The sequence below is a fragment of the Giraffa tippelskirchi genome, chromosome X (genome assembly GCF_054371585.1).
Source record: "Giraffa tippelskirchi isolate mGirTip1 chromosome X, T2T-mGirTip1v1.2.pri, whole genome shotgun sequence".
Lineage (NCBI taxonomy): Eukaryota > Metazoa > Chordata > Mammalia > Artiodactyla > Giraffidae > Giraffa > Giraffa tippelskirchi.
In genome coordinates, this window is record NC_137289.1 from 65,457,414 (window position 1) to 65,529,502 (window position 72,089).

The window sequence follows — 72,089 nt, forward strand, 5'->3', positions numbered from 1 at the left end:
TTATCCATCATGATTCCCCTCATTTTCAGTGTTCTGATCACAGCAGCTCTTTCTGTTCCTGAAACTTATAAAGCTTTTGCCAGGCATAGATCATTTTTGCTAACTACTCTAACTGCATGCAGTCATCTGCCCCAAATCTATCCTAAATCTTCACATGGCTTTCATTACCACAAGTTTCAACTAGCTTTCTCGTCTTACTTCCCGTTTTAGCCTTCTTTATTTCTTTCACAACTTTACTATTTTAATTATGTACTGTAACAACATTTTCTTGTTTTTGTTTCTTTCCTTCATGATAATATAAACTCCATAAGAGCAGGCACTGTGTGTCTCATTTTTAATGCTGTATCCTCGGTGTTTAGCCTACTAACACAGTATTCTCACATAATACATGCTCAGGAAGTATATAATAAATGAATGAATAAATTGAGTGACTGTGGTATTAACTGTATCGGTTGCTTCAGCATTACCTCCTAGATAGATCTTAGGATTGTGGGGTTAGAAAACAATCTATGCCATCATTAATAATTACTGAATAGCAGCTGTAGGAGTTGTGGGAAGATTTAATGTGTCTAATAAATATAGAATAAGTGATATTTAGTATGTACGGGGGATTTTGCTAAATATTGTGTATTCAGTGGTAAATATAAGAAATGAGATTTATGACCTTATGGAAACTGTAGTCTTGGAAGCTTTTCAGGGAGCATTTGGTAATCTTTTTGTGCATAGCACTGTTCTGTATACAGGTATGAGAGAGAGCATTGATTTGTGGGGCTGGTGGCTCAGCAGTAAAGAATCTTCCTGCATTGGAGGAAGCACAGGAGACATGAGTTCGATCCCTGTGTTGGGAAGATGCCCTGGAGGAGGAAAATGGCAACTCACTCCAGTATTCTTGCCTGGGAAATCCCATGGCTAGAGGAGCCTAGCAAGCTATAGTCCATAGGATTGCAAAGAATTGTACATGACCGAAGCAACTTAGCATGCACATAGGAAATAGGAGTTGGTGTAAAATTTGAGAAACTGAGAAAAATGAGCTACTAAGAGAGGTAGGACAAAACATCATTTATTCATTCCCTGAATCTCTCAACCTGTGTTCTCCCAGCACACACACACACATAACACAAACATACACAATTTACCTTTTCCTTTACGTGCTAGGTTGCACAGTGTGAGGAGAAAGAGTTGATACCGAAAATAGTTTGGTGAATTCCCTACAGATTTCTGAAAGCTCAGGTACTGGGACATTGGAGTTACTATTGGAAAAGTAACTAATTATGTGCTCAGAATATACAACTATAGGGTCAAGAAAAGGCTGGGGAAAGGTGAGTGATATCTGATGGTAAAACTTGAGGAAAAAAGCAGAACTAAGTTTTTAGGTGGAGAGGTTAAAAGATCAAGAGAAGTAGATGTTCATGGAAATAAAATGATTTTGTGATGAGTGTCTTTTGTTTGCTGAAAAAGAGAATCATATCAGGGATAAAAAATTTAACTGGTTAAAAGGAGAAAAGTAGCATTACTTGTAGAAAATATAATTATACACCTAAAAACCCATGAAAATAAAGTGTAAAATTGAGAGTGACATTGCAGTAAACGACCCATTACAAGATATTTATATATATTTATTTATATAAATAAATCAATGTCATTCCTATATACCAATAATAGTAGCTCTAGTGGGGATAACCTTATATTTACAAAAAGATAATATGCCTAGGAATAGCCCAAAAACAGTAAGAAAATGAAAAATAAAATTCATAGCTGAAATACATTTAAATTTTTTAAGAAAAAGAAATATGCCATGTTCTTGGGTGAGAATATTAAATACAATAACCAAATCAATTTGTAGGATGTATAGAATTAACACAATCCATGAAATTATTCTAAAGTCAATCTTGAAGAATACCTAAAGGAATTTTGAAAAATAAGTTATAAAGAAAGGTACTTATCCTACCACAAAATATGACCTTCTCTTAAATATAATAATTAAAATCATAGCACAATAATGCTACAATCTATAGTCAGATAAATGGAATACAATAAATTGCCGTGTAAGAGTAGAATAGACAAGAATTTAATATATGACAATGGAAGCATTATAAACCAATAGTAAAGGTTAGTTGAGAGTGGAAATTTGTCCATGTAATTTGCCAAAAAATATCCAGTAAGATTTCACTTCTACCATATATTACATCAAAATACATTCCAAAAAGATAGCATTTTGAAAATTAGTTAAATATAGGTCAGTGTAGAATAGATAGAAACTTTTTAAAACCTAAGTCATGAAAAAAGATACAGATTGTGTGATAGAGTAAACTATGTGAAATATTGCAAGTTTCTGAACATTGAAAAACACCACGAATCAACTCAAAAGACAGGGGACAAATTAGGAACATAAATGAGGCAGATGAAGTTTAATATCTATAACATAGACAAAATGCATACAGTTTAAGGGGGGAAAAACCCTTTAATACTCACATAGAAAAGGTAGACAAGGAGCACAAGTGGCTAATAAACATGGATAAACAAATTCCGTGTCACTAGTAGTAGTTGAAAAAATACAAATTAGAACAGTAAGGTGTTGTTTTCTTGACCAGCATATTGGATTGTTTTTGTCTCTTGTATTAGTGTTCAGTAGTACCAAGGATAATAATGGGGAGTTTAAATTGATAGTTTCTAAAATATCAAAGAAAAATACGTGTCAAGAATTTCAAAAAGGTTTGTGCCATTTAACCAAGCGTTCTACTTGTATGAATATATTCTAAGGAAATACATTAAAGATGTGGACAATTATATATATATATATATATATATACAGAGATACAGCATTTAAATTGCACAAAAATTAAATTAAAACCATTAAATATTTGAAAACAGTTTGGTTAAATAAATATGGTAGATCCATATTTTCAAGTTATAAGCATCATATTTTTAAAATTTGAAAGGATGAGGACAAATAGTGTTAAAGATATACAATCCAGAATGTTTTAAATGGGTCATAAATCCATAAATTAAAAAAAATACAATACTGAAAGTACAAAATGTTAACAACAACTGTTTCTTGATCATTTTATTGGCTGATTTTACTGATTTTTGGATTGATAGCTAGTCAGAAAGAAATGCATTATTTACCCTTCATACATCTTACCTTATGTGATACTCCCAATAATGCAGGGAGGTAGGGTACTGAAATTATTATATTTATTTTACATACAATGAAGAAGGAATTGATAAATCAATTGACTTATCTAAGGTCTCACAGTTCCTAAGTGAGGATCTCTTATCTCTTGTGTAGTACCTGGTACATCGTAATTACTCAATATATATCTGTTGAATGACTTAGCTAAAAATTATTCTATAAACATACATGTAGGGTTCTACTGTTGCTCAGACTTCTAAAGTAACTTATCATGGTTCAGACCTTCAACACTTGACCTTTTCTGGACTTCCTTTTAAAAATATTACTATTTGCATTCATGGAGCATTTAACTGGAGCCAGAAAATTTGAGTGCCATTATGTTTCATCAATTTGATTTGGTATTATAACAATAATGTTTTAGTGATTTAGAAAGTAATTGCCTCAAGATCAAGGGTTGTGCCTTCTCTGTGTCCAAGTCTATACAGAGTTACTCAACTGGCCACAGCACAGTCAATTGTGTGGTTTAGACTTTCTTAATGATTGCTTGTATGGCAGTCCATCAGTTTGAATGTGCTTTGATCCAACTGGATTGTAGAAATGGACAAAAACATTGGATTGACTATGCCATGGCATATTAATTTTCGGTCATAGGCAATGTCCTGTAAAGCATCTAACATAGTGCCATGAAAATTTGAACACTCAATAGATAAATGTGATAATGATGGTAAAAGCAACTTACTGACAATTATAACCTATTTTTTCTAAATAATCAAAAATTCTGCTTTGAAAATTGAAGATCATAAATAACATTTTTTAAACTCTTTAATTTATATCTTCAGAAATGCCAGCTGAAAGTATAATTAAGTTCTACATTTAGTATTGTATTGTTTTATTTGTTTGTTTGTTTTCTTTATCATGGAGGCATGCTATTTTGATACATTTTACTTTTGTATCCAGGTCCCAGTGGAGTTTTGTTAAACCTCATATCATGATAGCATTTATAACAGTCTCTACAGATTTCTGTTTAAATTATCATTAGACTTTTATGCATTATTTATATCAAATATCTGTTAAAAACTTATGCTTTTGAGAAAATGTTGCACAATTTTTATAATTCAATGCAATTATTTCTTACACAACAGAAAACATTTCATACCAAATTTTAAGCCATTTAAGAGAGGTAAATTACTTGGATGACTATTCAAAGAGGAATATTGCAGTGAGGAAAGCAGTATGCCAATATTTTAGGACAACACCAGAAAGCACATGTTACAGCAATAATATTACTCCCATACAGTATGTTATAAACAGAATTGTGTCCCCTTAAAATACATATATTGAAGCCATTAACCCCACTGAGACTATATTTGGAAACAGGGCCTTTAAGGAGATAATTAAGGCTAAATTTGGTCATAATGGTGGGGCACTGATAGGACTGATGTCCTTATAAGAAGAAGAAAAGATGCCAGTGCTCCCTGGCTTGCCCTTGCTCAAGCTCATGCTTGTGCTTATTCTCACTTTCCCCGTGTGCACAAAAGGCCATGTAAAAACACAGTAAGAAGGCAGTTATCTGCAAGCCAGCAGGAGAAGCCTCACCAGAAACCAAGCCTGTTGGCACCCATATCTTGAAATTCCAGCTTCCAGAACTGTGAGAAAATCGGTCTCTGTTGTTGAAGCCACCTATTCTATGGCATCTTGTTATGGTGGCCCAAGCTGGTTGATACTACAGGACTTGAGATATGAATACTACCTATAACATTACAGGACTGTAATATTACAGGACTTCTTCAACTACTTGCTTAAAATCAGAATTTTTACCCAAACTAAAGATCACATTTCTTAAAGATTGGTGGAAACATGCCAGAACAGGTCTCCAGAAATTATTTTCAAGTGCAGTTCAGTTCAGTCGCTCAGTCGTGTCCCACTCCTTGTGACCCCATGAATCGCAGCGTGCCAGGCCTCCCTGTCCATCACCAACTCCCAGAGTCCGCTCAAACTCATGTCCATCGAGTCGGTGATGCCATCCAGCCATCTCATTCTCTGTTGTCCCCTTCTCCTCCTGCCCCCAATCCTTCCCAGGATTAGGGTCTTTTCAAATGAGTCAACTCTTTGCATGAAGTATCCAAAGCATTGGAGTTTCAGCTTCAGTATCAGTCCTTCCAATGAATACCCAGCACTGATCTCCTTTAGGATGGACCGATTGGAGCTCCTTGCAGTCCAAGGGATTCTCAAGAGTCTTCTCCAACACCACAATTCAAAAGCATCAATTCTTCCATACTCAGCTTTCTTCAGAGTCCAACCATCACATCCATACATAACTACTGGAAAAAACATAGCCTTGACCAGATGGACCTTTGTTGGCAAAGTAATGTCTCTGCTTTTTAATATGCTATCTAGGTTGGTCATAACTTTCCTTCCAAGGAGTAAGTGTCTTTTAATTTCATGGCTGCAATCACCATCTGCAGTGATTTTGGAACCCCAAAAAACAAAGTCAGCCACTCTTTCCACTGTTTCCTCATCTATTTCCCATGAAGTGATGGGCCCAGATACCATGATCTTACTTTGCTGAATGTTGAGCTTTAAGCCGACTTTTTCACTCTCTTCTCTCACTTTCATCAAGAGGCTTTTTAGTTCTTCTTCACTTTCTGCCATAAGGGTAGTGTCATCTGCATATCTGAGGCTATTGATATTTCTTCCGGCAATCTTGATTCCAGCTTGTGCTTCTTCCAGCCCAGCGTTTCTCATGATATACTCTGCTTGTAAGTTAAATAAGCAGGGTGACAATATACAGCCTTGACATTCTCCTTTCTCATTTGGAACCAGTCTGTTCCATGTCCCGTTCTAACCATTGCTTCTTGACCTGTATACAGGTTTCTCAAGAGGCATGTCAGGTGGTCTGGTATTCCCATCTCTTGTAAGATTTTCCAGTTTATTGTGATCCACACAGTCAAAGGCTTTGGCATAATCAATAAAGCAGAAATAGATGTTTTTCTGGAACTCTCTTGCTTTTTCGATGATCCAGCTGCTGTTGGCAATTTGATCTCTGGTTCCTGTGCCTTTTCTAAAACCAGCTTGAACATCTGGAAGTTCACGGTTCATGTATTGCTGAGGCCTGTCTTGGAGAATTCTGAGCCTTACTTTACTAACGTGTGAGATGAGTGCAATTGTGTGGTAGTTTGAGCATTCTTTGGCATTGCCTTTCTTTGGGATTGAAATGAAAACTGACCTTTTCCAGTCCTGTGGCCATTGATGTCTTTTCCAAATTTGGTGGCATATTGAAGGAAGCACTTTCACAGGATCATCTTTCAGGATTTGAAATAGCTCAACTGGAGTTACATCACCTCCACTAGCTTTGTTTGTAGTGATGCTTTCTAAGGTCCACTTGACTTCACATTCCAGGATGTCTGGCTCTAGGTGAGTGATCACACCATCGTGATTATCTGGGTTGTGAAGATCTTTTTTGTACAGTTCTTCTGTGTATTCTTGCCACGTCTTCTTAATCTCTTCTGCTTCTGTTAGGTCCATAACATTTCTGTCCTTTATCGAGCCCATCTTTGCATGAAATGTTCCCTTGGTATCTCTAATTTTCTTGAAGAGATCTCTCGTCTTTCCCATTCTATTGTTTTCCTCTATTTCTTTGCATTGATCACTGAGGAAGGCTTTGTTATCTCTTTTTGCTATTCTTTGGAACTCTGCATTCAGATGGGAATATCTTTCCTTTTCTCCTTTGCTTTTCACTTTTCTTCTTTTCACAGCTATTTGTAAGGCCTCCTCAGACAGCCATTTTGCTTTTTTGAATATCTTTTCCCTGTCTCCTGTACAATGTCACGAACCTCTGTCTGAAGTTCATCAGGCACTCTGTCTATCAGATCTATTCCCTTAAATCTATTTCTCACTTCCACTGTATAATCTTAAGGAATTTGGTTTAGGTCATACCTTAATGGTTTAGTGGTTTTACCTACTTTCTTCAATTTAAGTCTGAATTTGGCAATAAGGAGTTCATGATCTGAGCCACAGTCAGCTCCCAGTTTTGTTTTTGCTGACTGTATAGAGCTTTTCCATGTTTGGCTGCAAAGAATATAATCAATCTGATTTCGGTGTTGACCATCTGGTGATGTCCATGTGTAGAGTCTTCTCTTGTGTTGTTGGAAGAGGGTGTTTGCTATGACCAGTGCATTCTCTTGGCAGAACTCTATTAGCCTTTGCCCTACTTCATTCTGTACTCCAAGGCCATATTTGCCTGTTACTCTAGGTGTTTCTTGACTTCCTACTTTTGCATTCCAGTCCCCTATAATGAAAAGGACATCTGTTTTTGGTGTTAGTCTAAAAGGTCTTGTATGTCTTCATAGAACCGTTCAACTTCAGCTTCTTCAGCGTTACTGTTTGGGGCATTGGCTTGGATTACCATGATATTGAATGGTTTGCCTTGGAAACGAACAGAAATCATTCTGTGGTTTTTGAGATTGCATCCAAGTACTGCATTTCGAACTCTTGTTAATTATGATGGCTACTCCATTTCTTCTATGGGATTCCTGCCCACTGTAGTAGGTGTAATGGTCATCTGAGTTATATTCACCCATTTCAGTCCATCTTAATTTGCTGATTCCTAAAATGTCAATGTTCACTCTTGCCATCTCCTTTTTGACCACTTCCAATTTGCCTTGATTCATTGACCTAACATTCCAGGTTCCTATGCAATATTGCTCTTTACAGCGTTAGACCTTGCTTCTATCACCAGTCACAACCACAGCTGGGTATTGTTTTTGCTTTGGCTCTGTCTCTTTATTCTTTCTGGAGTTATTTCTCCACTGATCTCCAGTAGCATATTGAGCACCTACTGACCTGGGGAGTTCCTCTTTCAGTGTCCTATCTTTTTGCCTTTTCATACTGTTCATGGGGTTCTCAAGGCAAGAATACTGAAGTGGTTTGCCATTCCCTTCTCCAGTGGACCACATTCTGTCAGACTTCTCTACCATGACCCGTCCATCTTGGGTGGCCCCACACGGCATGGCCTAGCTTCATTTAGTGAGACAAGGCATGGTCCGTGCGATCAGATTGGCTGGTTCTCTGTGATACAATATTTTGCTATTGATCCTGAGAAAGTGTTAGTTGTTCAGTCGTGCCCAACTCTTTGTGACCCCATGGACTGCAGCCCACCAGTCTCCTCTGTCCATAGGATTTTGATCCTAGTAACGTGAAAAAGGAAGTGATATAACTTCACAAGCAACCTTCCAATGAGCTCCAATTTAGATATCATCTTAAAATCGAAGATGTTCATTTATAAGGACAAAAATTTTATATTGTTAAGTGTGGAAAACACTATTTTTGTGTATTTTAGTTGTACTGAGAGTGAGGCTAATATTAAGTTGTGCTGGTGTAATCATTTTATTTATAGCAACTATTCTAATTATTCAATGTCAGTATCATACGAGTTGTTAATTTTTCAACTATAATTTATGTTTAGAGCAAGAACAGTAAGATGAAGATTTGCTGAATAGCCATGTAGATACCTCAATACAGAAAGCTGACCTGGTTGACTCCTTTTTTGGTCCAGTCTTCCTTGTCAAAATAAATGATTACAGATAGGAAAAAAGTCAGAAAAACTTTGATGTAAGAGAAATGATTCTCATTCTGGTGAAAGATGCTCAACTTTATGAAGAAGAATTGATCTTTAAGAGCTTTCTTAAACTAACCTTCAAGTTCACAGTTTTGCCACTATTGTGAATGCCCATGATAATGCTGCTCAACATTAATTGAGTGATACTATATGTAAGATATTAGGTTAAGCATCTGATGATAGATAAGACTCAATACCTACATTAAAGGAATTTATATTTTGTATAATGATGATTAAAGTATGATGATTCACTAGCTACTGAACAAAGTAGCTAGTGAATACTGCAAAAGCATGCCTAGAATTTGTTTATTTTAAGAGTTAATATTAGGGATACAAATCTAAACTGCTCTTAGCCTTAGAAGTCAGGAAAAGAAACTCTAATTCAGCAGTGTTCAAGGGAAACATAGTATAAGCCACAATTGCAATTACACATGCGTAGTTTTAACTTTTCTAGTAACCACATTAAATAAAAGAAAATGCTTGAATATTCAGTTGAATATTTTTTATTTATTCTCTATACACAGAATATTTCAACATAAGTCAGTATTAATAATGACATTTTTTGTATTTTTTGAACTCTTTGAAATCTTATGAATATTTTACCCTTACTGAATGTTTTCATTTCAACTAGGTGCTTACAAGGCACAAATAGCTAGTGGCTATCGTATTAAGGTTTACAAATCTAATCCATATGATCCTGAACTGCTCTGGGAGTTTGCATCTATTGTATTCTTTCTCAAGCTTGTCTTTCAGATGACCCCAGTGATGAACTTTTTCTGAGATGCCAGTGTCAGTTTATTAACTCAGTTGGATAACGTCTACAGATTTGATCCCAATAAGGGCTCCCAACAAAGAAGTGCTATTCCAGTTCTTTAGAGTCTCTTGAAACCACCAACAGTCATCTTTTGAAAGTTTTATTTTATGATTTACTGGACATACTTCTATTATAGCACTCATAAAACTTCAGGGCATCTATTGAATAAATATGTCTTTTTCTATATGACACAATATAAAAAGGTGTAAGATTTTCAGTCACACTGACCTGGATTCTGATCCCAGATCCGCCATGTGGCAAATTTCCTAACCTCTTTAAACCCTTCTAGTCTTTAAAATGAGGATAGTAATAATACTTATTTATTATTGGAAGAGATACATGAGATAATGTTTAGAATTTTACATAAAACACTTAGCACATTGAGTATCACTAGTAAGCATTCCATAAATAGTACCCTCTATTATTGTTAATGATATTAATAAAACAATGCCCTTTTTAATTTTTGTATTTTTTATGCCTAGCATAATAGCCTTTTAATATATTTTATTGAATTAATTAGTCAAGGTGCACCAGATAAGATAATGTATAAACTTGCTCAAGCTTTTAACTTTCCAAAAAATGGAAACCTTAGAATTATTACTGCTAAGCAATTAAATTGAACAGTCTTGGCTTAAAGTTTAGGAAATTAGCTCATAGATTATATTATTTCTCTAACACTTCAGGAAACAATTTTTAAACTTACTTATTCAGAGAAAGTAACTAAAGCAGCCAAAATTCTGTGGGCCTACCATGGCCTTAGTGTGTATTCAGGAGTATATGTAGTTCTTGATCTATTCCTATTGTCTATTGGAAATAGGGAAGATTCTTTAGTAACCTCTTACAAAGTGAAGTGAAAGTTGCTCAGTCGTGTCTGACTCTTTGCGGCCCCATGGACTATACAGTCCATGGAATTCTCCAGGCCAGAATACTGGAGTGGGTAGCCTTTCCCTTCTCCAGGGGATCTTCCCAACCCAGGGATTGAACCCAGGTCTTGATTCTTTACCAGCTGAGCCACAAGGAAAGCCCTTGTGATAAAAACACTTGGTCAAAGCAAAAAGAAACAAAGGAAAAATCGAAGATCAATTGTCTGACTTTAAAAAGAGTGTTCTCATTTCTTAGAAATAAAGTCTTGCTGGGAGAAGAGTGTTACTGTTTAGAATCAAAGAAGGCTGAGATCTTGTTAGAAACAGACATACTATACTCATCACATATCAATCAATACATTCACATCCATTCAAAGGCATGTACAGTGTACACACAAGCACACAGACACACACACTCACACGCACACAGGCTGACACCTGCTGGAATTATCTTATATTTTCAAGAATCATTAAGCAATCTGGCAGGAACTTCTTTGACTATTCCAATGTTTTAGTGGTGAACTTACAGGTTGAGTCACTGAGAAGTTTATTTCATTTTTCTCTCATTGCTTTGGCTGTTCTGCAGCAATGTCTAGTGCAGTAGCAAACTCTGAGCTACTGTTGTCACAGGAAATGATGTGGTGGTGGGTGGACTGGAGCCACTCTCAAAAGCTTGCTCATTCAGATAAGCCTAGTCTGGAAATAGGCACTTAAACATCAAAAAAGACCCACAATCATGCTAGTTTCCCTCCACCCCAAATGCAAATGTTTCAATTTTTCAGGTTAAAAAGGACATTGTCCTTAAGGATAAACACTAAAATTTTCCTCAGCCACAGCTGCATTTTTTGCTACTTATTTATGTTTTCAGATTGTAAAGCCTTTATGTATATGGATGAAATTCCCAAGTGAAGAGCTAACCCACTGGGGATCAGATAGACTAAGGAAAATGAATCTCCTTATTACATTTGATAAGGGGAGGTATTCAGTAATGTTTTTGAACACTAGCTGTAGGGTCAGGTTTTTATAATTATTTGATGTGCAAATTACAATTATCATTAACACTATCATTCTATATAGATCAGCTCTGTTACTAATAATTAGATATTATACTGCTATGCCAAAGGCTTTGACTCTGTGGATCACAATAAACTGGAAAATTCTGAAAGAAATGGGAATACCAGACCACCAGACCTGTCTCTTGAGAAACCTGTACGCAGGTCAAGAAGCAACAGTTACAACTGGGCATGGACCAACAGACTGGTTCCAAATAGGAAAAGGAGTACGTCCAGGCTGTATATTGTCACCCTGCTTGTTTAACTTATATGCAGAGTACATCATGAGAAACACTGGGCTGGAAGAAGCACAGGCTGGAATCAAGATTGCCGGGAGAAATATCAATAACCTCAGATATGCAGATGACACCACCCTTATGGCAGAAAGTGAAGAAGAACTAAAAAGCTTCTTGATGAAAGTGAGAGAGGAGAGTGAAAAAGTCGGCTTAAAGCTCAACATTCAGCAAAGTAAGATCATGGTATCTGGGCCCATCACTTCATGGGAAATAGATGGGGAAACAGTAGAAACAGTGGCTGACTTTATTTTTTGGGGTTCCAAAATTACTGCAGATGGTGATTGCAGCCATGTAATTAAAAGACGCTTACTCCTTGGGAGGAAAGTGATGACCAACCTAGATCGCATATGAAAAAGCAGAGACATTACTTTGCTAACAAAGGTCTGTCTAGTCAAGGCTATGGTTTTTCCAGTAGTCATGTATGGGTGTGAGAGTTGGACTGTGAAGAAAGCTGAGCACTGAAGAATTGATGCTTTTGAACTGTGGTGTTGGAGAAGACTCTTGAGAGTCCCTTGGACTGCAAGGAGATCCAACCAGTCCATCCTAAAGGAGATCAGTCCTGGGTATTCATTGGAAGGACTGATGTTGAAGCTGAAACTCCAATACATTGGACACCTCATGAGAAGAGTTGACTCACTGGAAAAGACCCTGATGCTGGGAAGGATTGGGGGCAGGAGGACAAGGGGTTGACAGAGGATGAGATGGCTGGATGCCATCACCGACTCGATGGACATGAGTTTGGGTAAACTCCGGGAGTTGGTGATGGACAGGGAGGCCTGGCGTGCTGTGATTCATGGGGTCGCAAAGAGTTGGACATGACTGAGTGACTGAACTGAACTGGTATTACAATAAATTGCAGCTTTAGGCAATTAGTAAAGCCCGGAATGATGTTTCCACAGGTGCCTGGCAGGATAAAACACATGTAGCAAATGTTGACAGTTCATTACTCTGGGTGATGGGTATATGGGGAATTCTTATACTATTCCTGCAGCTTATAATTGAATCAAAAATATGAAAAAGTTACAAATCTGTCTAAATATGTAATGCCTTTGAATTCCCATAGTGTGTTTGCCTCTAGGCAACAACCCAGAAACCAGAAACCAGAAGGTCATGGTGACCCTAAGAATTTGCAATTCATTTGGTTATAAATAGTCTGAGTACAGCACCTTTATTGGGTTTTATGCTTGTCAATACATTTTTTTTTTTATTGCTATCATTCCTCTAACACTGAGGGAGTGGAAGATTATCCCAATATTAATGATGTTCTCATTTTAAGCAAGTTTGCATCAATGCCTCAGGGTAAAATAATGACCTCAGCCGGCGGCTTTCTCTGTGGTGGGTGGCCTTTCTGAAGTCTGGGACTCTTTTCTGTCCTGGAAAGCCCTCTAGTTGATTCCCCACCCCACCCCCATAGTTTGACCATGGTTCTAAATAAAAAGACTGGTCATTGCAGTGTCCTTTTTCCAGCCTCCCTATCAGCTAGAAAAACACCGAAGCTTTTCAGATAAATTCTCTTCCAGCCTGGAACTCTTTACCTAGGAAAGTTTTTAAATCTACTATGGAGTTTTCAAGAATAAATCTAAAACAACCATGAAAGTGCCTTTACATTGCAAAGAAAGCCTTGGGTAAACTTTTCATGTGCTTCCAAATTCCCTTTCCTCAATAAATCAGACAAGGGCTGTGAAGGTTCACAAACATGTCAAGGCAAACTATGCTGGTTTGATTTCACTTTTGAATTTAAAATGGGATCATCCTTGGCCATGAAGGTCAATTTCCAGACACGAAGCCCTTTGGAATATCTCCAGAAAGGCAATGTTGTGTAGTACTTGGTTACAAGAAAAATAACTGACTGTTGCTTCTGTCTATGTCGGTTTCTGTGAAAAAACCACTGGTTGAATCATTTCTATCTGGGAGAGATAATCAGACTTGTCCTTTGCCTGTTTGGAAATAGTTTGTGAGGACAAAAGCTATAAAAAATGTTTGGGTGTTTGCTTTCAGAAATACATAATGTATTTTTTTTTTCTTTACAACACCAGAAATTTTTGAAGTCTCTGTGGAAGTCCATTCAAGGAAAGTAGATACAAAAGGTGTCCAAAGTTTTCATCACATGGGGTGTGTCCTTTTGATAAAGAAATTTCTTGTGTTTTTATCAGGAGCTTCACAATCCTGATTATTATTATATTTTTGTTGTGAACTGGGGGTAGAGAGAAATTCCTTAGTGTTATTTATTTGAGAAAAAGAGCTAGCTACCTTTGATAAATCTTTGAACCCCTCTAGCCGCATAACACCTAAGACAGAGTAAGTCTTACTAAATAAACTAAACCTTTATCAAATGCCCATACAAATTAACATTGTAAAGCATCTGGGATTTCTTTCTAAGGTGTGTGGTCATCATGCAATATTGATAGGGAGTACAACTTAAAGTTTGGTTTTGAGCCTCTGGGTTCTAAACAGTTTTCTTTACCTCCAATTTGGGGCAGAGGATGGCACCTCAATCCTCAATCTTATAGTGCTCTCAGTGAACATAATGTACATTCTATTTTAATAGCTTTTTATGGTTTCAATTTTTTGTTAATCTATCCTGAATATACTGTGCTTTTTACTGTGAACAACAATAAAGGATGGCTGTAAAAATAGTCATAACACTATTTTCTTCCATACTTTTATCTCCCACTGTAAACTTAGATCCCGCTTCAGAAATGCAATTAAAGTAAAATGAACTCACAAAGAAAAACATTAAGGGCTACAACAACAGCTCATTCAGCTCCCCATGGCTTCTTTCACTGGACATATTCATAATAGCACAATGTTTGCTTGGCTTATTTCTATATATAATCTTCTTGATTTATAATTTTCTAATATCAATTATTACAAATTACTTATAGAAACTGAAGACAGGCATTTCATAGATATCTTAACTCTGGGATCCTGGTGAATAGTAGTTACTTGTAGTGAGGGGAAAATGTTACTCTGAGATACAAATATTTCTGAAGGGTGATTCAGTCCCTTGGAATTCAGGAGAACTTTAATTGGTTCCTGTCTATTAAGTTACACTACCCATTAAATATGTTATCAGCAAATACTAAATAATCACTTATTATGTGCAAGGTATTTTTTTTCATAGTACAACTCTAGTCTTCAGGCAAGGTATAATCTGAGGGAAAATAGTTGAGTAAACAATTAATATGCATAAGCAATAACTAGTTTAAAACTCACAGAAGATAAAGAATCTTATTTGGCTTATTTTCCAAGCAAGGTTTCACTATTAAAGTGGGATTTGGGCCAAATCTGGGTCAGTTCATAGGGGTCAGCTAGATGTAGAGTAGTAAAAGGACCTTGCATGTTCCAAAAGTAGGAAGGCAGGACTGTGTTTAGGAGGACCAAAAGAAAAATATTTCCCCCCCCCTTTTTTTACACGAATAGAGACACATACACCATGATACCAAAGAGAAGGCTGGAGAAGAGAGGTCAGGCTAGGTTAGAGATTCTTGGATGCAAGGCTGACAAATTTGGACTTAATCCTGTAGCTTGTAGAAATCCCATGGAGGGTTTTTAAACAGAAGAGAAAGATGATTTAAGAGCAGCACATAGTGATGTGTGAGATTGGGGGAAGGGAGGAACCTGAAAGCAGGGAGGCTAGCAAGGGTTGTATTATTATCTTTGGACCAAGCAGGAGGGCACCCAGAAAACTGGAAGAGTGATATACTGAAGAATAAAAGGGTGTCACTGGCACTTGTGATCCAGTTCTCAGTGCTGAACACCTCCTTCCATGACCAAATACCTATTTGTTTCTTTTCTTATTTGTTATTTTGGTTTTATATCCAAAAAATAATTGGCTAACCCAAGGTCATGAAAATTCAATCTCTATTTTCTTCTAAGAGTTTTGTAGTTTTAACTAATATATAGTTTTTCGATTCATTTTGAGTCATGCCATTTGCTTTTCAGTTGTACCACTTTTACTTTGTCTCATATGTATGTATATATGTGTGTTTGTGTGGGGAAAACTAAGATCATGGCATCTGGTCCCATCACTTCATGGGAAATAGATGGGGAAACAGTGGAGACAGTGTCAGACTTTATTTTTTGGGGCTCCAGAATCACTGCTGATGGTGACTGCAGCCATGAAATTAAAAGACGCTTACTCCTTGGAAGGAAGGTTATGGCCAACCTAGATAGCATATTTAAGAGCAGAGACATTACTTTGCCAACAAAAGTCCGTCTAGTCAAGGCTATGGTTTTTCCAGTGGTCATGTATGGATGTGAGAGTTGGACGGTGAAGAAAGCTGAGTGCCGAAGAATTGATGCTTTTGAACTGTGGTGTTGGAGAAGACTCTTGAGAGTCCCTTGGACTGCAAGGAGATCCAATCAATCCATCCTAAAAGAGATCAATCCTGGGTGTTCATTGGAAGGTCTGATGTTGAGGCTGAAACTCCAATACTTTGGCCACCTCATGCAAAGGGTTGACTCATTGGAAAAGACCCTAATGCTGGGTAGGATTGGGGGCGGGAGGAGAAGGGGACGACAGAGGATGAGATGGTTGGATGGCATCACCGACTTGATGGACATGGGTTTGGGTAGACTCCGGGAGTTGGTGATGGACAGAGAGGCCTGGCGTGCTGCAGTTCATGGGGTCATAAAGAGTCGGACACGACAGCGACTGAACTGAACTGTGTGCATATGTATATGTACTTTTAGACATAGACACATATTAATATATACATACATATAAACACGTATTAATGTATGCATACATATACACAGACACATGTTAATGTATACATATATACCCACACATATATAGACTTGTTTCTTAGTCACTAAGTCGTGTCCAACTCTTTTGCAACCCCATGGACTGTAGCCCTCCAGGCTTCTCTGTCCATGGAATTCTCCAGGCAAGAATACTGGAGTGGGTTGCCATTTCCTTCTCCAGGGGATCTTCCCAACTCAGGGATTGAACCCGAGTCTTCTGCATTACAGGTGGATTCTTTACCACTGAGCCACCAGGGAAGCCCTATACATATACACATATGCACATATTAATATATGTATACACACATGCACATATTAATGATTACATACATACCTATGCACATTTACATGCATGTATACAGTTACATAATTTACATGTATGTATACAGTTATATAATTTTTTGATAGTATTTCTGAACATATGCTGCTGTAGGACTCTGTTTGATTAGCCTTGGAAATATTTTGCTATACTTCACACACAAGATCTCTGCACCAATCTGAGCTGTGTTTTGCAGGCATTATGTTTTCATTTGTAGTTTATAGCCAAGGCTTGTTTTCAATGAAACATGATTTGTGTGGTTTTATACATTCATATTTTGCATTATTATTATATTCAGGAGGAAGAAAGGAAACTTTTTTATACTGCCCCAAACATACTGAAAAATATCCTCTCTCGATTTTTCCAGTCTTCTCCCACCCTTGCCTTATTCCTCATTTATAATAAAGAGTAGCTTTCTTTTTTTTTTGTTAAGCAGAAATCAAAAATACAAGTTTCTTCATAAACCTTGCAACAAGCTTATCAAGTCTTTTTTCTATAATTTAGCCATAGCTGTGAGCAATATATCAAGTTGCAATATCCAGCATTCTTCCTTGGTAGTTCAACTGGTAAGGAATCTGCCTGCAATGCAGGAGACCCTGGTTCAATTCCTGGGACAGGAAGATCCTCTGGAGAAGGGATACTCTTCTAGTATACTACCCACTCTAGTATTCTTGGGCTTCCCTGATGGCTCAGATGGCAATATCCAGCAAACAATTAGAGATAATGACTTAGGGCTTGGCAAAAGGCCAAGGTTAGGGATATAGCCATAGCTATTAATAATGAGAGTAAGAAGAATCACTTCTGGAACTTTTGTGGAGTAGTATTCATGCTCAGACTAGTTAGCATGTCTAACCTTATATATAAGTGAAATAGTTGGTCACCTCTCGACATGGGATTATTTTCTTCCACAGTGATTTCTCCTTATGATCTGTGATAATATCTTAAATTGTATGTTTAGGATTTATTCCGTTTGATTAGGTATTGTCCCTTGTTAAAATACAAACTCTGTATCACAGGCAACATAATCCTCTATGTCCCAGTGTGTTGTTTGGAACACTATATCCAAAAGCTGTTGATTGTTTTCCCATGATAAATAAATTTGGGGAAACTATAAATAAAATTAGGCAAGTTTCTTTTGGGGGGAGACTTCTTAGATCTTGTAGTCAGTGCACTGTGATACATCAAAAAAGGTAAAATATTGATATGTAGCATTTCCCAAACCTATGCGATCATGAAGACTTTTTAAAATAAATCATCTATTATACTTCTGTTCTTCTTGTTATAGTTTTAGAAATTCTTTACAGTATAAGATCATTTCTCATTGACAGAATTCTGAGATAAGGCTGCTAAATGGAGTACAAAACATTTATGTTTTGATATATGGGTCAGAGGATAAGAGTACAGGAGAGAGATTGGGATCTCTATGATCCAGTCATGCAGCAGTGTTGGACCTGGCTTAGGTCTGTACCATTGTCCTATTTTGAGTGACCAGTAGGGAAGAGGGGCACTGGAGGGCACATGGGAAAGTATCAGTTACACCATTTGGAACTATCATCTTCATGGTATCAGGCAACTATTAATAGTATGGATGACAGATTAGTAGCCTTTGGATTTATGTAAATCTTCTTCAACTCGGAAGTCATTTAGAAATATCTCTTGTTACAGTGACATTCACCAAGTATATTCTTTCTAATTGGTAAAATTGACAGGAAAATAATTCATATTAGGGAACATGGTTTCTATTTTTAGTCAATGAAACCATCATTCTCCCAGTAACTCAGCCTTTAAAATTTGAAATCATCTATGACATTTATGTCTCCCTTGCCCCCATATTAAATCTATCACTGAGTCCTGCTTCAATAATTTTCTTACATTCTTTCCACAGTTCTTACAGAGAACTCTCATCTCCCCATTGAAAATCATTCTTCATATTATGGTCAGCTTCGTCTTCATGAAAAACCTCCCCCACACCCCTCCCCACTGCCATTTTTAAGTCTCTTGTCCAAGCACCTTCATGGATACATTATCTAAGTTCTTTCAGATAGCATTTAAGGACTTTCATTTCTTAGCCCATGCATACTTTTCCAATATTATATTCCACTGTCTTTTTTTTTTTTCTTCCTTCATTGTGCATTTATTTTTTTTTATATTTTTATTTTAGTTGGGGGCTAACTACTTTACAATATTGTAATAGTTTCTGCCATACATTGACATGAATCAGCCATGGGTTTACATGTGTTCCCCTTCCTGGACCCCCCACCCACCTCCCTCCCCATCCCATCCCTCTGGGTCATCCCATTGCCCCGGCCCTGAGCCCTTGTCTCATGCATCGAACAAGGAATGGTGTTCTGTTTCACATATGATAATATACATGTTTCAATGCTATTCTCCCAGAACGTCCCACCCTCACCTTCTCCCTCAGAGTCCATAAAATTGTTCTATGCATCTGTGTCTCTTATTCTGTCTCGCATATAGGGTTATCGTTACCATCTTTCAAATTCCATATATATGCATTAGTATACTGTATTGTTGTTTTTCTTTCTGGCTTACTTCACTCTGTATAATGGGCTCCAGTTTCATCCATCTCAGTAGAACCGCTTCAAATGTATTTTTTTTAATGGCTGAGTAATATTCCATTGTGTATATGTACCACAGCTTCCTTATCCATTCGTCTGCTGATGGACATCTAGGTTGCTTCCATGTCCTGGCTATTGTAAACAGTGATGCGATGAACATTGGGGTACACGCATCTCTTTCAATTCTGGTTTCCTCGGTGTATATGCCCAGCAGGATTCCTTTGCTCCTGTCAGTAATCTAAGCATTCTTTTCCTACTCATTTCCTCCTTTTTCTTACTTCTTCCCCTAAAATTGACCCATTCTTCAACACTCAGAACAAACACTGTAGCTGGGAAGACTTTCACAATAACATCGGTACTTAGTGATAGCTGCCCCTTCTGTACTAAATGAGCATTTTCCATTTCTACCACTGATTTGGGACCAAATCTCATATGTCTTGGATTATTTGTACCTTATCTAAAGTAGATGACAAATTCCTTGAAGGAAATAATTCTACCTTATACTTCTTTAAATCCTCTAAAATATAGAAAATGTTTTGAAGAATTCTACCAAAACAAATACAAGTTTTCATAAGTAAAAATGCTTTAAGTGACTGTATCGATCTCTGAACACAAACTTGAGAATAATAAAAAGAACTCCACTTTTTGTTTTCCTTAAAAATTAAACATTTCTCTGTATTCTGGTTTTATATCAGTTCTTGAAATTGCATCTATTTTCCCCTGAAATATTATTTACATGCGTGATGTTGTTTCCATGCCAAAGCCTCTGATTAATAATTGATGACATTCCCATTTTTATTAGTGATTTTTGTTAAAGAAAAAGAATAGAGAAATAAATTTTTTTCTGTTGAATTTTAAAAGAGAATGTGATACTTTTATGACATAGAATCTCCCAAACTTAGCAATTCTCTGTCTCAGAGAACTTTCTGTCTCCCTAACTGCCAAATGAATAATTCATATTTGTAATAAGCAGAGAGGTTATTCTTTTTTGGGAGAGAGAGGAACTCATTTTTGATGATCTTAAATTGTTTATCAAAATCACCTTGAAAGTGTTGCCTTGATTTCCTTATTGACTAATTATAATTTGAACGTGTTTTGGCACAGCTTACTGTACATGGTCTGATTGCAGATGTCTAGTATAGCAAACTTGTCTTTTCTTTCTTATTTTTTTCAAAGTAAAATCTCTTGGAAAATGCCAGCATTTGAAGTACTAATATGAAATATGTGTCTCCCAGCAAAATTTCAAGGAAAATTAAAAGGCAGCTAGTGTGTGTGTGTTTGTGTTTGTGTGTGTGTGTATGTGTGTGTGTGAGCATAGGTGAAGGAGAGTGCTGTGAAGGAAGAAGGCTAGAACCAGAGCTTCCTTTAAAAAGCACAGAAACAGTTCATTATTAATATGCATATAAGACAACATCATGGTAGTTGCCTGGAAACAAGTTACAGAGGGTCAAATAATGAAAAGAACTCTGATCCCCAGTGAATCAAATTGAACTTTAAAACTACTAGGAAAGGGGTGGTCACCAAATTAGCTTACACAATTCAGTGCTTGAAAATGTGCTTTTAAAAAAACCTTGCATTTAATTTGCCCGTCATCTTATCAGACTTTTTCCAAATGGAATAGAAGCAGTACTAATTAGCCATTCAAAGAGTTTAGGGAAATATAATGGTAAAAGAGGAAGTAAATATTTCACATGGACATTTAAAATCTTGTAAATGATAGGGTATCTCTGAGGGCAACCCCTCACATTACACATTTATAAAGTGAAAGTGAAAGTGAAGCCACTCAGTCGTATCTGACTCTTTGCGACCCCATGGACTGCAGCCTGCCATGCTGTCCATCCATGGGATTTTCCAAGCAAGAGTACAGGAGTGGGTTGCCATTTCCTTCTCCAGAGGATCTTCCCAACCCAGGGATCGAACCCAGGTCTCCCGCATTGTAGACAGATGCTTTACAGTCTGAGCCACCAGGGAAGTCAACACATTTATAACCCCATCCCTAAATATTCTGTCCTATTGAAGAAGGTGCCTATTCATTTGACAGTTTAAGGCAGTGCTTAAAAATTCCATGTAATGACTGTTTAGAATGGCCATCGTTAAAAAATCTACAAATAACAAATATTGCAGAGGTTGTGGAGAAAAGGGAACCCTACTACACTATTGGTGGGAATGTAAGTTGGTGCAGCCACTATGGAAAACAGTGTGTAGGTTCCTTAGAAAACAAAGCATAGGACTACCATATGATTCAGAATTCCTACTCCTGCAGCATATACCCAGACAGAACTTTAATTCAAAAAGATACATGCACCCCTATTTTCATAGCAGAACTATTCACAATAGCCAAGTCATGGAAACAACTTAAATGTCTATCAACAGATGAACGGATAAAGAAGATATAGTACATATATACAGTGCAATACTACTCAGCCAAAAAAAGACCAAAATAATGCCATTTGCAGTGACATGGATGCAACTAGAGATTATCATACTAAGTGAAGTAAGTCAGAAAGAGAAAGACAAATACCATATCACTTATGCGTGGAATCTAAAATATGGCACAAAACAACCTATCTACAAAAGAGAAAAGACTTGTGGTTGCCAAGGGGGAGGGATGTAGGGGGAGGGGAGAACTGGGAGTTCAGGATTAACAGTTATAAGCTATTATATATAAAGTGGATAAACAACAAGGTCCTACTGTATAGCACAGGTAACTATATTCAATATCCTGTGATAAACCATAATGGAAAATAATATTAAAAAAATATATGTGTATAACTGAGTCACTTTGCTATACAGTAGAGATTGACACAACATTGTAAATCAACTATACTTCAATAAAAACAATTCACTGTAATGACAATATGAGACAAATGGCTTCAGAAAGTTTGGGGTGACTTCTGCAATTCTGCTCTGTGATTTTCAGTGAAGGATACAAAGTATCACCCAGAGGGTTGAGAAGGTCCCTCTGGCTAAATGCCTCCCCTGATAAGCACACAGGATAATCTATGTATCAGACTTGACAGGGGTAAGAAAGAAAAATGCATATGCTTTTATAGAAACACCAGATCATTTAAGTGTGAGAAAAAAGTTTAATGAAAAAAATTGACCCAGGATTTCTAACATTTTGTTGCTCAAAAGTGAAATTTATGCATGGCATTATGTTTTTTTTTATGCTATTAAATATCTCTTTTTAAAGTACTGTAAATGTATTAAGACTAATACTGTTTTTGCTTATTATCATTATGTTAAAGTATCAATTCTCATCTATTCAATAAGTATTATTATCATTTATGTACTGAGAATCTGTTGTGTCCAGGGTACTGGTCAGGGAGAGATATGAAGATGATGTAAGCTTCAGTGCCTAAAAGCTGGAGTTCTTAGACTACACTGGAGGAGAAGTTATATAAGTAAATAACTATAATAATATAACAAGTGCTAAAATGGAATGTTGCACCAAGTTGTTCCAAAACACAGAGGAAATAAATTATTTTCTCAGGAAGAATTAGGAAATTTCACAAAAGAAGGTATTTGAGTTGGAGCTTAAATAATGAATAAGAGATTTTGCCTAGAGAGAAAAGGCAAAAGGGTTGCCTAAGCAAGATACTATCACATAAAATAAAAATCACAGAAGTCTGAAAAAAAATGATATAAAGAAGGAAGGATGAAAAAGATTTGACTGAGGTGTTCGAAATCTCTGGTTGCAACTATTGAAGAGTTTTAGTAATCAGTGGAACCCAAAGCTTACTAATTATAGTAAAAAAAGTCTTCTGAGAGCTTTGTAATACATATTACCTCATGTTACCATTCCCCCAAATCTTAACCCATTCTAGCATCTACTCTGGGCTTACCAGGTGGCCCTAGTGGTAAAGAACATGCTAGCCAATGCAGGAGACATCAGAGATGTGGGTTCAATCCCTGGGCTGGGAAGAGCCTGGAGGAGGGCATGACAGTTGATTCCAGTGTCTTGCCTTGGGAATCTCATGGACAGAGGAGCTTGGAGAGCTATGGTCCATAGGGTGGCAAAGAGTCAGACATGACTGAAGTGACTTAGCAGCAGTAGTATCCACTCTAAGCCCAAAAGTGAAAAGTGAAAGTGTTAGGCACTCAGTCATGTCCGACTCTTTGCAACCCCATGGACTGTAGCCCTCCAGGCTCCTCTGTCCATGGAATTCTCCAAGCAAGAATACTGGAGTAGGTAGCCATTCCCTTCTCCAGGGGATCTTCCCAACCCAGGGATCGAACCCAGATCTCCTGCATTGCAGGCAGATTCTTTCAAATGGTAAGTGCAAAAATTGCATCTAAATATAATCAGCTCAGAAAATACCAACTATCATATTCCAATCACAGCAACCTTTTTTGTGAAGTACTATTACTATCTCTATTTTATTTTTATAAGTCCTATCTTTTTTACTGAAGTTTAGTTGATTTACAAAACTTATATTAGATTCAGGTGTACAGCAGAGACATTCAACATTTTTATGGATTATACTCCATTTAACATTATTACAGAATAGCAGCTGGAATTCCCTGTGCTGTACCATATATCCTTGCTGCTTATTTATTTCATACATGGTATTTTCTATCTTATAATCCCATACCCTTAATTTGTTCCTTCCCCTTTCCTGCTCCCCACTGGTGTCCACTAGTTTGTTATCTATAGCTGCAAGTCTGTTTCTGTTTTGTTATATACATTTGTTTATTTCTTGTTTTTTAGATTATACATATAAGTGATAACACAGTATTTTTTTCTCTGTATGTGACTTATCAATAAACATAACACCCTCTAGGCCCATCTGCATTGTTGTAAATGGCAGAATTTTGTTCCTTTTAATGGCTGAATAATATTCCATTATACATATACCTCATCTTCTTTATCCATTCATCTGTTGACCGGCACTTAGATTGCTTCCATATCTTGGCTAACATAATATCTAAATAATACTGCTATGAACATTGAGATACATGTAATTGGCACACGGGAAGGATATGAATTTTGGGAAATCAGAGGGCAGACTGTTGTGAGTGAAATTGTGTCTCTCAAAATAAATGTTCAAATTCTAATGCCAAGTACCTGTGAATGTAATTTTATTTAGAAATAGAGCCTAGCTGAGAAAACCATGGTGCTGTTTAATTGTAAATATATTGATATAAGTTTGGACCAATACGTGATGTGTACAATTTTAGTGTGTAGGATTTTTGTGCTTTAAAAAAAGCTCAAAAAACAAACAAAAGAGGAATAGAGCCTTTGCAGATATAATTAACATGAGGTTATACTGGACTAAAGTAAGCCTTGTCTACTTAAAATGACTCATGTACTTAAAAGAAGAGGGGAATTTGGATACAGCCAGATAAGGAAGAAAAATAGCCATGAGAAGACAAAGGCAGAGATTGGAATTATGCTTCCATAAACCAAGGAATGCCAAAGATTGTGAAGGGTTAGCTGTAACCAGTAGAAGCTAGGAAGAGACAAGGAAGGATCCTCCACTAGAGAGAATATGGTCCTGGCAAGATCTTGATATTTTATTTCAAACCTCCAGCACTATTAGAGGATACAATTTCAGTTTTAAGCCACCCAATATGTGGTACTTTGTTACAGTAGCACTAAGAAACTAGAACAGTTCATATCCCTTACTGAAAAAGCTTCAATGATTTCCCATTATTCTCAAAATGAAGGCAAAAACCTTTAGCAATTTTGGCAGATTCTGCATTTTTACCTTGTCTACCTGAGTTTGACCCTGCCTACCTCTTCAACTTCATCTCATATAACTGTCTTCTTCACTTCCCACACTCTGGGCACACTAGCCTTTCCTATGGTCAGATGAACCAAGGCTAGCTCAGTGATTATGTCTTATTGTTATCTCTTCTCATGGCACTTTCACAGATATGAATTTACATATTTATGTGATCTTACAATTAGCATTCTCTTTTTCACTACTAGATATTAAGCTGCATAAAGGCTGAGGATCATGCCTGTTTTTGCTCACAACTGGTGTTCCAGTGCCTAGCATAGTGTCTAGCTTATTGTAGAATTTTAGTACATTTTTATTAAATAATTTACTAGATGAATGAATAATTCTCCATAGTGCAAGAGTTTTACAGGGGTCACTGCATCTATCAATTATGACATCATTGGTGAATTTAGAAATAGCAGTTTAAATAGGACTGATTACGTTAGACTGGGGAAAAGATGGAAATTAAGGACATATGTATATAATTCATTTTAACAATATTGAAAGAACCATGAAAAGAGGCCAATAAGTTGAGGAGGTCAAAGGCTAACAGAAACAGGAAAAAGGCTAACAAAGTTTTGCCAAGAGAATGCACTGGTCATAGCAAACACCCTCTTCCAACAACACAAGAGAAGACTCTACACATGGACATCACCAGATGGTCAACACCAAAATCAGATTGATCATATTCTTTGCAGCCAAAGATGGAGAAGTTCTATACAGTCAGAAAAATGAGACTGGGAGCTGACCGTGGCTCAGAGCATGAACTCTTTATTGCCAAATTCAGACGTAAATTGAAGAAAGTAGAGAAAACCACTGGATCATTCAGGTATGACCTAAATCAAATCCCTGACAATTATACAGTGGAAGAGACAAATAGATTCAAAGGTTTAGATCTGATAGAGTGCCTGAAGAACTCTGGATGGAGGTTCGTGGCATTGTAAAGGAGGCATTGATCAAGACCACCGCCAGGAAAAAGAAATGCAAAAAAGGCAAAATGGTGGTCTGATGAGGCGTTACAAAGAGCTGAGAAAAGAAGAGAAGCGAAAAGTAAAGAAAAAAAGAAAAGATATTCCCATTTGAATGCAGAGTTCCAAAGAATAGCAAGGAGAGATAAGAAAGCCTTCCTCAGCGATCAATGCAAAGAAACAGAGGAAAACAATAGAATGGCAAAGACCAGAGATCTCTTCAAGAAAATTAGAGATGCCAGTGGAACATTTCATGCAAAAATGAGCACAATAAAGGACAGAAAGTGTGGACCTAACAGAAGCAGAAGATATTAAGAAGAGGTGGCAAGAATACGCAGAAGAACTATACAAAGAAGATCTTCATCAACCAGATAACCATGATGGTGTGCTCACTCACCTAGAGCCGGACATTCTAGAATGCAAAGTCAAGTGGGCCTTAGGAGGCATCACTACAAACAAAGCTAGTGGAGGTGATGAAATTCCCGTTGAGCTATTTCAAATCCTAAAAGATAATGCTGTGAAAGTGCTGTACTCAGTATGCAGCAAATCTGGAAAACTCAGCCGTGGTCACAGGACTGAAAAAGGTCAGTTTTCATTCCAATCCCAAATAAAGACAATGCCAAAGAATGCTCAAACTACTGCACAATTGCACTCACCTCACACACTAGCAAAGTAATGCTCAAAATTCTCCAAATCAGGCTTCAACAGTACATGAACTGTGAACTTCTGGATGCTCAAGCTGTATTTAGAAAAGGCAGAGGAACCAGAAATCAAGTTGCCAAAATTTGCTGGATCATCGAAAAAGCTACAGTGCCAGAAAAACATCTATTTCTGCTTTATTGACTATGCTAAAGCCTTTGACTGTGTGGATCACAAGAAACTGTGGAAAATTCTTCAAGAGTTGGGAATACCTGACCACCTTACCTGCCTCCTGAGAAATCTGTATGCAAGTCAAGAAACGACAGTTAGAACTGGACATGGAACAAAAGACCTGTTAGAAATCAGGAAAGGAGTATGTCAAGGCTGTATATTGTCACCTTGCTTATTTAACTTACATGCAGAGTACAGCATGGGAAATGCTGGGCTGGATGAAGTACAAGCTGGAATCAAGATTTCTGGGAGAAATATCAATAACCTCAGATACACAGATGACACCACCTTTATGGCAGAAAGCAAAGAAGAACTAAAGAACCTCTCTTGATTTAAGTGAAAGAGGAGAGTGGGAAAGTTGGCTTAAAACTCAACATTCAGAAAACTAAGATCATGGCATTCAGTGCCATCAATTCATGGCAAATAGATGGGAAAACAGTGGAAACGGTGAGAGATTATTATTTTGGGCTCAAAATCACTGCATATGGTGACCTCAGCCATGAAATTAAGACACTTGCTCCTTGGAAGAAAAGCTATGATCAACCTAGACAGCATATTAAAAAAGCAGAGACATTATTTTACCAACAAAGGTCCATTTAGTTAAAGCTATGGTTTTTCCAGTAGTCATGTATGGATGTGAGAGTTGGAGTATAAAGAAAGCTGAGCACCAAAGAATTGATGCTTTTAAACTGTGGTATTGGAAAGATGCTTGAGAGACCCTTGGACTGAAAGACGACCAAACCAGTCCATCTTAAAGGAAATCAGGCCAGAATGTTCACTGGAAGGACTGATGTTGAAGCTAAAATTCCAATACTTTGGCCACCTGATGCAAAGAACTGACTCATTGGAAAGGACCTTGATGCTGGGAATGATTGAAGGCAGGCAGAGAAGGAGACAACAGAGGATGAGATGGTTGGATGGCATCACTGATGTGATGGATATGAGTTTGAGTTGGCTCCTGGAGTTGGTGATGCTCAGGGAAGCCTGGTGTGCTGCAGTCCATGGGGTTGCAAAGAGTCGAACACGACTGAGCGACTGAACTGAACTTAAGTTGAGGAGAAGGTAGCATCTAGGTACGAATGGAGACTGGGTCCTAGAATAAGCAGAAGGAACCAATAAGGAGAGCATATGAATGGTAGAAGAAAGGAAGAATCCAGAAACAGTAGAAATATAGGAATAAAGACCACAAATAAAAGAAATTTTTCAAAGAAGGGAACCTCATTCTCCATCAAACAAATAGGAATTAAAGACAGGTGCATAACACTTCCAAACTCATTCTACAGGGCCACCATCACCCTGATACCAAAACTAGACAAAGACAACACAAAAAAATAAAACTAAAGGCCAATATCACTGATGAACATAGATGCAAAAATCCTCAACAAAATTTTAGCAAACAGAATTCAGCAACACATCACAAAGCTCACACACCATGATCAAGTTGGGTTTATTCCAAAATGCAAGGGTTCTTCAATTTTTGCAAATCAATCAATGTGATACACTATAATAGCAAATTGAAAGATAAAAACCTCATGATTTCAACAAATGCACAAAAAGCCTCTGACAAAATCAGCACCCATTTATGATTAAAACTCTTCAAAAAATGGGCATAGATGGAACTTACTTCAACATAGTAAGGGCCATATATGATAAGCCTACAGCAAACATTCTCAATGGTGAAAAACAGAAAGCATACCCCCTAAGATCAGGAATAAGACAAGGGTATCCACTTTTACCACTGTTATTCAACATAGTTCTGGAAGTTCTACCTACAGCAATCAGAGAAGAAAAAGAAATATAATGAATCCAGATCAGAAAAGCAGAAGTAAAGCTCTCACTGTTTGCAGATGGCATGATACTGGACGTAGAAAACCCTAAAGATAGTATCAGAAAATTACTAGAGCTAATCAGTGAATTTAGCAAAGTTACAGGATACAAAATCAATACACAGAAATCACTTAATGAAAAATCAGAAAGAGAAATTAAGGAATCAATCCCATTCACCATTGCAACAAAAAGAATTAAATATCTAGGAATAAACTTACCTCAGGAAACAAAAGAACTGTACACAGAAAATTGTAAGACTAATGAAAGAAATCAAAGATGACATAAACAGATGGAGAGATATTCCATGTTCCTGAGTAGGAAGAATCAATATTGTGAAAACGACTATACTGCCAAATGCAATCTACGGATTTAATGTGATCCCTTTCAAATTACCAATGACATTTTCCACAGGACTAGAACAAAATGTTTCACAATTCATATAGAAACACAAAAGACCCCAAGTAGCCAAAGCAGTCTTGAGAAAGAAGAATGGAGCTAGAGGAATCAACCTTCCTGACTTCAGATTATACTACAAAACTACAGTCATCAAGACAGTATGGTACTGGCACAAAAACAGAAATATAGACCAATGGAACAAGATAGAAAGCCCAGAGACAAACCCATGCACCTACTGGTACCTTATTTTTGACAAAGGAGGCAAGAAGATACAATGAGGCAAAGAGAGCCTCTTCAATAAATGGTGCTGGAAAACTAGACAGCTACATGTAAAAGAATGAAATTAGAACACTTCCTAATACCATACACAAAGATAAACTCAAAATGTATTAAAGACCTGAATGTAAGACCAGAAACTTTAAAACTCTTAGAGGAAAACATAGGCAGAACACTCAATGACATAAATCAACAGAAAATCCACTATGACCCATCTCCTCAAATAAGGAAAATAAAAACAAAATAAATAAATAAGTGGGACCTGATTAAACTTAAAAGCTTTTGCACAGCAAAGGAAACTATAAGCAAAGTGAAAAGACAACCCTCAGAATGGGAGAAAATAATAGCAAATGAAACAACAGACAAAGGATTGACTTTCAACATATACAAGGAGCTCACACAACTCAGTGCCAGAAAAACAAACAACCCAATCAAAAATGGGAAAAAGACCTAAACAGACATTTCTCCAAAGAAGACATACAGATGCCTAACGAACACATGAAAAGATGCTCAACATCGCTCATTATTAGAGAAATGCAAATCAAAACTACAGTGAGATATCACCTCACACCAGTTAGAATGGCCCTCATCAAAAACTCTACAAACAATAAATGTTGGAGAGGGTGTGGAGAAAAGGGAATGCTTTTGCACTGTTGGTGGGAATGTAAATTGATACAGCCACTATGGAAGACGATGTGGAGATTCCTTAAAAAAACTAGGAATAAAACCACCATATGACCCAGAAATCACACTTCTAGTCATATACCCTGAGGAAACCAAAATTGAAAAAGACACATGAGTCCCACTGTTCATTGCAGAATTATTTACAATAGCTAGAACACAGAAGCGACCTAGATGTTCATTGACAGATGAATGGATAAAGAAGTTGTGGCACATATACACAATGGAATATTACTCATCCATAAAAAGGAACACATTTGAGTCAGTTCTGATGAGGTGGATGAACCTAGTACCGATTATACAGAGTGAAGTGAGTCAGAAAGAAAAAGATAAATATCATATTCTAACACATCTATATGGAATCTAGACAAATGGCACTGAAGACTTTATTTTCAGGGCAGCAGTGTAGAAACAGACATAGAGAATAGACTTATGGATATGGGGAGAGGGGAGGAGAGGATGAGAGGTATGGAAAGAATTACATGGAAACTTACATTACCATATGGAAAATAGATAGCCAATGGGAATTTGCTGTATGGCTCAGGAAACTCAAACAGGGGCTCTGTATCAACCGAGAGCGATGGGATGGGGCAGGAGATGGGAGGGAGGTTCAAAAGGGAGGAGATATACGTATCAGTTCAGTTCACTTCAGTCGCTCAGTCGTGTCCGACTCTTTGCGACCCCATGAATCGCAGCACGGCAGGCCTCCCTGTCCATCACCAACTCCTGGAATTTACCCAAACTCATGTCCATCGAGTCGGTGATGCCATCCAGCCATCTCATCCTCTGTCGTCCCCTTTTCCACCTGCCCCCAATCCTTCCCAGCATCAGGGTCTTTTCCAACTTTTCGCATGAGGTGGTCAAAGTATTGGAGTTTCAGCTTCAACATCAGTCCTTCCAATGAACACCCAGGACTGATCTCCTTTAGGATGGACTGGTTGGATCTCCTTGCAGTCCAAGGGACTCTCAACAGTCTTCTCCAACACCACAGTTCAAAAGCATCAATTCTTCGGTGCTCAGCTTTCTTCATAGTCCAGTTCTCACATCCATACATGACTACTGGAAAAACCATAGCCTTGACTAGATGGACCTTTGTTGGTAACGTAATGTCTCTGCTTTTTATACCTATGGCTGATTCATGTTGAGGTTTGATAGATAACAACAAAATTCTGTAAAGCAGTTATCCTTCAATAAAAAATAAATTTAAAAAAGACAGGTGCATAAGTACATACATATACACATAGAGGTAGGAGAGAGGCATATTGAGAAAATTGATCACTTACAGTCCTATTTTCCTTTTGCAAAATAGATGCTAGCTCACAAGCTCTGGAAAGGAGTTATACAATTTTCCTTAGTAACTCTTTAACAATTCTGTAGCGAGAGATAGCAAAGCAAATGTTAGTTTTAACTTAGGATTAGAGAGTGGTAGGGCAGGTGAGATAGAAAGACAAAGTACTAATTATATCTACTTTGAGTTGATATTTGTATTAATATAATTGTCATAAATAGAAGTATCATATATATCATGTAATTGCTCAAGTAATTGACCAAGAGCTCCCATATGATGTATTTTACATTCTGACATTATTGTATATGATTGATTTTTAAAATACTCTGAACACTGGGTAACCCTAAGAAAATGACTGCCACCCAAGTTTGTGTTTTTCTAGACATCTTCCATTAAAATATATCAACCAAAAAATCAAATAAAACCCCAAATAGGTCAAACGTTTAGAATAGCTAGAAGACAGAGAATACTCTGCACTTCAAATTACTTGAAAATAGAAAAATATTTAGTCATCAAACCTCTCTCAAGCTCCTACTGAAAGTCTTTTCAGAAAGTAAGGGGAGTCTGGAAAAATTATATTAAACAGAGAAAAGGAGTGCTAGACTCACTCCCAGAATAAGAAAGCCCACCAAATGTGTGAAAATTCTCAAAATATAGTAGGTAAGCAAAATAACTGAACTTGGAATTGTGTAGGACTCGTATCTCAGCAGGCCTTACCTCTGGGCATAAAGAGATTAAAAGAAAAGGGAAGGTGCTCTTATAAGACAGGACATTAAAGGGAAGAAAATAGAAGGGGAAAATTTAGAATCCTGAAAACAAAACAAGTGAATAATTATAGAACACAACTTATTCCCTCATCATTGTCACCACCACCACCAACAAAAGACCACATCTGTTTACTAAAGAACTTACACTTGCTGTACAGGGCTTCCCAGGTGTCTCAGTGGTAATGAATCTACCTGCTAATGCAGGATACACAGGAGATGTGAGTTCGATCACTGGGTCGGGAAGCTTCCCTGGAGAAGGAAATGGCAACCCACTCCAATATTCTTGCCCAGAAAATTCCATGCATAGAGGAGCCTGGTAGGCTACATCCCATGCGGTGGCAAAGGGTTGAACACAATAGAACAACTGAGCATACCCGCACACATGCATACTTAAAGAGAAGGACACTTTTGAATTAGAAATCTTATAAACCACCCTGGACATCCAACCCTGCCTATAAAATGAATATGTGAAATCTATTTGTATCTATAAAAAATTTACTGTAATAATAAACAAGAAACTGAGTCAAACCATTTTAGGTGCTAACCCTGCTTCCTCCAACTAAAAAATAAAAGGGATTTATCTAAAAATACTTCAGACTAGACTGAATTAAATATCCTCAATCACTTGTAGAAATGAAAATGCACCTAGAATCTAAATTCAAAAGCTGCAAATAGAAATGGATAAGCAATAGGAAGAAATGAAATTACGCTTGGACTCATGAAAGAAATCAAAGAGAAGGACAAAGTCTTCTCAGAAATTAAGACTATATTTCAAGCTGTTGTGCTTGAAGCATTCTGAATGTCCAGTAATATGGTGTTTAAAAGTAAATAAATAATGGCTGTATATTTAACAGAAACTACGTGGCCCCTAGATATAATGTGGCAGGAAAGTGTTTTCAATCTGCTCTCTGAAGACTTAGTGATTACTCAGTGTGATATAAAAGGTTCCAAAAAAGGGGGTGAAGACAGGTTGTCAGATCCTTTAGACCCCTATGCAGCAGTCCAAATACATCACTCCTGTTTTTATCTACCTTACAGATGGGTTCATCCTGAGACTTTCTTAATAGCAAAATGTTTTCAAAGCAAGAAGAACATTAAGTATCACTGAAAGTTTTTCATGATACATTGACACAAAGCAGGATGTAAAACAGTATGTACTTGCTATCTGTCTGACTTTGACCAGGTATTTGACCTCTCTTTTCCTCATTGTCATTATTTGAAAATGGAGTTAATAATTGTACTTATCTTTTAGTATTATTTTGAAGATTAAACTATCTAATTAGCACCTGGAATTTAACAAGTGCTCTATAACAGAAAAGTTTCTCAAAGGAATATATCAAATGCATATAGTGATTAACTCAAATTATGAGATTGCATATAATTACTTCCTCCATTGGCTTATCTCAATTTTATCATTTTTTCCTACAGTGGTCACAACAAAAGCATAATAGATGTTGTTGAAAGAAAGAAAGACACCTCCATGAGCAGGCAGCACTATCTATGCTGTACACTGACAATGACTGTCTCTATGGATTTCATTACCATCAATAGAACCCATCACTGAATGAAGCTGTTTCTTTGCCTGGTAAACTTGAAAATAGCAACTTCCTCTGTGATTGAAATCAACAAAAAATGGCCTGTTACACTGGATGATCATGTTTCGCAGTTGTGTTTGAGAGTTTGTTGGGACTCTTTCTTTACCCCACACTCAATCAATAATGACTTCACAGTGTAACATTTTTCATGTATTGGAGAAGGAAATGGCAACCCACTCCAGTGTTCTTGCCTGGAGAATCCCAGGGACGGGGGTGCCTGGTGGGATGCCATCTATGGCGTCGCACAGAGTCGGACACGACTGAAGCGACTTAGCAGCAGCAGCAGCAGCAGCATTGTCTGTTTTATTTTTATTTGTTATTTATTTTATTCATCTGAGTTGCAGATGTTTAAAATCCCCATTTCCTATCTTCAGTTTCTTTCTTTCCTTTCTTCTCTCCACAAGCCTGTATAGCTCAGTATTTTAGGTCACAAAGAAAGTACACTTCTGCATAATTCTCATCCTTTACTTTCAGTCAAGACACTCCTTTGTATATTTTCAGTGCTTATGTGTGCTCAGTCATGTCCAACTCTTTTCAACCCCATGGTCTGTAGCCCACCGGGCTCCTCTGTCCATGGGATTTCCCAGGCAAGAATACTGGAGTGGCTTGCCATTTCCTCCTCTAGGGAATCTTCCTGACCCAGGAGTCAAACACATGTCTCTTGCATATACTTCATTGGCCTGCAGATTCTTTACCACTTGAGCCACCTGGGTCTTTCTTATATCCTTCTAAAGCTATTGTTTATAACTTGAAAACTTTTCAAGGTATGGTGCCTGCATTGGTGGAAGGGCCATGCAAGGAGAGGAGTCATCATGCATATTATGTTCAGAGTTAGTTGTCAGTTTCCCAAGGACAGTAATTCAGTCCTAGGCATATACCTGCCAGTTGTTTATAGCATAAATGTTTGTTGACCACATAGTACCTTTGTATTAGGCTTCTCCAGAGGAACAGAACCAGTAAATGTATACATCCTATTAGTTCTGCTTCTCCAGAGAACCCTAATGATAAATCACAGTCCTTATAATAAATAAACAAATTTCAGAGTTACATATCATAGTCCTTATAATAAATATATATATATTTATCAATAAATAAGGTTTTATATATAATATATTTTTATCCTAACAACTATGATATATTATAGGGAATAAGTCTCAATATTTGGTGAAGAAAAAGACAAACTGGAGATGTGGGAGATCTGATGGTTTAGTTCTAGTTCCACTATGAAGGCCTGAAAACCAGGAAAGCTAAAAGTGGAGTTCTGGTCCAGACGTCCACAATCTTGAGACTCAGGAAGAGCCAATATTTCAGTTTGACTCTGAAGGCTGATAAAAAGCCAGTGTCCCAATTTGAAGCCAGTCAGCCAGGAAGACTTTTCTTACTCAAAGAGGCATCAGAATTTTATTTTTCTATTTAGGACTTCAGCTGTTAGGGTGAGGCCCACTCATACTGGGGATGGCAATCACTTTATTCAATCTACAGATGCAAGTGTTAATCTTATCCAAAAACACTCTCACTGACATAGACAGAATAATATTTGACCATATATCTGGGCATCCCATGGCCCAATCAAGGTGACATATAAAATTAGCCATCACATAGCCCTAGTAAACTGATTTTAATTGATCCTGGCCATCAAGGAGAAAGTGAATTGTTATTCCATAATGGAAATAAGAAATAGTATGTCTAAATGGAATAAAGGAGATTCCTGAATATCTCTTAATATATCATGCCCTGAGATTAAGGTCAATTAAAAAGTATAACAATGCAATTTTGGCTGGATTACTAATGGCTCAGATCCTTTAGGAATTAAAGTTTGGATTATTCCACTAGGTAAACAACCATGACAAGATGAGGTACTTGCTGAGAGCAAAGTAAATGCATAATGGGTAATCAGTTCAGTTCAGTTCAGAAGTTCAGTTGTGTCCGACTTTTTGCGACCCCATGGACTGCAGCACACCAGGCCTCCCTGTCCATCGCCAACTCCCAGAGTTTACCCAAACTCACGTCCATTGAGTTGGTGATGCCATCCAACCATCTCATCTTCTGTCGTCCCCTTCTCCTCCCACCCTCAATCTTTCCCAGCATCAAGGTCTTTTCCAATGAGTCAGTTATTCGCATCAGGTGGCCAAAGTATTGGAGTTTCAGCTTCAGGATCAGTCCTTCCAATGAATATTCAGGACTGATTTTCTTTAGGATGGACTGGTTAGATCTCCTTGCTGTCCAAGGGACTCTCAAGAGTCTTCTCCAACACCACAGTTCAAAAGCATCAATTCCTTGGTGCTCAGCTTTCTTTATAGTCCAACTCTCACACCCATACATGACTACTGGAAAAACCATAACCTTGACTAGACGGACCTTTGTTGGCAAAGTAATGTCTCTGCTTTTTAATGTGCTGTCTAGGTTGGTCATAACTTTTCTTCCAAGGAGCAAGCATCTTTTAATTTCATGGCTGCAGTCACCATCTGCAGAGATTTTGGAGCCAAAAAAATAAAGTCTGTCACTGTTTCCACTATTTCCCCATCTCTTTGCCATGAAGTGATAGAATCAGATGCCATGATCTTAGTTTTTTGAATGTTGAGTTTTAAGCCAACTTTTTCACTCTCCTCTTTCACTTTCATCAAGAGGCTGTTTATTTCTTCTTCGCTTTCTGCCATAAGGCTGGTGTCATCTGTATATCTGAGGTTATTGATATTTCTCCTGGCAATCTTGATTCCAGCTTGTGCTTCATTAAGTCCAGCATTTCTCATGATGTACTCTGCATATAAGTTAAATAAGCAGGGTGACAATATACAGCCTTGATGTACTCCTTTCCCGATTTGGAACCAGTCTGTTGTTCAGATAATTATAACTACCAGGTGTGACCATATGGTCAGTTAAAGCAGCTAAGATTGTAATTATGATGAATATTTTTCCTTATTTTGTTATGAATGTGTGTGTCAAATATTACTATCTTCATTTTCTTTCTTCTCTTATGCCCTTATCATGAAACATAAGATGTACTGACTTTATATCACAGTATTTAAGTATGGTTAACTTTATATCATAGTACTTAATTACGGGAAATCAAGGCAAAAATTAAACATCATGCAAAGGCTTTATATCTTCTTCTTGGGAAAGAGTACATTTTCAGCTGTAGAGAGGATAGTTTTATAGTGTTAGATAGAAATATACCCTTGTTATTTTCTTTATTTGAAGATTAAATATCATTTAAAGAGATGTGTACCAACCTGACAAGGAGTGGGCATATGATGGTTAATTTTATGTGTCAACTTGTCTGGTCCATGGTGCCCAGATATTTGGTATATGTTTCTGTGAAGAGAGTACTTCCCCAGTAGCTCAGTTGGTGAAGAATCTGCCTGCAATGCAGGAGACCCAGATTTGATCCTTGGGTCGGGAAGTACCCTGGAGAAGGAAGTGGCAACCCACTCTAGTACTTTTGCCTGGAGAATTCCATGGACAGAGGAGCCTAGCGGACTAAAGCCCATGGGATTGCAAAGATTTGGACCTGACTGTGCGACTAATTTTCTTTCTTTCTTTCTTCTGTGAAGGTGTTTTTTGAGATGTTTTCTTAAATGAGATGAGCATTTAAATCAGCGGACTTATAGTAAAGGAGATTACTATCTATAATAGGGGTAGGCTTAATCTAATCGATTGAAGGCCTTAATAAAACAAAAACTGGCCTTCCTCAAGGAAGGAGGAATTTTGCCAGCAGTCTGGATTGAATTTGGACTGCAAACTCTTCTCTGGGTCTCCAACCTGCTGGCCTGCTCTGCAAATTTTGTATTTGTACCTCTCCAGCTACATAAGACAGTTCCTTAAAATTGATCTTTCTCTCTTCCCCCCCTCTTCCTGCTTCTGTCTCTGTCTGTCTCTTTGTCTTTTATGTATATGATGTATTTGTGTGTGTATGTATAACATATATATGATACATATCCTATTAGTTCAGTTTCTCTGGAGAATCCTGAATAATACAGTACTCTTGTTCATTATGGGTGTGAATTTAATGGAATTATTTTAATATTTTTGAATTTTGTTTGTGTCAGTGTAGTTTAGAGTGAATGGAACTGCATGAATTTTGATTATTCTTTTCATATATAGACCTCTTTCATAATAGACCATTTTGTTTGTGTTAAAGTTGTCTGAAACTCTTTCAAGCTCTGTAATATTACTGTCATATAGGGCAAATTCAAGATGGCAGGCAGTGCATCTATAGGAAACATAGTTTTGCCAAATTAACATCAACCATGGTGGATCTGACCTTGCTCATGATGGTTTATGGTGGGGGCACAATGAGAATACAGGAGCTCAGATACCTCTGTCACTGTCTTAGAATTAGTCACATTAGTCACAGCCCATTTAGTCACACTTTCTATGCCCTGATAATTGAACTGAATAATTATTTAAGGGGGCTTTCCTAGTGGCTCATCAGCAAAGAATCCGCCTGCAATGCAGGTGACCTGGGTTTATCCCTGGGTGGGGAAGATCCTCTGGAGAAGGAAATGGAAATCCACTCCAGGATTCTTGCCTGGGAAATTCCATGGACAGAGGAGCCTGGCGAGGTACAGTCTCATGGGGTCACAAGAGTCAGGCACGACTTAACGACTAAACCACCACCAATTAAGACTATCTAAGGCAATTCTAAAACCTCAAAATTCAAATCATTCTCTTAGTGTATCAGACAATAGAATATGTGATTAACACATTAATAAATGAAAAAATTGTTGGTTGTGGTGATGGTTCTCAGATAGTTTTGGATTTGGGAAATAGAGCAAATTTATGACATAAAAATTCAAGGCACGATCAAAGCAGTTGTGATATTGCAGCTCAAATATATTGGGCAGATTCAAGCTAAATAACTGGTAAGATGAATTGTTCAGAAAAGGTTTTAAGTGGTTAAACAGAAATGAACACAAATTTAATTGTTTGCTGCTATGAAACTATCCAAAAAGACAATGTGAGCAAAAAATGTATTGGTAAAAATGTGTCATCAAATAACTTGATCTGATATCTAAGTTACATGAACAAATTGTAACAGTTCAGAGGCAGATCATTGTGAAAAGCAACAACTAGTTAAATACAGCTGAAATTAATGTCATCCAGCATGAGATTAAAGAAACTTCTCAATTTGACCACATCACAAATAAAAGAGGCCATCCTGATAATGAATCTGGAAATTTATTATATATTCTCAAATAATAGAGAACATTGAAGAGCCATCAGTGATTACAAATGAAAAACATGATGTTCTATAGATTTTTCCCCTTCATTTATTAGGAAAATATTTTTACCATGAATGAATTTAGGAGTACTGACCCGATACCTACTGGATTAGAATCTCTGGGGATAGTGAGTCATTTTTTAAAAGAAACTATATGACTGGTTCTATTCTGTGCTAAGGTTTCAGAATCACTAGAATTGAGGACATAAATTCTGGAGTTGAAAAAACTTAAATTCTTACTCAGTCACTTAGTAAGCTGACTCTTACCATTTCTTGCTAACTCCTGACTCTCCCAACCTCTTATACCACTGCTCCCCTTCATCCATGGAGGTGGTCATGGTAACTCACTTCAGTATTCTTGCCTGGAGAGTCCCCATGGACACAGAAGCCTTGGTGGCCTACAGTCCATGGGGTAGCAAAGAGTTGGACACGACTGAGAGACCATGCACATCCCTTCACTCAAATGCCCAGTTATATCATTGTTTCTCGACTGCACATACTCAAACACTTTGCACTTTGTACTCGATCTCTGGGAAAAGAAGTTCCCCTCAATGGCATTGTCATCCCCTTCCTTAAAGCACGTATGCATTTATCTATTTGACAATTGTTTCATAGCCCTTTCTTACCAATCTTTAGTCTAAAGATTGTCCCCAGTCTTGTATATGTCCCCCACAAAAAAAAAAAAACACTGTAAGCATTAATTCTAAAGATACATGTGCCCCAATGTTCATAGCAGTATTATTTACAGTTGTCAAGATGTGGAAGCAACCTATGTGTCCATCAACAGGTGAATGGATAAAGAAGATGTGGTGTATATATATGTATATACAATGGAATACTACTCAACCATAAAAAAGAATTAAATTTTGCCATTTGCAATATGGATGGACCTGGAGGATATTATGCCTTGTGATATAGGTTAGACAGAGAAAGACAAGTGCTGTATATATCTCTTGTATGTGGAATATAAAAAAATAAAACTGGTTAATTTAACAAAAAGGAAAGAGACTCACAAATATAGGGAATGAACTAGTAGTTGCCAGTAGGGAGAAGGGCAAGACAAGGATAGGATATTAAAAGGTACAAACTATTATGCATAAAATAAATAAGCTACAGGATATATTGTACAACAGAGAGAATATAGCCAATATTTTATAATAACCATAAATGGAGTAGAAAGTGAAAGTGAAGTCGCTCAGTTGTTTCCGACTCTTTGCAACCCCGTGGACGGTAGCCTACCAGGCTCCTCCATCCATGGGATTCTCCAGGCAAGAATACTGGAGCGGGTTGCCATTTCCTTCTCCAGGGGATCTTCCCAACCCAGGGATCGAACCCGGGTCTCCTGAATTGCAGGCAGACACTTTAACCTCTGAGCCACCAGGGAAGCCCAAAAACCTTTAAAAATTGTGAATCACTACGCTGTACACCTGTAACTTATGTAATATTGTACATCAACTATGTATAAATTTTTAAATATTAACTTGAAAAAAATTGCTACAAGTCTTGCTTGCCAAGCTTGTTTGATCTGTGGTAGGTGCTTCCTTCTCAGGCTACTCAAAGATCTGGTGTTTACTATTGCTTTATCTAGTTTATTGCCATTGTAGCAACCTCAACTCAAATTTAAAAAAACTTCAATGTTAGAGATTAGGCAGATTCCTAAAAGTGTATCTGGGGTCCATCTGCGTGGAAATCATATGAAATGTTTGTTAAAAATTTCAATTCTGGGCCCCATCTTCAGTTCTGCCCAACAGGGCTCTGAGAGTACCATCCAGAGATTTGCCTTTAACAAGCTCTCGGATGGTTTTATTATACCCTGAAGCTTAAAAACCACTGATTGAGAATGATTCTATAACTTGAAAAATATTACTTCTAAAAGAAAGGAAATAATTATGGGCCAATACTGTAAAACTCCAGGGAAATGGACACTGAAATAACAAATCAGAATTCTGGAGTTTAGTGTAATTTCAGTTTTGCCACATCAAAATATGTTTAGTCATTTCCAATTATGGAACTCAACTTCCTAAATGTGTTAAAAGAGTAAGTCAAAGAAAATGTATTGCTGTGCACCAGATGTTTTTTTTAATTATTATTTTTATTTTATTTTTTAATTAATTTCTTTATTTTAATTGGAAGATAATTACTTTACAATATTGTAATAGTTTTTGCCATACATCAACATGAATAGGCCATAGGTATACATGTGTCACCCCATCCTGAACCTCCCTTACACCTCCCTCCTCACCCTATCCCTCTAGGTCGTCCCAGTATATATTTTATCTCATCTGTTCCTCAAAATATCCTGTGAGCTAGGTACCATTTTACAGATGTGAAAACTGACTCTCAGGGACATGGAGTAACTTTCCCAAATTTGCACAATCTAATGAGTGGCAGAGATATGTTTCACATATAGGTGTGCCTGACTCCAAAGCCAGTCTTTCTTCCACTATGCATGGCTGCCTTTTAAACTTGAACTTGAAATGGTTTCAGTTGGTCTCTTCCACTTCATAACATTCTGTGCTGTTATGCAATAGTTCTGGGACCAATGCTGATACAATTCAGATAATAATGTACTTATTAGTTTTACTATAAATGTGAATTTTATATTAGATAATTTTAAAGATTTAATTTATCAGAAAACTATGAAATAGTGGTCAAATTACCAGTCAAATAAGGCAGCAAGTAATGGGGGAGCAAAGCACTGATGACCATAAACCAAGTTTACCTAAGCAATTAGCTATTTTTGCCTTTGCTTATCTCAGAAACTGGTGTTTGGCAAGCAAATTAAACTTCTTTTGAATACTCAATACAATTCATATTCACTTTAGGTATAGTCCATCTTAAATGATAGATATTTGCATTTTCTCTAATAACTTATATAGATGCTCTACCCTCAAGGAAGTGGAACCCAACTCCCCATTCCTCTACTGTGGGCTGTGCATAGTCATTTCCTGATGTCAATATGGAAAGGGTCAAAAAAGCACACCTTTATGGTGAATAATGCTGAGCAGCACTACCTCACCAGGTGATCATGGTTAACATTATCACTGACACATTGTGTTGATGGTGTGTGCTCTTGCTGTGTGATGGGAATGGCACTTTACCTCTGTGAGCTTCCTCCCCCAAATCCATAACCCTAATCTAATAATGAGAAAAGCATCAGACAAATCCAATTTGAGGGATATTCTACAAAATATCTGACAAGTACTCCATAAAGCTCTTAAGTTCATTCAAAATAAGGAAAATCTGAGAATCTGTCACAGACAAGATGTGCCTGAGGAGACATGACAACTAAATGTGATATGATACCCTGGATGGGATTCTGGAATGGAAAAAGACATTAGGCAAAAACTAATAAAATATAAAGTGAGCACTTTAGTTAGTTATAATATATCAGTATTGGTTCAATGATTGTAACAGGTGCACCATAGTAATATAAGATATTGATAATAGGGGAAATTGGTTGCAGGGAATGTGGTAACTCTCTGTACTAGTCTGTCATAATTTTTCTGTAAATCTAAAACAATTCTAAAAGGCTCATTTAAAAATTCAGCTGGCCAAAGCAAAAACGAGTTGCTGTATGATTCAGCAATCCCACTCCTGGGCATATACCAAGACAAAACTTAACTCAAAAAGATACATGCACCCCTATGTTCATAGCAGCACTATTCACAATAGCCAAGTCATGGAAATAACCTAAACACCTATTGACAGATGACTGGATAAAGAAATTTTGATATATATATATATATAATGTAATACTACTCAGCCATAAAAGAAAATGACATAATGCCATTTGCAGCATCATGGATGGACTTAGAGATTATTATACTAAGTGAAAGTGAAGTAAGTCAGAAAGAGAAAGACAAATGCCATATGATAGCACTTATATGTGAAATCTAAAATATGACACATGAACTCATCCCTGAAAAAGAAACAGATTCACAGACATAGAGAAGAGATTTGTGATTGCCAAGGGTGAGTGAGGGGAAAGGATGGAGTGGGAGTTTGGTGTTAGCAGATGTAAGCCATTATATATGAAATGGGTAAATAACAAGGACCTACCGTATAGCACAGGGAACTGTATTCAATATCCTCTGATAAACCATCATAGAAAAGAACAAAAAAAAATAACATATATATATTCCCTATATATAGAGAGAGATAGATACACACACACACACACACACACACACACACACAAACACATATGCACACATATATGGGCTTCCCTGGTGGCTCAGATAGTGAAGAATCGGCCTGCAATGCAGGAGACCTGGGTTCAATCCCTGAGTCGAGAAGATGCCCTGGAAAAGGGAATGGCAATTCACTCCAATATTCTTGCCTGGAGAATTCCATGGACAGAGGAACCTGGCAGGCTACAGTCCATGGGGTCGCAAAGGATTGGACATGACTGAGCGACTAACACTTCCACTACTTTTCACTTTATATATATATACATATATATATATATATGTATGTATATGTATATGTATACACACACACACATAGAGAGCTTCCCAGGTGGTGCTGGTGGTAAAGAACCCACCTGCCAATGCAGGAGACATAAGAGACGTGGGTTTGACCCCTGGGTTGGGAAGATCTCCTGGAGGTGGGCATAGTAACCCACTCCAGTATTCTTGCCTGGAGAATTCCATGGAGAGAGGAGCCTCACAGGCTATAGTCCATAGGGTCACAAAGAATCAGACACAACCAAAGTGACTTAGCATGCATACACATATATATATAACCAAATCACTTAGCTGTATGGCAGATATTAAGACAATATTGTAAATCAACTATACTTCAATAAAAAATTCAGTTGACCATAAAAAAGTTTTTATAAAATAGACTAAGTTTAAAGTCTGTTTAGTCAAGGCTATGGTTTTTTCAGTAGTCATGTATGGATATGAGAGTTGGACTGTGAAGAAAGCTGAGCACCGAAGAATTGATGCTTTTGAACTGTGGTGTTGGAGAAGACTCTTGAGAGTCCCTTGGATTGCAAGGAGATCCAACCAGTCCATCCTAAAGGAAATCAGTCCTGGGTGTTCATTGGAAGGACTGATGTTGAAGCTGAAACTCCAATACTTTGGCCACCTCATGAGAAGAGTTGACTCATTGGAAAAGACCCTAATCCTGGGAAGGATTGGGGGCAGGAGGAGAAGGGGACGACAGAGGATGAGATGGTTGGATGGCATCACTGACTCGGTGGACGTGAGTTTGGGTAAACTCCGGGAGTTGGTGATGGACAGGGAGGCCTGGCGTGCTGCAATTCATGGGGTCGCAAAGAGTCGGACACGACTGAGCGACTGAACTGAACTGAACTGAACTCATACTACATCAGTTGTATGCCATAGAGTCATTAGCATGAAGAGAATGGTTTGTCTAGAACCTTAGTAAGCAATTCTTAATTTGAGCGGCCATCAAGAAATTGAAGAAGCATGATCCTGTAATTCCTAACTTCTGGTAATTTTAACTCAACTGAAAAAGAACGTCTGGTAATAATTAAGCAGTCTGTTTGTTCTGTCAACTTTTCATTGTGAGCAATCCCAAGTGCACATCAAATCCAGACCATATGCGTTGCTTGTAATTTCTTCTCCTAGACACATAGTGCTGAATGCAGTCTGAATGTGCTACATCCAGTGACCTTGTATATGTTGTAGCTATCTCACTCTGGCTAGCCATAGGAAAGCATTTCTACTTAAAAAAATTGATGAAAAAGTTATTAAAAATCTTCTAGGAAAACAACACCTCTTTGATACACTATTGTGTAGAACTCTTAGATTTGGAGTATGTGAGTGGATCCAATGTCGCTTTTTGTGAAAATACTTGGTCCTACCATCATATATTCCTATAGCCTTTTTCTGAGATGAAAAGATATGGTTCTACAAATAGGCTGGAAGACAAATCAGATTCTTCTGTTTTCAGAACAAAGCATTAAATAATCCACAAAATTCTCCTATTAAAATACACTTATTTTAACCAAATTGTTAAGCAATGGAAGTTGTAGTGAATTCTGACAGACTGCTCTCAGCTCTCCAGAGATTGATTGTACCTCCATTTATATTATGAGGTAGTTGGATTAAGATAGGTCAAGTCCTTAGAACAGTGTCTGACATATTATAAATGCTAAATGAGTGTTCACCATTACCAGTGTTGTTGACATGAATATACCTTAAGCATACTGATTGCACATACAGAAGAAATAACTGTCATTAGCAACAAGCAGTTGTTCCTTTTGGGAGAGAGTACTGGGGGTAGGCCTCATTCTCGGTAATTTTGGAGGGTAAATGGGAGGTGACTAATGGCAGGAATTTCAAAAGATGATTCCATAAAACAAATGCCAGGACATTCATCCTCATGATTAAGAATCTCTGATTAAGTAATTTTAACATAATTAGCCCCCAAATTTCAGGAATCAGTTTCCTTTTGTGCATGAGTCATAACAGTAAACCTTCTCAAGACAGTTTACACGAGTATCTCCTGAATTTTTTCATTTGATCATCACAACAAACCTATGCAGCCGGTAGGAAACCAATATAGAGCAAAATGTTGGTGCAGTTGTGTGAAATATATTCAGTTCAGTTCAGTTCAGTTGCTTAGTCATAGTTCATGTCCATTGAGTCAGTGATGTCATCCAACCATCTCATCCTCTGTCGTCCCCTTGTCCTCCCACCCTCAATCTTTCCCAGCATTAGGGTCTTTTCCAGTGACTCAGTATTTTGCATTGGGTGGCCAAGGTATTGGAGCTTCAGCATCAGTCCTTCCAATGAATTTTCAGGACTGATTTCCTTTAGGATTGACTGGTTTCATCTCCTTGCAGTCTAAGGGACTCTCAAGAGTCTTCTCCAGCACCACAGTTCAAAAGCATCAATCCTTCAGCGCTCAGCTTTCTTTATAATCCAACTCTGACATCCATACATGACTACTGGAAAAACCATAGCTTTGACTAGATGGACTTTGTCAGCAAAGTAACGTCACTGGTTTTTAATATGCTGTCTAGGTTGGTCATAGCTTTTCTTCCAAGGAGCAAGTGTCTTTTAATTTCATGGCTGCAGTCACCATCTGCAGTGATTTTGGAGCCCAAGAAAATAGTCTGTCACTGTTTCCATTGTTTCCTCTCTATTTGCCATGAAGTGATGGGACCAGATGCTATAATCTTAGTTTTTTGAATGTTGAGCTTTAAGCCAGTTTTTTCACTCTCCTCTTTCACTTTAGTCAGGAGGCTTTTTAGTTCCTCTTCACTTTCTGCCATAAGGGTGGCATCATCTGCATATCTGAGGTTATTGATATTTCTCCCAGCAATCTTGATTCCAGCTTGTGCTTCATTCAGTCCAGCATTTTGCATGATGTACTCTGCATATAAGTTAACAGGGTGACAATATACAGCCTCGACATACTCCTTTCCCAATTTGGAACCAGTACTTTGTTCCATGTCTAGTTCTCACTGTTGCTTCTTGACCTGTATACAGATTTCTCAGGAGGCATGTAAGTGGTCTGGTATTCCCATGTCTTTAAAGTTTTTCCACAGTGTTGTGATCCACACAGTCAAAGGCTTTGGCGTAGCCAATAAAACAGATGTTTTTCTTGAACTGTCTTGCTTTTTCTATGATCCAATAGATGTTAGCCGTTTGATCTCTGGCATTTGCTCTGCCTTTTCTAAATCCAGCTTGGACATCTAGAAGCTCTCAGTGAAATATATTTCCTGTGTTATAATTTCTGCCCTTATATTTAGTGAAAATTTAAGACTAGAATTCATTTTTTTCCTTACATGTTATGTGAGCATTTTGTGACAAGTCATTACTTGAAAATAATATGCTGGTTCTGAATTTCATCCAGTTGAAGTCCTGAGATTTTTAAAAATATTTCCAAATGCTTAGTTTCATTGTTTTACTATTTATAAGAGCATTTTCTACAATTGTGAGTAAAAGTGGTCATCCTATAATAAAAATGTCATAATTTACCATGTTCTAGGTCAAAAGCCAAAGCCCAGACCTTCAAAGGCATAGGGAAGCGGAACTGAAAGTATCAGATAATATTTATCAAATAATGCAGAATCCTTTATTCTCACCTTCATACTTATTTGCTGTATTGGGATAAATAACTGATTTAATCTTCTGCTTTACCTCAGCTGAGAAACCATCAGTTCCCAAATACCTTTATTTGCCCCAAATGTGTAGTATCTAGCAGATTCTCTGGCTAAATTTAAGTGCTCAGTATTTGTTGCATGTGTTAGATGATGTCAGCCCATGATGACTTAAACCACAAATTGTGAAGAAGAGGTTCTTAATCCTAAAGAATATGTTAATGATTTCCCTTGAAATTGTAAATTTTTGTTATATCCACAGTGCCTGGAGAAGATCTATACATTTCATTAGATCCTTCAAAGAGATCTTCTATTAAAATTTTGTTAAGAAGAATAAGAAACACCACAAGAGACCTAATCCCAGATCATCTCCATTTTGCACTGATACATACCAGGTAGTTAGAAGGAAACCAGTGCTATCTGGGTAACATCTTTCATAGTTAAATGACTTAGTGTTACTTTCTAGTCTATAGTCAGATATTGCCTCATGAAAGAAATCTCTCCTGACCAATCTCCATAAAACAATAACTGCTTTCATTCTCTTATTTTCACCCCAGTTTATTTTTTTAAGGAATATAGTAGCAACTGAAAATACATATTTTTGTTTGTGTCTCCAAATTGTCCCCTTTATTAGAATATATGAGTTGCCCTAATAGAGACTGCATTGTTCATTCTTTTATCTTTCAAGCCCAAAACTCTGTCTGGGGAAGTACCAGATGATCAATAAATATACGTTGATGAATATATGAATTGATGTTTGGAAAAAAAACCTGTCAACTCTTGAGAAACCAAATGTGTATGAAGCTTAATAATCATGAAGTCAATAATCATGAAGTGACCAGGAAAATTTTGAGCTTTACTTTGCTAACATTTGAGATGAGCGCAATCGTGCAGTAGTTTGAACACTCTTTGGCATTGCCCTTCTTTGGGATTGGGATGAAAACTGACCTTTTCCAGTCCTGTGGCCACTGCTGAGCTTTCCAAATTTGCTGACATATTGAGTGCAGCACTTACACAGCATCATCTCTTAGAATTTGAAATAGTTCAACTGGAATTCCATCACTTCCACTAGCTTTGTTCATAGCAATGCTTCCTAAGGTCCACTTGACTTTGCATTCCAGGATGTTTGGCTCTAGGTGAGTGATCACACCATTGTTGTTATCTGGGTCATGAAGATCTTTTCTGTACAGTTCTTCTGTGTATTCTTGCCACTCTTCTTAATATCTTCTGTTTCTGTTAGGACCATACCATTTCTCTCCTTTATTGGGCCCATCTTTGCATGAAATGTTCCCTTGCTATCTCTAATTTTTTGAAGAGATCTCTAGTCTTTCCCATTCTATTGGTTTCCTCCATTTCTTTTCATTGATCACTGAGGAATGCTTTTTTATCTCTCCTTGCTATTCTTTGGAACTCTGCATTCAGATGGGTATATCTTTCCTTTTCTCCTTTGCCTTTAGCTTCTCTTCTTATCTCAGCTATCTGTAAGGCCTCTTCAAACAATCATTTTGCCTTTTTGCATTTCTTTTTCTTGGGGATGGCCTTGATCACTGCCTCCTGTACAATCAACCTCCATCCATAGTTCTTCAGGCACTCTGTCTATCAGATCTAATCCCTTGAATCTATTTGTCAGTTCAACTGTATAATCATAAGGGATTTGATTTAGGTCATACCTGAATGGTCTAGTGGTATTCCCTACTTTCTTCCATTTACATCTGATTTTGGCAGTAAGGAGTTCATGATCTGAGCCACAGTCAGCTCCTGGTCTTGTTTTTGCTGACTGTATACTCCACAGTGTATAGAGCACAATTGTCCTCATCTCACACACTAGCAAAGTAATGCTCAAAATTCTCCAAGCCAGGCTTCAACAGCACATGAACCATGAACTTCCAGATGTTCAAGCTGGATTTAGAAAAGACAGAGGAACCAGGGATCAAATTGCAAATATCTGTTGGATCATAAAAATGCAAAAGAATTCCAGAAAAACAACTATTTCTGCTTTATTGATTTCCAAAGCCTTTGACTGTGTAGGTCAAAGTCATGGGACTATCAGACCACCTTACCTGTCTCCTGAGAAATCTGTATACAGGTCAAGAAACAACAGTTAGAACTGGACACGGAACAACGAGCTGGTTCCAAATTGGGAAAGGAGTACATCAATGCTCTATATTGTCACCCTGCTTATTTAACTTATATGCAGAGTACATCATGAGAAATGCTGCACTGAATGAAGCACAAACTGGAATCAAGATTGCTGGAAGAAATATCAATAGCCTCAAATATGCAGATGACACCACGCTTATGGCAGAAAGTGAAGAGAAACTAAAGAACTTCTTGGTGAAAGTGAAAGAGGAGAGTAAAAAAGCTGGCTTAAAACTCAACATTCAAAAAACTAAGATCATGGCATCTGGTCCCATCACTTCATGGCAAATAGATGGGAAACAATGGAAACAGTGACAGGCTTTATTTCCTTGGGCTCCAAAATCACTGCAGATGGTGACTGCAGCCATGAAATTAAAAGACACTTACTCCTTGGAAGAAAAGCTATGACCAACCTAGACAGCATATTAAAAACCAGTGGCGTTACTTTGCTGACAAAGTCCATCTAGTCAAAGCTATGGTTTTTCCAGTAGTCCTGTATGGATGTGAAAGTTGGACTATAAAGAATGCTGAGAGCCAAAGTATTGATGCTTTTGAACTGTGGCGCTGGAGAAGACTCTTGAGAGTCACTTGGACTGCAAGGAGGTGACACCAGTCCATCCTAAAGGAAATCAGTCGTAAATATTCTTTGGGAGGACTGATGCTGAAGCTGAAGCTCCAGTACTTTGGCCACCCGATGCAAAATACTGAGTCATTGGAAAAGACCCTAATGCTGGGAAAGATTGAAGGCCGGAGGAGAAGGGGACGACAGAAGATGAGATAGTTGGATGACATCACTGACTGGATAGACATGAATTTGAGCAAGTTACAGGAGTTCGTGATGGACAGGGAAGCCTGGTGTGCTGCAGTCCATGGGGTCGCATAGAGTCGGGCACGACCAAGTGACTAAACTGAACTGACCAGCAGACTACTATAATCCATCAAAATCAATGTTGGGAATAAGCATCATCTGTTTCAAAACAGGTCTAAAATAATTAGACAGCACTAGGTTCTTTTGCACTGTAGATTTTGGTGTGGCTCATTGTGGGAGACCTTTTCAGCTCTTTCCAAGGTAAAAATATGCTTTAAAAATTAGAAGAAAGTGGCTTCAATGGAAATTCTTGTATTGATTTAGTAGAGTCAGAAAAAATGCAGAATTGAACAGAAAGACACATCAAGAATATATGACTCAAAGAGCACTCTGACTTGAAGGGATACATTACTGCCTGAATGTGATTCCTAGACTGAAAGTTATCTGTAGCAGGAATTTTGTAAAGTGCATTAAAGTAGAACAAACATTCAGAAATTTCACAGCAGAATGGATCTTGGCAGTTACTATGGCTAGAAATATAAGTGAAGAGCATACTAGAAGTCTAAATTCTGAATCACTACATATCAAAAAAATTACAAGAAAATATTAAGTACACAGGCCTAAATTTAACAGAAAATATAGAGTCTATATGATGAGAACTATAAAACTTTCTTCAGAAAAACACAATAAAAGTTTAATAAATGGTAAACCTTATTCTCACTGCAGTTTTATCAGTTTTTGCTTTCTGTATTTTGAAGTTCTGTTATTAGATGCCTAAACATTTAGAATTGTTTTGTCTTCTTGTTGAATAAAACCCCTTTATCACTGTAAAATGAACGTCTTCATCCTTAGTAATATTCTTTGCTCTGGAATGGACTCAGTCTCTCCAGTTTTATTTTAATTCAATGTTAACAAGGCATATTTTTTTCCCATTCTTTTGTGCTTATTTGTGTGTTAATACATAGTCTGATATTTTTGCTGGGAGAATATAGATGGTTCTTGCTTTTTATCCAATCTGAAAATGTTTGCCTTTTAAGTGGGATGTTTAGACAATTTGTGTGTGTTAGTCACTCAGTCGTGTCTGACTCTTTGTGACCCCACGGACTGTAGCCCACCAGGCTCCTCTGTCCATGGAATTCTCCAGGCAAGAATACTGGAGTGGGTTGCCATTTCCTTCTCCAGGGTAGGCAATTTAGATTCAATGCAATTATTGACATATGTTTAAATTGGCTATCTTATTATTTATTTTGTATTTATTTAGTGTGTTTCTGCCTTTTTTCAGCTAATTGATTTTCTTTTATGATTTATTTTATCTTCTTGTTGGCCTATTAGCTAAAACTTTTTGTTTTGTTACTTTAGTGGTTGCCTCTGGATTGATAGTATATACATCTTTAACTTGTCACAGCCAAGCTTCAAATGGTATACCACTTAGCAAATACAATTATGTATAGAATATGTAAGAAATTTTATAATTTTTAATTATTTTTAGTCAGTCAGTTGTCTTCAGAAAAGATTTAAACAATAAGGGTAAAACATATCCTTACTATCTACTCAAGTTGTTGCCATTTCTAGTATTCTCCTTTTCTTTGTATAGACCTAGATTGTCATCTGGTATATTTCCCTTCTTCCTGAAGGACTCCCTGTGATATTTCTTATAGTATGGGTCTGCTGCGTCTAAATTCTTTCAGCCTTTATATGTCGGAAGTAGACTTTTTTTCACCTTTATTTTTGCAAGATAAATTCCTGGAGTACAGAATTCTAGGTTGATTTTTTTTCTGACTTTTAGTATTTTAAAGATGTAGCTCCACTGTCTTTCTTCTCACTTGCATTGTTTCCAGCAAGAAATTGGCTATCATCCGACTGCTTTTGACATTTTCCCTATATCAGTGGTTTTGAGTAATTTATTACATGCCATGTTGTGGCTTTCTTCATGTGTTTATGCTCTTGGTACATTGTGCTTTTTGCATCTATAGGATTATGAAAAAGTTAAAGTGTTAGTCACTCAGTGATATCTGACTCTTTGTGACCACATGGACTGTAGCCTGCCAGATTCCTGTCCATTGAATTCTCCATGCAAGAATACTGGAGTGGTTAGTCATTCCATTCTCTAGGGGATCTTCCCAACTGAGGGATCGAACCCTGGTCTCCTGTATTGCAGGCAGATTCTTTACCATCTGAGCAACCAGATAGTTTTCACCAAATATGGGAAATTTATAGTCATTATTTCTTCAAATATTTTTCTGTCTCCCCTTTGACAGCTCCATTACATATATATTATACTGCTTTAACATGTTCTACAAATCACTGATTGTTTATTATTCTTTTTTAAAAATTGTTTTTTCCCTCTATTTCATTTTAGATAGCTTTTGTTGCTATATCTTCAAGTTTGTCACTTTTGTCTATAATATCTAATCAGTCATGTATTAATCTAACATATTTAGCATATCAAATATTATAGTTTTTATCACTAGAAATCTAATTTGGGTCTGTTAAAATATCTTCTAAGTTTTACTAAAATTTGAATATGTGGAATGCAGTTATAATAATCATTTTAAAGTCCTTATCTACTAATTCTAATACCTGTGTCAGTTCTGGTTTGCTTTTCATGAACTAATTTTTGTTTTCATTATTGGTTTTATTTTATTGTTTCTTTTCATACCTGGTAATATTTGAATGGATGTCAGACATTATCCATTTTATCTTTTTGGATGCTAGATATTTTTGCATTCCTATAAATGTTCTTGAGATTTGTTGTGGATAGCAGTTAAGACAATTGGAAACAGCTTGATCTTTTGGGCATGTGCTTTTAAGATTTTTCAGTCAGAACAATAGTAATATTCAGTCTGGGGCTAATTATTCCACACTACTGAGGGAAGGTACTTACTACAGTTCTTAACACACCGTGCATCATGAGGTTTTCCTGTCTGGCTGGTAACTGCGGGCTCTATTCTCAGCCCTGTGTGAGTATGGTATACCATTACTCCAAATCCTTTATGGTGGTGCTCTTCCTATTCTTGTGTAGTTTTCTAACATACTGATCAATAGCCGCTGAATACTTGAGCAAGATCTTTTGTGGATCTCTGAGTTTTTCTCTCTGTTCAGTGCTCTCATCTCTATTGCTCTGTTCTGCAAATTCAAGCTGCTTGGATCCCTCCAGACTCTCAGCTCTGTTTTGTCAACTTACAGAGTTTGCCAGTCCTCACCTGTGTTCTCCCTCCATGGTGAAATCTGGAACTCTCTCAATAGAGTAATCTTGAGAAGTCATAGACCTTAATTAGTTTAATTTCTACCTCACAAGGATTATTACATTTCATTATAAGGATTATTATATTTCATTGTCTGTATACGGTGCCCTGACAACCATTGTTCCATATAGTTTTGTATTTTTTTTTTTTTGCCACAACTGCTTCAAGTGGACAAGTATATCCAGTCTTTGTTACTCCATGTTGGTTGGAAGCAAGCCTCTGAGTCCTTTAGTTTCACTTTGTACTGACTATTGGATTAAATGCTTATTTTATTGATTTTTTTTTCTCACTAAAAGTGAACATTAAGGCTATGTATTTGGTTCTGCATAGAATTTTCACTAAATCTCAATTTATTTTTGTGTTTTTATTTTTTTATTTGAGGTTATTTTTCAAATATTGATATTTGATGTGTCTTTAAATATTCTTAGTTTTATTGATTTTTGATCAAATAATGTGACTTGAATTTTTTCTCTTTGACTTTTCAGATAGGCTCTTTGTTGTTTAATGTAAGATCAAGTCTTCTTAGCATATCTGAATCTTTACACTGAGTATACACATTAGTTTTGTTAACCTAGTCAAGTACAAGCTAAAAATTACTGTGTATATTTTTTAAATTAGTTTATTTTTTATTTTTTAACTTTACAATATTGTATTTGTTTTGCCATACATTGACATGAATCCACCATGGGTGTACATGTTTTCCCCTTCCAGAATCCCCCTTGGAATATTACTCAGCCATTAAAAAGAATACATTTGATTCAGTTCTAATGAGGTGGATGAAACTGGAGCCTATTATACAGAGTGAAGTAAGCCAGAAAGAAAAACACCAATACAGTATACTAACACATATATATGGCATTTAGTCAGTCGGTAAAGATAATCCTATATGCGAGACATCAAAAGAGACACAGATAAATAGAACTGTGTATATTTTTTTATTTAATACTTTATCTTCAGAGCCTCTCTACATATTGTAATAAATAAGTTTCTGAACCTCCTCGTGGAAATTGTTGTTTCCCCATTCCTCACATAAATAATAACTTCATCCATTATAGGGCAAAGTGATTTATATATGATTACCTCATTCAGAGCTCTGATTGGCTTACTTTGCAATCCCCCAGGCAATAGTGATTGCTTTAAGGACAGTTAATTTAGGTAATTTGAAAGCAGTACAATTTGTACCACAAAGGACTTTGTTATTCCCTTTGAGAGCATGAGACAAGAATATGAGGCTTGTAGTTGTTAAAGCAATTTTATAGCTATAAGGCAGGAGTCTGGATTTGACAGATACAGAAATTTCAGTATAGAACCTGAGCATCAATAACACTAAGAATCAAGTTTTGCCTGAAGGTAGCCCAACTCTGTTTTCATTAGTTAGAAACAATAGATTTCTTTCCTTTCCCTTTTTACCCCTAATTGTATTTTATTTTTGCTGTTGTTGTTGTTACTTGTAACCAAAGTATACAGATATAGATCTTGACTGATGTTTTCGATCAAGATGACCATGTTCAGAGTGGGCAAAACAGGTGAGCAGTACCCATTACAGAAGAATTATGGCTTCCTGGAGTTTGTGATATATTACATGTGCTCTGATACTTATGTATTTTATAAATAACACAATTTCTTCAGGCCCTGGTTCAGAGTATTTTGCCTTCTTTTCAAATGACACAAAAGCTTTATTTTGTTTCTAAAACCATTAGCAGAAAAGAAGCTGCAAATGAGGAAAGGGAAATGCTACCATTATAGGCAGGCTCTCTGATGACAGGAAAATCATAGTGAATTTTCTTATATTCAGGAGGAGATGAACAAAATGCACAAATCATAGTAGTCTTATGGGGGCACAGACTCCTACTACATACACCTTGAATTCATTAAGGTGATCCTTAATCATCAGGAACAGTAAAATTGTATTTAGAATCTTCTAAACATTATCTATATTTAGTATATTAGTTTTCAACACTTTTTAGTAATAAGAGTTTGAAACCTAATGACGATTCTAGGTAATCAATTTTACTAATTATGAAGTTTTAAAAATTATGAACTTTTTCTGTAAACTCTTTAGAGGATAAGAATAAGAAAGGAAAGTCCTTAGTCACATGACTGTGAGTAGGCATATTTCTTAAATAATTTTTGTAACATCGCCATTCTATTTGCCTATAACTTAGCCCTTGTTCCATTTTCTTTTTAGATTTGCAAGAAATATTCTAATAGGCTTCCTTTCCTTCACGAAAAGAGAAAAAAAAAACATAAAATAGTACTGATTGAACTTTTTTCCCAAAGGAAAAAAGAACAGGCATATTTTGCCTTGAAAATACTTAAGTAAGTACATTATAGTTGAAATTGAAAGACATTTTTTAAAGTGGTGTTGTGATAGCTGGTTGCATGAGGTTTTGTTTGTTTTTTGTTGTTGTTTTGGGGTCAATCCCACTTAGAACACTGTAGCAGCTGAATACTCTATTGAATATTCATTACTTCACAAGTAGCCTGGCTTTTGCTGAATCCTAAGAGAAAATTAGGCGTGCCTGGCATGCTGCAGTCCATGGGGTCGCAAAGAGTCAGACACACCTGAGCGACTGAACTGACTAACTGAAGAGAAAATTATCTAGGATAAAAGATAACCGTTTCTATTTTCTTTTATCTTCTTAGGTTTGTTTGTCTCTCCCATGGAGAAGGTTGTATTCTTTCCCCAAGAGCTAACCTGGAAGAAAGAAGATGCTGATATCAGTTATAATTTCAAGTATCATTCAGGTACTTGGCATTTCTAACATAAGATCAGGCTCAATGGTAAAGAAACATTTCAAATCTAAGTTGTAAAAAGCATGTGCATATGTTTAAATGATTAAATGGAAGTAAGCATTTCAGTGACAAAACTGTCTTAGAATGCCCATCAAATGTTCAAAGAGAGGGAAATAGGCAAATTGGGTTTCCATTTAATATCTCAAGGACACAGTTGATTACACTATTTGACTGCACTATCTGTCTAAAAAGATGGTAAACTCCTTAATCAAATAATCACTTTTATTTTAACAGTGACCTATAAAGAGAATCCTATTGATGTAATGGTTTTTCTTTCTCCACCACATAGATCTGATTTATATATCCATGGTTGAAAGAACTGTCAATTTTCATAAGAAGTTGGATGGCTTTGTTTTGCTCTTTGATCGTGTTGGATCAGGGTAGTTGTTTTCTGATTTTTTTTCATGATATTGCTCCTAAAGAACCTGAGGAGATGTGAAGCAAGTCATTCAATTATTTTGATGCTTCATTAGTATGAAGATACTGATGAAGTCACTCACAAAATTGTTTGTTCCTTAGGTTGATCTGTTTGTTTGGCTCTGTGTAAATAATTGTGAAACCATTATTTTAAAACAAAAATTCCAGTTTGCTTTAATTCAGTGTCATGTTGAGATGTGACCTCATCTAAATTTTGACCTCTATATTCTGAGCCATGTTATGAAATACAAGGCATAAGTTGTAGGTGTGGATAGTGCATTGTTTCAATTAGCAGATAATTCAAAGATAAGAATCTGTGTCATTTTCCATTGTGAAAGTGTTTTAAAAACTGTGTGTGCATGTGAGTATGTGCATATATCTGTATCAGTTAGGGTTCTCCAGAGAAAGAAACTAAACCAAGAAGAGATTGTGTGTGTGTGTGTGTGTGTGTGTGTGTGTGTGTGTGTGTGTGTGTGTGGAGAGAGAGAGAGAGTGTGTGTGAGAGAGAGAGAGAGAAAAAAAAACTTAAAGAATTGGCTCACATAATTGTGGGGGCTGGCAAGCCTGAAATTTGAATGGAAAGCTAGCAGGCTGAAAACTCAGAGTGTCTGCAGTCTTGAGACAGAATTTCTTCTTGCTGGGAAACCTCACTTTTTGCTCTTAAGGTCTTTCAATTGATTGGATAAAGCCCACCTACATTATTGAGGGTAGTCTTCTTTACTTGAAATCAACCGATTGTAGAGGTTAACCATGTCTCCAAAGTACCTTCACAGCACCACCTAGATTTTGGTTAAATATCTAGGTATTGCAGCCTAGTGAAGTTGACACATAAAACTAGCCATCACAATATTGAAGAGGTAGAAAAAATTCCCCTTCTTTCCTTCTAGATTCTTTTTTCTTTTCAAATTCAGGTATAGTTGCTTTACAATGTTGGGTTAGTTTCTGCTGTACGAGGAAATAATCAGGTATATGTATACATATATCCCCCTCACTCTTGGATCTCCCTTGCTTAACCTCAATCCCATCCATCTAGGTCACCACAGAGCACCAAGCTGAGCTCCTTGAACTATACAGCAGCTTCCCACTAGCTGTCTGTTTTGCACATGGCAGTGTCTTTTGCTGGTCTAATAATCAAATTGACATAAGACAGATTAACAGGATAAAAACGAAAGTTTAATAACGTGTACTTCTTGTATAGATGAGATAGATGCTGGAAAATGAGATAATTCTCTGAAATAGTCAAAGCCATCACCTTAAATACCATCTTCAGCTAAAGACAAAAGAAAATGTTTTGGGTGGAGAGTCAGTTATGGGAAGTGAGCAGGAAAAGCATAGTAAGCAAGGTTATAATTTTTATGCAGATTTAGGTCCTTGCCTTCTTCATTACTAAGAGTTTCTTCCTGGTACAGAGAGGGAGGCATCCTTACAAATGGAGATTTTCCTTATAAATGTAAATTCTGATTATAAAATGATAATTTTAAGAGCTTCTCTTATGTCTGCTGTTTTTTTAAGATAAATCTACCAAAGAGGCATATTTTGGGGCTGCAAAATCTCCTCCCCTTCAATATCTCACAGGGACATACAATTCTTAGTTTCAGGTTTTTGAAATTGATTAATTTCTTAAGCAATTATTTATTACATAGAGAAATTATCCTTATTTTATTCTCTAAATCACTGAGTAAATATTCTTCAGAGAAATTAGATTTATTATCTCTAACATTTTTCTTATTGGGAAGAAGCACCATCACACTTACTACTGTCTTTCATTTGGTAACTCAATGTAACCTGTTTCTGATCGTATTTGTGTTTTTGCCAGATTTTGGTGGGTGGGCTTAGGTCACTTTAGTATACCTGTCACTTCACTGTCTCCAAACTGGAGAAACAACAGCTTACTAGAGCCTCATGGACGAAGGGCTACTTAGAAAAAGTCCATCTTCCTTTTATGAAACAGTTATCACAGAGGAAAACATCCCATTTTCAAGCAGGTTTATTCTCTGTTCCTTTTATTGTCAATTTTCATCCTAAGAGCCTATCATAATCCATAATAAGCATATGATTTTTAACATGTGTGTGTGTATTGTGTGTTAAGTCGTTTCAGTCATGTCCGCCTCTTTGCGACCCCATGGACTGTAGCCCACCAGACTCCTCTGTCCATGGGATTTTCCAGGCAAGAATATTGGAGTGGGTTGCCATGCTCTCCTCCAGGGGATCTTCCCAACCCAGGGATTGAACCCTGGTCTCTTATGTCTCCTGCATTGGCAGGCAGATTCTTTACCACTAGCACCACTTGGGAAGCTGTTTAACACCATGGTCATTAACTTATTCAGTATTCCGTTCTTTTACTTTCCACATTTGTGAGAAACTGCCTCCTGTTGCTTTGATGATGACAGTGGCAAAAGTAACTTTATTCATAATTCTAGCTCTATTTTATAAAAAATCTTGATATTGAACAGTCATTCTCTTGAAGATATGTCATTTTGGATTGTGAGTTGTCCAATAGATTGTGCCACTTTACTATGACAAAAGATAAAATTAAGTTATATCTAGCAGGTTTCGACAGTCTTAGGCTGTTTATACCTAGATGAAAATAATGAATTTTTTGTTCTCTAATTACATTGGATCAGTTCAGTTCAGTTCAGTCGCTCAGTCGTGTCAGACTCTTTGGGACCCCAAGAATCTCAGCACGCCAGGCCTCCCTGTCCATCACCAACTCCCAGAGTTTACCCAAAGTCATGTCCATTGAGTCGGTGATGCCATCCAGCCATCTCATCCTCTGTTGCCCCCTTTTCCTCTTGCCCCCAATCCTTCCCAGCATCAGGATCTTTTCCAATGAGTCAACTCTTCACAAGAGGTGGCCAAAGTATCAGAGTTTCAGCTTCAACATCAGTCCTTCCAATGAACACCCAGGACTGATCTCCTTTGGGATGGACTGGTTGGATCTCCTTGCAGTCCAAGGGACTCGCAAGAGTCTTCTCCAACACCACAGTTCAAAAGCATCAATTCTTCTGTGCTCAGCTTTCTTTATAGTCCAACTCTCACATTGATACATGACTACTGGAAAAACCATAACCTTGACTAGACGGATCTTTATTGGCAAAGTAATGTCTCTGCTTTTTAATATGCTGTCTAGGTTGGTCATCACTTTCCTCCCAAGGAGTAAGCGTCTTTTAATTTCATGGCTGTAATCACCATCTTCAGTGATTTTGGAGCCCCTCCCCCCCCCAAAAAAAGTCTACCACTGTTTCCCCATCTATTTCCCATGAAGTGATGGGACCAGATGCCATGATCTTAGTTTTCTGAATGTTGAGCTTTAACCCAACTTTTTCACTCTCCTCTCTCACTTTCATCAAGAGGCTTTTTAGTTCCTCTTCACTTTTTGCCATAAGGGTGGTGTCATCTGCATATCTGTGGTTATTGATATTTCTCCCGGCAATCTTGATTCCAGCTTGTGCTTCCTCCAGCCCAGCATTTCTCATGATGTACTCTGCATATAAGTTAAATAAGCAGGGTGACAAAATACAGCCTTGAAGTACTCCTTTACTGATTTGGAACCAGTCTGTTGTTCCATGTCCAGTTCTGACTGTTGCTTCTTGACCTGCATACAGATTTCTCAAGAGACCGGTCAGCTGGTCTGGTATTCCCATCTCTTTCAGAATTTTTCACAGTTTATTGTGATCCACACAGTCAAAGGCTTTGACATAATCCATAAAGCAGAAATAGATGTTTTTCTGGAACTCCCTTGCTTTTCGATGATCCAGCAGATGTTGCCAGTTTGATCTCTGGTTCCTCTGCCTTTCCTAAAACCAGCTTGAACATCTGGAAGTTCACGGTTCACGTATTGCTGACGCTTGGCTTGGAGAATTACATTGGATAAGTCAGTTAAAATTCAAATAATTAAAAAACGTAAATATAGATGTTATTCCAAAACATAACTTATCCCTTGTTTTCCCTTAACCAAAAGAAAATAGCCTTGAAAATAGGCCAGACATACTTTCTCATAAGATTGATTTATGAGATTTGAAGGAAAAAAGAAAAGAATCCAGTAATAATGTTAACTACATACTGTTGCCTTCAAGAAGAATGCACCAAATTGTCCCAAGCATTTACAAGCTTTACATTTTAAGACCTTTAGGGAAAAATTACCTTCGCTAATCCATTTTAATGTTTAAACACCCTAAAAATGCAGGTACACAGCAGATACCTGTTGTTTCCAATTAGCTCTGATGGTATTATACCAGCAAGTGCTTGCTTTCAGGAATAATCAACAGATCTACCAATACTTTTCTTTGAAATTATTAAGCTATGCCCCATTTTTAAAGTTATTATTTGAGGAGATTATGCTACAGGCATTCTGAAGTCTCAAATCTAATGCTGTGGTTGTTAGATTGACTCTATAAGACATCTCAAATCAATAGTGACCTTTAGTAACATTTCAAGCAAGGAAAGTTTCAAGTAAAATCTAAGCAAGGAAACAATTTTTACCTAAGTGATTGGAAAGGTGTCTGGTTAAATTTGTGTACTCTGTCTTTTAGGTAGTATATCCATTAGTAGATATTTTATAACACAGATGCCTTTATAACGGAGCATGGTGGAGTAAAATTTTGTGTAGAATGATTTCATCATAGATCCTGATTTCAAAAAAAGAAAAGATTAGGCCATAGGAGTTAGTTTCATCTTTAATGTCTCAATTCACACTTGATTTCATTCATGTGTGTGCCAAGTCACTCAATTGTGTCCAACTCTTTGCAACCCCATGGACTGTAACCTGCCAGGCTCCTCTGTCCATGGAATTCTCCAAGCAAGAATACTGCAGTGGGTTGCCATTTTGTCCTCTAGGAGATCTTTCCAACCTAGGAATTGAACTCATATCTCTTATGTCTCCTGCATTGACAGGCAGGTTTTTTACCACTAGTGCCACCTGAGATTTCATTCATAGCACCCATAAAAAGGTTGTATTGAAGATTCAGAATCCAGGATGTTAATGATTGTATTTATCAATACAGATCTAGAAGTGGCAGTAGGAGAATTAAACTACTTTTAGAAAACTGTACAACTGTATTTAAGAAAAGAAAAATAAAATCATCAACATAGGTCAGTCAAGGTGCTGTGTTTGATTTGTGTACCTCTATGCAACTTTGACCTATGCTACTTAAAAGATTAATGCATTAAATATATCTTTGCTTTTAACACAGTAAGAGAAATTTGCTCAAGCTTTTGTTACACACATGTACACAAAATATTCTGCAAAATAAGGAAGAAAGTAGTTTTCAATTCATTTCAAAGTCTTTGTATAGATAATGGAAATAAAAAGATGATTGCCAAGTTATGGACTTGATGTGCTATAATTAGAAATAAGACCTAAATTAAGTTATTTATTAACTAGAAATACATTCAGGATCATAAAACTTCAACGTAATGTATTTTCTTATGTGATGAAAATAAACATTCTGGTAAGCTGTCTTCTGTATTTAATATAAGTGGTGACAAAATAAAATAACTCCAAATCACATAAATGCTCCAGAGATTTTCAAGCAGATAAGAAGGTGGGTTTGTTCATTTTCAAGCACACCATTCTTTGTCACTGGGAGGAATCCAAATGAGTTTGCCTCATTCTTTGATATGGATTATGTTGACTATTGTGCTCATTGCATTTTGATCTTTGCAATAGAAAGCTATATTTTACATAGTAAGTAATAAAGCTGTTCTGATTTGATTCATAGAACATCAGCAATTCATGAAATTCTTATACTACTTAATGATTCACTCTCCCACCCAATGAACTGGGCTTTTCCAAACTACACCAGAGAGAGCAGCACTGTCCACTGTTTGATGTCACTTGGGAGATCAATTTGACTTTCAAGGTCATTAAGTTCAAAGCCACTTGGTTATATGAACTGAAATGACATCATTCTGTATTTCTACTGTGTGTAGCAGAATTGAAATACATCAAAATTATAAAGTGGGTGAGGTTAATCTGTAGTTGCCTGTTACCTCCACATTTAGGACCCCTTTCTCCTTTTCTGGTAGTAGTCTAAGACTCAAAGGACAGTCTGTCTCATGGTGGAGTATATATTTTTGGGAGTTATAGGTTCCCATATTCTACTTCTACCTCACTGAGAAAAGCTCACTGCTTCTAGAAAATTCCCTGAGAAAAATCATTAAAGGTAATCTAACTATGAAGTAATATGAATTATTATTATTTGTAGAATTCACTCTAGCCAACTGGATAATTTACAAAATTCACACTTATTGTCAGCATGTAAATAAGGCAAGACAACCACTTAAAGAGATGCACCCATTATGTGACTGGTGTAAATGGGTTAAGCACATAGATAAGATCATCAGCAAAAGCCTGCACTCCCAAATATATAACTTTGTGTGTGGTTAAGCAATGACTTTCATGATTTGCCATTAGAAACAAAGCTATGAGGCCACCATCACCCTAATACCAAAACCAGGCAAAGATGCCACAGAAAAAGAAAACTACAGGCCAGTATCACTGATGAACATAGATTCAAAAATCCTCAGCAAAATTCTAGCAAATAGAATCCAACAACATATTAAAAAGATCAAACATCATGACCAAGTGGGCTTTATCCCAGGGATGCAAGGATTCTTCAATATCCACAAATCAATCAATGTGATACATCACATTAACAAAGTGAAAGATAAAAACCATATGATTATCTCAATAAATGCAGAGAAAGCCTTTGACAAAATTCAACATCCATTTATGATAAAAACCCTCCAGAAAGCAGGCATAGAAGGAACATGCCTCAACATAATAGCCATATATGATAAACCCACAGCAAACATTATCTTCAGTGGTGAAAAATTGAAAGCTTTTCCCCTAAAGTCAGGAGCAAGACAAGGCTGCCCTCTCTCACCACTACTATTAACATAGTTTTGGAAGTTATAGCCACAGCAATAGAGAAGAAAAAGAAATAAAGGGAATCCAGATTGGAAAAGAAGAAGTAAAACTCTCACTGTTTGCAGATGACATGGTCCTCTACATAGAAAACTCTAATGACACGACCAGAAAATTACTAGAGCAGTGAATCAGTGAATATAGTAAAGTTACAGGATATGAAATTAACACACAGAAATCCTTTGCATTCCTATACACTAACAAGGAGAAAACAGAAAGAGAAATTAAGGAAACAATTCCATTCACCATTTCAACGAAAAGAATAAAATACTTAGGAATACATCTACCTAAAGAAACAAAAGACCTATATATAGAAAACTATAAAACACTGATGAAAGAAATCAAAGAGGACACAAATAGATGGAGAAATATACCATGTTCATGGATTGGAAGAATCAATATAGTGAAAATAAGTATACTACCCAAAGCAATCTATAGATTCAATCCTATCAAGCTACCAATGGTATTTTTCACAGAACTAGAACAAATAATTTCACAATTTGTATGGAAATACAAAAAACTTCTAATAGCCAAAGCAATCTTGAGAAAGAAGAATGGACCTAAAGGGATCAACCTGCCTGACTTCAGACTATACTACAAAGCTACAGTGATCAAGACAGTATGGTACTGGGACAAAGACAGAAATATAGATCAATGAAACAAAATAGAAAGTCCAGAGATAAATCCACACACCTATGGACACCTTATCTTTGACATAGGAGGCAAGAATATACAATGGAGAAAAGACATCTCTTTAATAGTGGTGCTGGGAAAACTGGTCAACCACTTGTAAAAGAATGAAACTAGAACACTTTCTAACATTATACACAAAAATAAACTCAAAATAGATTAAAGATCTAAATGTAAGACCAGAAACTATAAAATTCCTAGAGGAAAACATAGGCAAAACACTCTCTGACATAAATCACAGCAGAATCCTCTATGACCCACCTCCGAGAGTAATGGAAATAAAAACAAAAATAAGCAAATGGGACCTAATTAAACTTAAAAGCTTTTGCACAATGAAAGAAACTATAAACAAGGTGAAAAGACAGCCTTCAGAATGGGAGAAAATAATAGCAAATGAAGCAACTGACAAAGAATCAATCTCAAAAATATACAAGCAACTCCTGCAGCTCAATTCAAGAAAAATAAGTGACCCAGTCAAAAAAATGGGCCAATGAACTAAGCAGACATTTCCTCCAAAGAAGACATACAGATGGCTAACAAACACATGAATAGATGCTCAACCTCACTCCTTAATGGAGAAACGCAAATCAAAACCACAATGAGGTACCATCTCACGCAAGTCAGAATGGCTGCTATCAAAAAGTCTACAAAGAATAAATGCTGAAAAGAGTGTGGAGAAAAGGGAACCCTCTTTCACTGTTGGTGGGAATGCAAACTAGTACAGCCACTATGGAGAACAGTGTGGAGATTCCTTACAAAAGTGAAAATAGAACTGCCATATGGCCCAGCAATCCCACTGCTGGGCATACACACCAAGGAAACCTGTGTGGAAAGAGACACGTGTACTCAAATGTTCATCGCAGCACTGTTTACAATAGCTAGGACATGGAAGCAACCTAGATGTCCACTGGCAGACAAATGGATCAGAAAGCTGTGGTACATACACACAATGGAATATTACTCAGCTATTAAAAAGAACACATTTGAATCAGTTCTAGTGAGGTGGATGAAACTGGAGCCTATTATACAGAGTGAAGTAAGTCAAAAAGAAAAACACCAATATAGTATATTAATGCATAGATATACACGGAATCTATTTATTTATTTATTTAAAAATATTGTAGTGGTTTTGCCATATATTGACATGAATCTGTCATGGGTGTACGTGTGTTCCCCATCCTGAACCCCCCTCTCACCTCCCTCCCCATCCCATCCCTCTGGGTCATCCCAGTGCACCAGCCCTGAGCACCCTGTCTCATGCATCGAACCTGGACTGGCAATCTGTTTCACATATGATAATATACATATTTCAATGCTATTCTCTCAAATCATCCCACCCTCGGCTTCTCCCACAGAGTCCAAAAGACTGGAATTTAGAAAGATTTTAACGATACCCTATATGTGAGACAGCAAAAGAGACACAGATATAAAGAAAAGACTTTTTGAATCTGTGGGAGAAGGTGAGGGTGGGATGATTTGAGAGAATAGCATGAAAACATGTATATTACCATATGTGAAATAGATCACCAGTCCAAGTTCAATGCATGAAACAGGGCACTCAAAGCCATTGCACTGGGACAACCCTGAGGGATGGGATGGGAAGGGAGGTGGGAGGGGGGTTCAGGATGGGGGACACATGTACACCCATGGCTGATTCATGTCAGTGTATGGCAAAAACCACCATAGTATTGTAAAGTAATTAGCTTCCAATTAAAATAAATAAATTAATTAAAAATACAGTGAGAAGAAAAGTATATTGCAAATATAAAATTCTTAAGGCAAAAAAAAGAAATAAATCTTATATAGACTAGAAAAATACAAAAATGGGTTACAAGATGATTGCAAACTTAAAAACCGAGTGGGTCTTTAAAATCCATACTGTAAGTTAACACAGGTGTCAACACTGCTGTGACTACATTTCTTGAAGCCATAGGAAAACTATCTTTTTTGCAGTGCTTGACTGTTTAGCAGAGGCATGGTAAATCTAACTGCATTTAATAAGGCTTCTGCTGTTACTCTAAGCAGTTAAAACATTTTGGCATATCTCCTATTCAGTTTTGGTCCTTAAGACATCTCCCATTCTCAGAGGATTTTCCATATTAATATCCATGCCTTCTACTGGCTTTCCTTGTTCTTTCAACTGATGTCTTATTAGTTGACAACATTTAAAGAATGAATTGCCTAATATATCTTTTTATAGCACTAAGAACTGGGGAAAGATTTTTTTAATTATATGCATATACTGCATGTCATCAAAGTCAGCAGCATTGTTAATAAGAATGAGCTCACCACACAGTCTGGAGAAGGCAATGGCAACCCACTCCAGTACTCTTGCCTGGAAAATCCCATGGACGGAGGAGCCTGGTAGGCTGCAGTCCATGGGGTCGTGAAGAGTCGGACACGACTGAGTGATTTCACTTTCACTTTTCACTTTCATGCATTGGAGAAGGAAATGGCAACCCACTCCAGTGTTCTTGCCTGGAGAATCCCAGGGACGTAGGAGCCTGATAGGCTGCCATCTGTGGGGTCGCACAGAGTTGGACATGACTGAAGTGACTTAGCAGCAGCAGCACCACACAGTCACTTGAAAAGAGGAACTATTTCTGCCCTCCCTTTATGATCATCATACAGAAAGGAGAAACAAGCACAGATAGACAGACTGTCAACATCTATAAAGTGAAATTTACAAATTTATAATGGAATTAATGCTTTTAATGCTATAAATATCAAAATGTGGCTCTGTATCTGCTAACATGCTTTTTGACAACAAGCTGTGCTTAAAGGCAGTCAGTTGGTGTTGCAGGTGAGCACCTTGGGCTGTGGGTTGCAACTTGTTTATTGCTTCTTTATGCACATCCGTGGTCCATATGGTCAGGGTCTTCTTGGAAACAAATTGTCCATAATTGTCTTCCAGCATGAGGATAGGATAAAGTCCTTCAGAGCTGTAGAATTGCCTCAACAAAGCCTGTTAATTATACAGATTGTTTGAGTGTGGACGTGCTCTATCACTTACCTCATCTACTGTCTGCATATAACTCAGAGTCAGGAATGCATACTATTGCAACTAGTATATCAGAGATAGTTTGTGCCATCTTCTCCAGGACTTAGATGCTTTTCTTTCTATCAAGGCAAGAACTGAGTAGCATACCTCCTGATCTTTCCCAGAGCCCAGGAAATCTAGCTTAGAAGAATAATCAAACTCACCATAGTTGTTTAAAACTAGTTTAAAACTGTAATAGAGTTGTTACAAGGACTCAGAATATATATGTTTTCTTACCACAATGGATTTATGTCTTCACGTTTGTTTTCTTTTGATTTTGTAGTTGTACGTTGCTAGTATCACTGATTCAGAGCACTACCCTGGAAACTACTCTCAATAACATTTCCTTTAAAAAAGTCTTTTCTAATTCAATAACTAAGTGTATATCATTATAATGGAAGTCAATAAGAAAAGTTAGGACAGATAAATATCAAAGCACCGTGTGCTTTGCACATTGTTAAAAAGGTATTGATCATGGAAATCAAGTGGTTTTATAAGAAACGAGATATCTTTAATCTTCATAGATAATAGTGACGAACAGTATAGGTACTGAGCTTTGAGTTGTTTAGTCAAAAGCATGATGATGCTGTGTGCAAAATAATTTTCATTCCTTTTGTCTTATGACTTGTGGCACACAGTTGCAATCTAGCCAACTAATTGGGGGTGGCTTCTCTAATCAGAATGTGAAGTGAAACTACTGGCCTATGTGGGAATTTGCTCCATAATGCGGATCTCTTTTAAACTATGCTGTAACCAATGCCACAAATAAGTTCTAGTTCAAAGCAGAAATAAAGAGTATCTATTGTCCAAATTGCCCATAATTATTGCTATGATTGCAATTCTAAAATTCTGGTTCTAGTGAGTGAAAAAATAAAGGGATTACATATTATAGGAGAGACAAAGAGTTTTCGTTCCATGTAAAATGAAAAGTAAAACAACATGGTGACACCCTTTATTTTATGGTACTTGAGAAATTATTTGAAATGAATATTCTTAAATTGCCTGACAGTGAATCTGACTGAATTGTCTATAAATGCAAAGTGTTGGGACAGTTGCTTTTACATCTTCTCACTTGAGTAACGTTCAATGTACCTTCAAGTTTTTATGCTGCAGCAGAAATTCTAAGGCTTTGTACTCGCTGCTGCCGTTCCCTCTGAAAGACCTTGTGCAGGTGCTCCACAGCAAAAAGATGTGTGGATTTTCCCCTTTATTTAACTTTACCTTAAAAGGATTTGAATGGTAATTTTAACTAGTAAGTTGTTACAACACATATTATATCACCAGTCACATTCATGTGCTATTTAAATGTGTGATGAAAAAATATGCATATACTTGGATTTGGCTGAAAATGATATCATGCTTATCCAGATCACTTAGGTTTGATACCGTGAGCTTAATAGCTCAACCTCAAAAGAACAAGTTCCCATGAGATTTCCAGATTGTACTCCTGTGCTCTTAGCTGTGTATCTTGTAAGAACTGCCTGGATGGTACATTTCATCTTGGGTTTACTTGGCATAAACATGCACTTTCGAAAACTGTTTCTAGACACCACCTCTGATATGCACATATCTTTTTGTCTGTACCTCATGTTAACAGTTGATACGTTGTTAGTTAACTAGTTAATAGTTTATACGTTGGAAAGTTCATTTTCTTTTTAGAGAGGATGATTATATCACCATATTTATCCTAGATGTTTGTTAGAATTCTGGAGAGCAAATATCAAGTGAGTTAAAAGCTGTAGCAACCAAAAACTTATTAAAATGCTACTGTGTATAAACGTATAAAGCACTATTACTGCACTTTACTTGCAATACAGAGATATACATGATATTTGTGGAAGGGGGTTATAAATATCTAGAGGTGGATTAGTGAGGCCTGTAAAAATATCACATAGAGATTGGAGATTGAATTAGAAATTGCAGAAAAACAGACCTAGGCAAGCAGCAGAGAATAATGGGAGAGCATGAAAAGCAGAGTATTTGGGTCCAGAAAATGACAGGAGCAAAGTGTGAGGTTATTGTGAGCTTCACATGGCACCTCACACAGGTGCTAAGAAAGGCTTTTTTATGTTAATCTTGCTGTTAGTTGCATGTGTGTATACAATTCCATAAAAGCAATGGTGGATTGACTGCAAAGTGGTATCATTATTATTGTTGTTATTTCTGACAGAATTCTCTTTAGATGAGGATTAGTATTTCAGGCAAATTTCGGTTCACATGACTGTCAATGTATGAAAAGTGCCCACATATGTATTTTGCATTGTTTGCTTCCCGGTGGGAGGAGGGAGAGGAGGTGAGCTAAGGGGTTGCTGTGGTCAGTCAAGTAGCCGTTACTGACCCCTCCTTTTTCATCTTCTCAAACAGTTCCAATACCTACTACTCCCTGAAACTAGGAAGATGTAAAATCTTCCATACCTCCTACTAACACAAAATGTACACAAAACAGCGTGTTCCAACAGACCTGCAAGTTCAAAAAGAAGAAGTAAGATATTGGGATGAGGTAGCTTATAGGTGTGTACATGAAACCATCCTGGTTACCTATTATTACCACCCTCCAGGAGTATTTGTGTGCTCTTTGTTTTCCTCCATCAATATCTAAAATACTGTTTTGCACTTGTTAATTTAAAGAGAGAGATTAGGCATCAGCTCCTGTGGATGTTAAGAAAATAGCACAGAACAAAAATGAATTCTGAAGTCTCATTTTCATAATAGTGAGATTTCTACCTGTCCCCTAATGAGTATAATTGTAATCTCCCTGACATAGGATTTCAGAAATCATCCTCCTTTTTGGTCACTGAATCAACAGTGCCCTGGCTACTAAGTGTATTAGGTGGTCAACAGAGGGTCATTCAGTAAAGTCTGTGCTAGGCAGGCTGGAGGGTAGGCAGGTACTCTGCTATAGGATTCAGTAATTAGAGAACTCCATCATTTGAATTTAACTGGCCTCTCTTTCATTCCTGACAACTTGAGCCATTTCAACTGTGCTATGCCATTGCATTAAAAGGTCACGTTTCCACTGCCAGAGTGAAAAGTGAAGAATTGAAGAATTCAATTACACAAATGATCCAGACTTTGACTTTTATTTTTCATTTTTGCCTAAAATTGCCTAAGTATTTATTCCATTGTGTTTTGAACTCAGAATATATTTACCGACAAGAAAACACAGATTAAATAAATTCTAATGATATACACAACTCTTGTCATCCTTTGTTACAACGAGGTTGAAAATGTGAAATGGAACTATGCCATGGGGAAAATCTAACCAATACAAGCTGTAATGTAATGCAATTATATTTAGTATTCTGTTTGTACTTGACAGAATATAATATTTTTGGGAGCTACATCTTACTTCTTCATTCATGGCCATCATATTTCTACCAAAAAGAAGAGGCATTTAAGCAGTTCCTATCTCTATTCCCTGTGGCTGACTGTGTAGGTGATGAGAAATTTTCACTGATCTCTTCTGTATTTGTCTCAGGATCTTCTTTCTCTTGTTTGATTTAAGCCCTAAGGAGCTGTTGTTGAATGCTGATGAGACATTGGGTAAAGCCTCCAGCCAGTTTTTTTGTTTTGACGTTTTTTTGGGTTTTTTTTTACTTTCATTTTGGCAAATTTGTTTCAGAAAGTTAGACACCCATCTTGCTCTTAATCAGGCACCTCTAAGGTCAGTTAAAACCATTTCCCCTAGCTGTTTAAAATGTGCTTGTGACTGCCTGACCAGGTGAATAGGTAAACATTTCAGTCATTGCTTTGGGAGAATAAATCACCTTGCTTGGACGGGGCTTGGAGAGAAAAATGAACCAAATGCCACAGAGTCTTAGCTGTAGCTGTCTCTGTGCTTGGTGGAATGCTTCCATCTTTTGTGATGCAAATAAGAATTTATTTTTGCACAACAACAGGTCAGCCACAAGGATTTAGCTTCCTTCCAAGGTGGGGGAGCTGATTTGACCTGCCGTTATGCTTTTCTACAAGATTCTTATTTACAACAGTTTCTTAATGAGTTATGTCACAGTAGCTTCCGGTATGAGCCTCTTGATATCAGGACCTGTGAAGCAGAATGGTTAATGATGCACGCCTTGCTAGTTTCAGTGGAGAACATTACCGAATGACTGTAGTGCCATGGACGGTACGCCAAGCTCATAATAAATGGAACAGTGCCACCTTTTGGTCATAAAATAGGAAAACAAGTTAGTGTAGCTGGGATTCTGCATGTCAAAGAGATGATTTCCAACTATTTGTGACTGATCTGGTGGTCACGCAATCTATACAAGTAATAGTAACCTAATTCTTTCCTCTCTTTTCTTTTGTCCTTTTATTCCCCTTTGTGACAGCACCTATGGTTTGACTTTATGCATTTCATATAATGACCTTGGGATGCTTCGGGAGAAACTGAAGTATACTACATTCTAATTATGTTTTGCACAGGAATGAATTACACATGCAATATGCAGATAATGTGAAGGATTCCATGGTTACCATTGTACACATGGCACCATCTTTTATACAGTGACAATTAATCTGAGGAAATATTTGGGAATAATTTTGAAAGAAGGAAATTTAATTGAGCATTGCAGTATTTTTTTAAGATTGTAATTTGGACACTGATTTTAATTAAAAATTTTTGAGGGAGTCTGCCTTGTTCTTTCCTTGCATAGCCTCTCTCATGATGCAATAAAATGCCAGTTAATTGAATCATAATCATTCAAATATTGACATTCACTTTTTAAATTTATTTTTTTAGAAGAAAGAGGCAAATTATTATGCTAGAAAGCAGGGACTTAATAAAAAAAGAAAATCCTAGGGTACATCCTGATAGATATCTATAAACAATCAACCCAGTCTCCTATACAGGTCAGTGCAATGGTGATTGATATCAAGAATATGCAAGATCCAATTCTAAAAGAAACAT